Source organism: Macrosteles quadrilineatus, unplaced genomic scaffold (assembly GCF_028750875.1).
Source record: "Macrosteles quadrilineatus isolate MER2022 unplaced genomic scaffold, UCM_ALF_1.0 Scaffold_2__2_contigs__length_208266976, whole genome shotgun sequence".
NCBI classification, from domain to species: Eukaryota; Metazoa; Arthropoda; class Insecta; order Hemiptera; family Cicadellidae; genus Macrosteles; species Macrosteles quadrilineatus.
In genome coordinates this window covers 59,500,188-59,572,276 of record NW_026542595.1, presented here as the reverse complement: position 1 = coordinate 59,572,276, position 72,089 = coordinate 59,500,188, and the positions used below count along the sequence as shown (strand labels likewise).

At 36.3% G+C, this 72,089-nt stretch overlaps 2 protein-coding genes across 2 annotated transcripts; both read left to right on the top strand.

The window, feature by feature from the left end:
- Positions 1-1,880: 1,880 nt before the first annotated feature.
- LOC128984261 (uncharacterized) lies at positions 1,881-7,295 on the top strand. Its single transcript, XM_054403563.1, has one exon. The coding sequence runs from the start codon at positions 1,881-1,883 to the stop codon at positions 7,293-7,295; it is 5,415 nt and encodes a 1,804-aa protein (XP_054259538.1).
- A 22,769-nt stretch (positions 7,296-30,064) lies between these two features.
- LOC128984260 (uncharacterized) lies at positions 30,065-34,938 on the top strand. Its single transcript, XM_054403562.1, has 3 exons — positions 30,065-30,108; positions 32,439-32,972; positions 34,743-34,938. Exons 1-3 carry the CDS (start codon positions 30,065-30,067, stop codon positions 34,936-34,938), a joined length of 774 nt encoding a protein of 257 aa, XP_054259537.1.
- Positions 34,939-72,089: the final 37,151 nt, after the last annotated feature.

The following is a 72,089-nucleotide window of genomic DNA, read 5'->3' as shown; positions in this document are numbered from 1 at the left end:
ATAATAGATTACTATCATATATTATATTTACATTGTGGTGCACAACAATTACAGTCACTTATAAGTCAAACATATTGGATTCTGTCAGCTCGAAGTGCTATTAAAGCCAGAGTATTTCGTTGTATAAGTTGTTACAGGACCAAACCTAAGCTAACCCCGCCATTCATGGGTGACTTACCAAGTAGTCGAGTTGCTCCCACAAGACCCTTCTCTTCTTCAGCTGTCGATTACGCTGGACCTATTGCCGTAAAGCTACATAACCTCAGAAGACTTCAGAATATTAAAGTGTACATCTGTCTTTTTATCTGTATGTCTACAAAGGCTGTCCACTTGGAAATGGTCACAGATTTGACCTCCGATGCCTTTATTGCTGCTTTGAAAAGGTTCATCTCTCGCCGTGGTATGGTCTCCAACATATATTCTGACAATGGCAAGAACTTTGTTGGTGCTTCTCGTCAACTACAAGAAAGTTTTCAGCAGATAGCGTTGCAATCTCCTACACAACGATTTTTGGAAGATCAGCACATCACTTTTCACTTCATACCTCCTCATGCTCCCCATTTTGGCGGCATCTGGGAACGAGCAGTTCAAAGTGTGAAGAATCATCTGCGACGTGTCATTGGCGACACTTTATTGACCTATGAAGAGTTTAACACACTGCTTTGTCAAGTGGAAGCTATTCTCAACAGCAGACCTCTCACTCCACTGTCTTCGGAACCTGGAGAGTTAGAAGCCCTCACCCCTGGTCACTTTCTTAGTGGTGGACCTCTCGTCTGTTTACCTGAAGCTGATATCTCCGAAATACCTTCCAACCGTTTGAAGAGATGGCAGCAGGTCAAGTCATTTACACAACGCATATGGAAACGCTGGCATAAGGAATACCTGTTTACATTACAGCAGCGCTCAAAGTGGGTCAAGTTTCAGAAGAATTTGGAAGTCAATGATCTTGTTCTAATTCACGAAGACAACTTACCCCCTCTACAATGGAGACTCGGACGCATCATCAAGGTCTTCCCTGGAAATGACAACATTGTTCGAGTTGCCGAAGTGGTTACAAAATCAGGACGCTTCACTCGCCCTGTTACAAAGCTCTCTCCACTTCCCATGGATTAAGCAATCATTAGTATCATTAGGCTAGTTTAAGTTTTCCCACACAGTGTCATTGCATTTTGTTTTTATTTTTTGAAGTCATTGATTTGAATTTTACAGATGAGTATGATTTATTTTGTTACCAAGTTTGTTGAACCTAGGGGTTCAAGGGGGCCGAGATGTCATGTAATTACTACTTTATTATATATTTTATTTAACATGACAAAAGATATTGTCAAAATAACTAATTTATTATTAGTAAGCAAGAAAGAATATTTAATTTAATTTAATTTCTTATAATACCAAGTTGGTATAGTCAGGATAATTTCATTTTTTAAGTTGTCAGTCCTGTAAATGCAAGCAGTCCAAAAATCATTCAGTACAGTTCAATCTCTCTCTCTCTTTAACGGTGCTACTACAACCATGTTGATGCCAGTAAGCATCAGATCAATTCATAGTGAAAATTAATATCAAGTGCAGTGCAAGATACATATAAAATAGCATAGCAAGATATATTTAACTAAATTGCCAGTATGCAATATGAAGAGGACCACAAAAAGGGGCCCCTGGACAATAAATTTTTAAATGGAAAATACATGAAGAGGATTAGGCCTAGTGAAAACCAATGCAACATCAAGGTAACAAACATCAGTTAATATTTATACAGTCCACTTATAAACTCTTTCCTTTTGTATATGGTTATTACAGCCAAAACATAACATATTCCTTTGTCGGTAAGGTCTCATAAAACTAGCTCAAGTAGGAGTAGGAATGAAAGTGTTTTAGTGGTTATGGACGAATTGATTAAGATACAGGAAGAGGAAACGTCCCTTGTTGTATCATGTGCTAAAGCAAATGCGGCGGCGGAGAAAGCAGAGGCAGAGGCAGCAGTAAAAATAGCAGCAGCTGATGAAAGACTTGCCCGAGTGGAGGAAGAAGCCAAGCGGAAGGAAATAGAAATGAAGAAGAAGCTACTTGAAGACAGACTGTCATCGCTTAGCAACGGATCGTCAAGAGTCAGTAGCAGATCATCTAGGACTTCAATTTCTTCTCTTCCACGACCGTTGCCCACAAAGGAAGCTGTTGAAAAGTGGATGCAGACAAAGGATCAAGCTGAAGACATTAATAAAAATAACGTTTTGAAGCCTTGTACTAATGTTCCAGTAAATATTATGAAGAGTGTACAGCAGGAGGTATCCTTGCCGCATCACGAAGTACAGTCTAGTTTCCAGCCTCGAGAAGAAAACTGTGAAAATCCTCGAGAAGCAAGGACTGTAGCTTTCAGCGAAGGAAGGAGAATTCCTCGAGATGTTTCGTGTTTCCCTCGAGATTGTCAACCTGATAAAATGATATTTAGAGAGAAGATGCCGGCGAGAATATTGTCAGCTCTACCTAATTTCAGCGGAGATCTAGACCAATGGCCCGCTTGGATAGCTGAATACAGGCGATCTACTGAAATAAATGACTACACTGATTTGGAGAATCTACAAAGACTTCAGAAGTGTATTACTGGAAAAGCTAAAGAAATGATATCAGCACTGTTGATATATCCTGAGAACGTACCAGAAATTGTTAATTTGTTGGAACGGCGTTTCGGAAGACCAGATATAATTATTAAAAATCTCATAGCAAGCGTGAAAGGTCGACCACCAACTAAGGACTACAAGCCTGACACTTTGGTTGCTTTTAGTGACATGGTATGGAACTTAGTAGTTACGGTAAAATCCTTGAAGCAGGACCACTACTTGTTTAACCCACAACTTATGGAAGAGCTCACAGAAAAACTGTCCACCAACATGAAGCTCAACTGGGGAATGTTTGTCACTTCACCACAGTCTCAATTGAAACAACCAATTGGCCTCGACAGCTTTTCGAGTTGGCTCTCTTCTGTGGCGGATGCAGCAATTATATGTACTCCCAGTACATCTACTAGTGGAAACTTTAAAAACATGTCATCAAGAAATGAATCAAACTCCAAGAACTTTGTATTAGTACACCATGAAGGTGACAAGAAGTTTAAAAAACGTATTTGTATTTGCTGCAAAAAACAAGACCATACATTGACAGAATGCAAGCAATTCCTAAAGTACGATGTAAATAAAAGATGGGAGACAGTCAAGAGTAACAGTCTGTGTTTCAATTGCTTGAAGACTAAACACCGAGCGATGACTTGTCGTAACAAACTTGCTTGCGGAGTTAATGGCTGCACCTATTTCCATAATAAACTGTTACACGTGACCTCAAAAGAAGAAGGTGCTAATAAAGAGACACCTAAATTGGAAATTCACAGTGAACATATGGGGTTTCAAGAAGAACCTGTTGCAAGAGTGTTGTTGAGGGTTCTCTCAGTAACATTGGTAGGAAAAAATGGCAAGCAAATTGAAACATTTGCTTTAATTGATGACGGTTCAACTATTTCTGTCATCGAAAAGGGATTGGTTGAAGAACTCGAAATTGATGGACCTACTAAACCTGTATCTTTCTTCTGGACAGATGGATCTGTTTATACAGAAAAAGAATCTCAGACTGTAACACTGACAGTTATAGGAGATACAGGCGAACACTTGACTCTAAACAACGTGAAGACTTTGACAGCCTTGCAGTTACCAATACAGTCTATGAATTCAGAACAAATGAAAAATAAATGGTCTTATTTACAGGAAATCCCTGAAGAAGTGTTTCAGCGTGGCCGTCCACGACTACTGATTGGACATGAACATGTACATTTGACAGTGCCTCTGAAAGTAATCATCGGACCTACAAATGCACCGATTGCTTTGAAGTCGAAACTAGGTTGGACAATAAATGGTCCTACTGGAAATGTAAACTATCAAACTCGTATAGACAACGACTTTGTTATGTTTAAACATGAAACAAATTCAGATATGTTGGAGCTTAACTCACTAGTTAAAGAAAGTTTTGAGAGGGATTTTATCGACTGCCCGATTAAGGAATCCAATAAAAGTGATGAAGAAGTTAGAGCAGAAAAAATATTGGAAAATACCTGTTCACAAACAGAAGATTGTTGTTGGCAAACTGGTTTGTTATGGAAAGAGGACAAACCATGGTTACCAGAAAGTCGTTCCGTTGCATTGAAGAGATTTAACTACGTTGAAAATAAAATGAAAGAGGACCCAAAACTATGTCAACAATATCATCAGAAAATAGCAAGTTATGCTGAAAAGGGATATGCAAAAAAGTTAAATTTGGATGAGGTGAAGAACAAAAGTGAGAAAACCTGGTACCTTCCTCACTTTCCTGTCTACAATCCCAGAAAACCAGACAAGTTCCGTTTTGTGTTTGATGCTGCGTCAAAATCACATGGAAAGAGCCTGAACAGTTGTCTACTACCTGGACCAAATTTATTCAATAGCCTGATAAGCATTCTGTTCCAGTTCAGAAAACATGAAATCGCATACGCAGCAGATATTGAAGAGATGTTTTTGAGAATAAAGATTATTCCAGAAGATCAAGACTCACTACGTTTTTTATGGAGGGAAGAAACTGACGGAAAATTACAGGAGTGGTGTATGACATCAATGATTTTTGGGGCAGTTTGCTCACCAACCAGTGCCATTTACATAACTAGAAAAAATAGTGAAAAACATGGAGAGGAACATCCAGATGCAAAGCTAGCTGTAAATCAACAATTCTACATGGATGATTATCTTGATAGCAACCAATCTGTGGAAGAAGCTAAGAGCTTAATAGAAGGAGTTGTAAACATATGTAAAAAAGGTGGTTTCAATTTGAGGAACTTTATTAGCAATTCACCAGAGTTAATGAGCTGTCTGCCAAAGAAAAGTTGGTCAAAAAACTACTTGAAAGAAGAAGATGTTGGACTAACAACTGATGACACAGAGCGAGTACTCGGGATACACTGGAATTTCCATGAGGATTTCTTCCTTTTCAAAATCAACTTTGTAAAAGTGAAGAAAGAAGTCGTTGATCTAAAAGAGCCACCAACCAAACGACAGGTGCTCCAGGCTGTGATGTCCATTTATGATCCAATAGGCTTTATCACTCCAATCACAATGAAGGGCAAAATTCTGGTACAAGATCTGTGGAAAATGAATGTCCAGTGGGATGAAAGAATTCCAGCGCATTTGGAAAAGGCATGGAGAAATTGGATGAAAGATGTGAAGATTTCGGAAAATCTGAAAATACCTCGATGCTACAACTTGACTGCAAACTGCACTGTATCATTACATATTTTCTGTGACGCAAGTGAGAAAGGATTTTGTTCGGTTGCTTATTTTAGGACTGAAAAACCAGAGGATAGCGTGGAAGTTGTTTTTGTACTGGCAAGACGTGTTGCTCCCCTAAAGTCGTCCACCATCCCTAGACTTGAACTGCAAGCAGCTGTATTAGGCAGTCAAATTGCATCTTTGATCTATCAGTTTCACAAAATGGAAATAGACCAAACATACTTTTGGACGGACTCAAGAATTGTGTGGTGCTGGATTCAAGCAACTCAAAAGCAAAAGTCAGCCTATGTTGCTAATCGTGTTTATAAAATACTGAGCAACTCAGACAGAAATCAATGGAGGTGGTTACCTACGACAGAAAATGTAGCTGATGAAGCTACACGGGAATCAGCAACTCCATTAACGAACGATTGCCGCTGGCTCCAAGGTCCAGCCTTCTTACTTAAAAAAGAAAGAGAATGGCCAAAAATTGAAAGCATTCCGAGAAAAGAAGACTGCAATGAAGTAGCCTTAGCAATTTTACCTGAAAACAAAGAAAATGTTATCGATATGGAGAGATTTTCAAAATACTCCAGACTCATAAGAGCAGTAGCATGGATGCAACGATTCATTTCCAATACGAGATGTAAATCTGAGAGAAATACAAATGTGAGTCTTGGTGTTGAAGAGCTTCAACGAGCTGAAGAAACCTGCTTCAGACTTTCACAACTAGAATCTTTTCCTAAAGAAATGAAGAATCTTGAGGAGAACAAGCCAGTTCCTCGAGAAAGTCGACTTCATAAGCTAAGCCCTATTTTGACAGGGAACTTATTGAAAATGAGAGGAAGGACTGAATATGGGAACCAAATCAGTCAAGACCTGAAAAATCCCATAATTTTAGATCCGAAACATCGACTTACAGTCCTATTGATCCAACATGAACATGAACAGGCAGCTCATCAGGGCCAAGAAACTGTAGCAAATAATATGAGACAAAGATTTTGGGTAATCCGTTTGAAGCGAGCAATTAAGAGCTGTTGGGCAAATTGTAAGAAGTGTCAGCTGCGTAGAAACACACCTAAAAATCCTGAGATGGCTCCTCTTCCGGCAAACAGATTAGAACCTTATGGACGTCCATTCACCTGTGTGGCTGTGGATTATTTTGGGCCTCTGGAAGTCACTATAGGTCGCAGAAGAGAAAAGCGATATGGAGTGTTGTTCACATGTCTGTCAGTGCGAGCGGTACACTTGGAGATTGCAACTTCTCTCAATACGGACTCGGCAATTCTTGCAATCAGGAGAGTTGCAGCAAGACGAGGTTGTCCTTCGGAATTGATATCAGACAATGGTACCAACTTTAAGGGCGCAGAGAAGGAATTAAGAAAAGGACTTGAGTCTTTTGATAACGAACAAATTAAAACGTTCTGCGTGGGGAAGATGATGAAGTGGACTTTTATACCGCCAGCGAGCCCTCACATGGGTGGTGTGCATGAACGTCTTATACAATCGGTGAAGAAATGTTTAAGAGTGATTTTAAACAACCAAGCTCCTAAAGAAGAAACGTTGACTACTCTACTATGTGAAGTAGAATACATAATCAACAACAGACCCTTATTTCCTGTTTCAGACGACCCTAATGATGAGCTCCCTTTGACACCAAACCACTTTCTCCAGGGAGGAGCAGATAGAGTCACACCAGCTGTCATTATAACGGAGAAGCACCTGCATAGACAATGGAAGATCGCACAGGACATGTCAGACAAATTCTGGAAACGTTGGCTGAAAGAATATGTGCCTTTACTAAACAAACGCTCCAAGTGGCACACAACACAAGTAAATCTGCAAGTCGGTAACTTGGTCCTTATAACTGATGAAAACCAAGCCAGAGGGCATTGGGCTAAGGGCAAGGTGGAGGCGGTATACCCTGGGCGAGATGGCCAAGTTAGAGTAGCGGACGTACGAACAGCCACCGGAGTCTGGAGGAGACCTGTAACCAAACTGGTGAAGCTGATGACCTGAGAAACCCCCCTGGGAGAAATGTTAAATAGTTTTCTTATTATAGTATGTTTTAGTAAGCTGAATGCAAATTCAGTATTTATATAGCAATGATTCATTATAATTTAATATTAACATTGACCAGCTGGTTTATTGGTTTCAAAATAAATGTAATGAAAAGAACATGAGTTTTATTAGCAAAATAATTTAATCTATTAATTTTGAACACCGCCTGGGCTGGTAATCGGCCAAACTGACAATTCATCAATCACTACTCGGCATTCTAGACCGAACCTTTAACTTTTGTAATGGAGTCATTTGTTTGAAGTAAGGCGTCAACGATTTAAAAAAACTCAAGTCCTCATCCTCTGGTTCTTTAAGTATATTAAGTTTATCTTTTTCATTCATCAACAGTTGTTTTTCAAAGTCCGACATGGGAGTTCCTTTTCTTTTCATTTTAGACGGCCGCACTGAATCTGGCGTCACGCACACTGGATCTTTAGTATTGTTTTTTTGCGAGTTTTTGGGGCGCCTCGAGTTGCTGTACAATGTTATTGTCCAACACAGAAGGTGACGGCACATCGGTCATTTGTGTTTCCGTATCTTCACCAACTGAAGCATCCACGTTTGTTTCCTTTTCGTTAGAATCGGCGTTTGGGAGGTTTGATTGTGTCTCCCTTGGAGTTGCAACATCTTTTAACCCTTCAACGTGCAAGTTTTTTTAATAAAGACCAACCCTGCTGCGTGGGTTTTTTAAGGCTTTCCAGCAGGCTCGGAACATTTGTACAATAAACGCATATAACTTTGTTATTTATAATTATATTTTAACAATTCTTTTACCAAATTAAACAGCAAATTACTGGCTTTAAAAAAATATATAATAGGCCCTACATTAAAAGTCTAGGACAGTTATAAAAGTTGTTCATACCTTAAAAGTTGAGTTTTGTGTGGTAATCTTCGAAACATTCTCCCAAACATAGTCCAGCTTCGCATTTTGGGCACCAGTACCTAGTGTCCCTTCTAATTCCTCTCTTGGAACACACACAACATCTTCTTTGAGCATTCACTTTGTTTGCAGTAGGTGGAATGAGGGGGACAGCGACTACGTGTCACCTCGACAACCAGTCACCCAGACCAACCGTCACCTTTTAAGACAGGTTTTGAGGTGACACGTTGTCGCGTATCGTTCCCGACTACCCGTCACCGTTTGAATGAGGTGACAGGTAGTCAGAGTGACAACTAGGCGCAAGCGTGCGAGGTGACAGGTTGTCATGTACGAAGGCGTCTAGTCGTCACCTCCAAAGAGAGGAGGTGACACCTTGTCTGGGTGACACCTAGACGCGAGCGTGAGAGGTGGCGGTTTAGCGTCGATGCAGCCGACAACTTGACACCGCCTCAAACCGTCACTCCGATAGTATCATCACTTTTAACTAAAATTACATATATGAACAAACTAGCAGGGTACCCGTCCTTCGTACGGGGCTGGCGTATACGAATACAATGCTTATTGCAGTTATACTCATGCTTTGCGTTTATTATAACAAATCTAAAATAGACATAATGTTCTACCACTGTACCTAAATAATAGAAGAAAGTAAATTTTCAAACATTCGCACAATACCGCAAATTATTAATTAAAAGAAAAATGCATACGTAAATGTAAACAATACTACTTTGCAATTTTCATTGTGTATCACAGCTTTTTGTTGCTGCTTAATTCAAATTAACTGTTGTCATAAAATAAAAAAATAAATAATAATAGTGCTGCACTCTGTTGGTAAATCTTTTAATTTTTAATGGTATTGAATATCATAGAACCAACCAGTTTAGTTAAAACAGCTAACTAAATTCTGTAATTCCTTTTAAATATGAATACTATTCTTTTCTTTAATCATACTAAATATTATAAATGTGAAAGTTTGCGTGTTTGTTTGTTCGTTTGAAGCTCAATCACGCATTAACTACTTGTCGGATCAGGCTGAAATTTGGCAGGATCATAGCTCACATCCTCGATTAACGTATAGACATATTCTTACCTCAAAAATCCTTTCGGGTTCCGCTCCAGCTAACCCGAAATATGTTTTTCATATAAAATATGTTTTATATGTTTTTCAACTTTACATCACTCGTGAAGGAGTTGTATACATCACGCTTGGGATAGGGAAGTTTAACATGGCGGGTTAGGTAAAAAATATACCTCGACGTTCAACGCTAGAAATCAGCTGTGTGCTTGAATTTTATTGTGTTGATTTAAGAATTTTCCTAACCTAGCTTTTGTTTGTAAAAGAACCTTACTGTTAGAAGATGAGTGAAATGGATAATACAAAATAATGAACGTAACCCCCTGTATATTTTCGGGTCAGGTAAAATCTTGTACGTTACACGTTACGCAAGAGCGTGTTTACATCACTTAGGTGAATTATGCAACTCGCATTCGCTCGTTGCACAACATTCACCTGCGTGATGTAAAAACGCTCTTACTACACTTGTAATGTAAATAGCTATAAATGGGTTTCATTACATCACCGAGTGAGTTTTTTTTCAACTTTACATCACTCGAGAAGTAACGAAGTTATATACATCACGCTTGGGATAGGGAAGTTTAACATGGTGGGTTAGGTAAAATATATTTCAAGCTTCTATATCAGATTAAGACAGAGACATCCACCTGCGTGATGTAAAAACGCTCTTACTACACTTGTAATGTAAATAGCTATTGTAATATTCAGTATATTAAGACGAAGTTAAAAGGTTAGTAAAAGGTTAGTCAGTTTTGTTGGAAGAACAGAAATGCCTCAAGTTCAAATAAGAAATATTTATAACGGTAGGAGGAGACAATTAATAATAAAATATCTTATCTGTATGAGGAGAGTAGAATAGGCCTGCTCTAACAGATACTCATCCAGATACACATTTACTTGGTAAGATATATGCCAAATCTGCTATGGAACTTACTTTAGAAGTGAAAAACATACGAAGCACATAGTGTTGTCTTGGTGGTAAAGTTAACCAGGGCCGGCTTAAGGGCCGGGCAACCCGGGCGGCTGCCCGGGGCGCCGTGGGTTAGGGGGCGCCGAAACGCCGAAAAATTTTTTTTTTTTTTAAATAATATTTTGCACACAATTAATTGTTCTGTCGCGGGGGCGAAAGCGCCCGCCATAAGAGATCATGAAAATAACTTGCATTACATTTTTAGAACTTAAAGCAACGTAAACTTTGATAATATGGGTCCATAACATAACAGTTGTTTAGTAGTTTTGCATAGGCTACCTCATATAAAATACTAAATATTTACAAGCTTACTCGAGCTCAATACATAATAGCGGCCAGGTTACGTTACGTGCGCCCCACCCCCTTTTAGAATCATAGACTCGTCCGATGACTCATGCAACCAGTGGTGAGTGAAACGTCAAATGGACAGCTCTTAATCCGCACGCTGCGTTGCAGGTTGAATTAAGATTACAATTAATTATACGTATCTAATTGTGTTAAGTGTGTGTGTATGTCATGTGAGTATTTACGTGTGCTACAAACAAATTGGAAATGTCCGGTAATAAAAAACCTTCGGGAGCATTTCACCGCAAAAGGAAACTAGAGCGTTCTAAAGAAGATGAGAAGCAATCCAAAGTGTTGCAAAAGTTCTTGACAACTGCATCATCAAGTGAGAAAATTGACAATACTACAAATAAGGTAACAAAACCCGATGGAAACGAAAAGGAGATATTATCTGAGAATACTTCGCTTCTTCCTGAACCACCAGTTATTGACAAATCCGTTGAAGTAAGTAAAGAGATCATGATATGTGTTTTTATTTTAGTACTTAGGATTAAGGGTGCGCTAGACCTGGGCTCAAAAGTCTCAGCACGATGTTGCTAACCGCCGCTAGGAACGGGGAGTACGAAAATCAGTCGGAACGCTGTACAGTACAGGAATTGGGGGGGGGGGGGGGGGGGCGACTGAAAGAGCGGCGCGGACGGAGGGGAAATTGACAAGATGGCGGCGGTAGTCTGGAGCTCCTGTCGCCCCTATTCACCCGCACGCGCATTGTCACACCGATCCGTTCCATCCGCGGCCTGGTCTCCGATCCGGGCATGAGATCGGGGACTTCTTTTACGCTTATTGAGTACCGTAAAACAGAGAACCATTAACACTCGTAATTTGGGTCTATTATTTTTTTTATGTACCTGTAGGTTTCTTTTTTTAAACGTAAATTTAAAAAGGCTTAATTTTTATGTTAAAAATTCAAGCAAACCATTCAAAGGCAAATTTAGTTTGAAAATGTAAATGTCAAGTCACAGTAATTGTGTAATAGTTGTTATGATAATGGTTAACACAGTAAAACATATGGTTTTACGTGTGTCTGATATCTCTAGATATTTATCACCAAGTATAATTGTTAATTTCTCCATGTTTATTCCAGTTTATCGAGGTAAATTTATAAATAATGGTTTGATTACGATACTGCTCTTTTAATCCAACTGCATTTTTTTGTGTCCATTTCCATTTAAACTTACCTACATTTGAAATATAAGTATAATTTTACTTTCTCCCCCCTATACATAGTATAAGGAGAAAGTATTGTTTTCGTCAGAATTAACAGTGATCCGGATGATTCGGGCCCGGATAATCCGAGGTTTACTGTAAATGCAAATTTATTTGCTGGTATTTTTTTTGAAAGATAAGATGTGAACGTTAAAATAATTGTAAGCATCAGAGTCTTAACTGCTTGTAGTCAAAACAATTTTGTAAGCCTTTATACAATTTTTATATGCTCGGGCTCGGGCTGGTACTTAATTTTTCTTATTTTTTCGCAGGAACCGAAACCTGTAGAAAACGAAGTTGTATCTCATGATCCCGGAAACTGGCCTGCTAACATACCGACCTCTATTAGCGACATCATCGTACAACGAGGACCTGAACAAGTATTTGATGTAGAATTCCCGGTTAATAATCAAGGACGTCGTTTCAGCGTAAATTCCTACCGTAGGCGCATGGACAATGGTGAAGAAATTTCGCGTCCCTGGCTTGTATACTCAATATGTAAAGACGCAATTTTTTGTTTTTGCTGCAGACTATTTGGTAAAACTCATTCTTCGCCACTGACCTCTGAAAATGGTTACTGTGATTGGAAACACATGTCAGGGCTCTTATCTGAACACGAGGGATCTCCATCACATATGCAAGCATTCCAGACTTGGATGGACTGTTCAATTAGGTTAAAGTCTAGTAAAACCATTGATGCGAAAAACCAGGAAATGATCAAACGTGAAGTGGAGCGGTGGAAAGAAGTTATCAAGCGAATAGTGATTGTTAATAGAGTTTCTTGGATCACAAAACCTGGCTTTTCGGGGATCTTCGGACAAACTAAATGAAAGGGGAAATGGAAACTTTCTCAAACTTGTAGAGTTTGTTGGTAAATTTGATGTTGTTATTGCAGAACACATCAGGAAGATTACTTCTAAAGAAACCTATGTACACTATTTAGGAAAGAACGTGCAAAATGAAATAATTAAAATGCTAGGTTCAATGATTCACGATCACATTTTAAGTGATGTCCTTAAGTCTACGTACTATTCTGTCATTTTAGACTGTACACCTGATGTAAGCCGAACAGAACAAATGTCGCTAGTTGTTCGATTTGTGCAATGTGAGTCAGGAGAAGAACCCGAAATTCATGAACGTTTCTTGGGGTTCATCCCAGTTGAATCTACAACTGGAGAAGCTTTGACAGACGTCCTTTTAAACAAGCTTAAAGATATGAAACTGTCATTGAAGAATATGCGGGGACAAGGGTATGACAATGGATCAAACATGAAAGGGAAAAACGCAGGAGTGCAGAACAGAATTCTAACACTGAACCCTCGCGCATTTTTCGTTCCTTGTAGTGCACACTCTTTAAACTTAGTAGTGAATGACTCTGCTTTGTCCTGTAATGAAGCTGTAGGATTTTTCATGATTATACAAGAAGTGTATAACTATTTTTCTGCTTCGACTCACCGATGGTCGGTGTTGAAGAAACATGTGACTTCCCTAACAGTCAAACCACTTAGCGAAACTAGATGGGAGAGCCGTATCGATGCAGTCATTCCTTTCCGCTATCAGTTAGGAGAAATCTTCGACGCTTTGTTTGAGTTGTCAACAGACTCAGCTATTGACGCCTATGGAAGAAATGCTGCATTAGGTCTAGCTCGGAAAGTGAAAAACTACAGATTCATCTGCAGCTTGATAGTTTGGCATGCTATTCTTTCTAGAATAAATGTTATCAGTAAGCAGTTGCAAAAAGAAGACTTCAGTATTGCTAATGCAATTGAACTGATATCTAGTGCAAAGACCTATTTTGACAAGATGAGGACTGAGAAAGGATTTGAAGAAGTTCTAGTTGATGCCAGAGAAGTATCAGAAACAGTTGACATTGAAGCATCTTTTCCTCCTGAACACCAAGTTCGAGCGAGAAAAATCAAACGGCAGTTTGATTATGAAGCACCAGACGAGCCCATAGTGGATCCAAAAAAGGCTTTCAGAAGTAATTTCTATTACCACGTCCTGGATTGTGCAATAAATTCCCTTGAAGAAAGGTTTACTCAGCTGTCCAACTACAATGACGTCTTTGGTTTCTGCTACAACATAAAGAAAGAGGACAAAAGCTTACTGCTAAAAAAGTGTGCCGACCTACAACTAGCTTTAACAGATGGGGACCACCGAGACATTAAGGGGCATCAAATGTACCAAGAACTGTTAGTAGTTCAAACCCTATTGCCAGAAAACTGTGGCAGCAAGCCTATGGACGTATTGAAGTACTTAACGAAAAACAGGTTGTGTGAAAACTTTCCTAACCTGTGTATTGCCCTCAGGATAATATTAACTATACCGGTAAGCGTAGCCTCGGGAGAAAGGAGTTTCTCCAAACTGAAGCTAATCAAAAACTACCTAAGATCTAACATGTCCCAAGAACGACTAGTAGGACTGTCACTAATGTCAATCGAATATGACGTGTTACAAAAAATAGATATAGACACTTTTATTAAGGACTTTGCGGAAAAGAAAGCTCGAAAAGTTTCATTCTAACTTTCATTTATCTCTGTCCGTGTCCGTAGGATTAAGTTTGTTTATGTAAAATAAAATTCTATGTTGAATTATACATTGTTTATAATATCTTCATCTAACCCCGAAAAATACTTTCGAACAACTCTTAAACGCAAAACATACACTTTAATGTTTGCACAAAATTGATGGACATTTTTCTACAATAATTTTTCTATTTTGCTAAAGTATTGTTTTTTTTTTTTTACTTAAAACTAATTCAACTAAGTAATATGTTCAAATTGAAAACTATATCACTGAAAATTATTATAAACTCACTGTTAGTTTTAATGCTTCAAAAAACCAGTTGGAGGGTATATTTCTCCCATTGCTTGATTTTGATTCAACCGGGAGCATCACCGGGGAGGGGGGGGGGGGCGCCAAAACAGCAGTTTGCCCGGGTTAGTATTTTGCCTTGAGCCGGCCCTGAAGTTAACTTGCTTAATGTCAGATCAAATTAATGCATACAAGAAATGTTTTACATCTGACACTAACAGATCGAGATATTTCAAACATTTACGAAACCATAATAATGTCTTGACTGTGATAAATTCAAGTTAGATTATACCAAATCTTGGCGGACCTTATGTCTTTATTGTAAACTTTAGAATTACTCACTCTACCTCAATTGGAAAAAAAAAAACAAACAAACGCAAATGGGTCGTTTAAGCAACTTTCAATCTTGTTGTTACTTAGCCTATTCAAAGCAGATTATGGCTGTCCAGTTGGTAACCCAGAGTTTGTGGGTAAAAAATGGAGCACATGAAAGGGTTGATATCACCATCACCCCACTTTTCAGGATTCTCTACGGAGAAAATTTGTTTGATCAAGGGGATGCCTCAATTCAAAGAAATAAAATGGCCCAACTTAAATTACTTAACACAGGTTATCAGTGAGGCAACAGTTTTTTAAAATTTTTATTCTCAATGCTGTGATAACTTTGTTGCGACATGTTAACTCGAACTGAAGCAGATCGTTTAGCATTTATTAGAAGTTATCAGTATAAAACTGAGAGCAGAAATAATGTAGGCGAACCTTGACGACGCAAATACAGATATTTATAATTAGTTTGTAACAAGTGTAACTCTAAGATGTAACTAGATTTACTCGAATATGAGCTTAACGCTTTGTTCGGCGCTATGTTTCATACTATGCGGCTCATTGAGCCGCGCGGGTTCTCTAGTATTAAATAAACTAGGTAGCATTCGCAGAGGCATCCACAACATTGAGCGGAGTCATCAGGGTTTATTTTATACTAGGTGAAACCCGTCGAAATCGACGGTTAGGGGCCTCCTCGTTTATATGGTCGTGTAGCTTCATTGGCAACAAATAATGTAAATGCAATAGCAATGTGGCATATCCTAAGCGAAAAACATACTGTAAATTGGCTGTTACGTAAATATTGACATTTACATGCATTGTTAATCAACGTATCTTATAAAGGATTTAAAAGGAATATGACCTTTCTGTCATGACAGTAGCTGCTTAAATAGTATTTACTCTTACAGCCAAAATATCGTGTTACTTTCAATAATGTTATCAACCCAGTGAGCCACGGTCCGTAATATAGACCAAACTGCAAATAATTTGTCAAAATAGGTACCATTTTAGGCAAGGTTTGTGTGTTTGGATGTTATTAGACACGATAATAAGAGCACACTGAACTTCTTCTGCAGATGAATAACTGTTGGAGAAATATAAGACGAATCATAAATGTCACAATGCGAGTTTGAGTTTTAGGCTGCTGCTCAGTGCACTTTAAGAATATATTTTTTAGAGATAAATTAAATTGTTTTTGTTGCTGAGTAGTGCCAGTAAACATGCACAACACTTTTCGAAGCTAGTAACATTCAAAGGACCTCGAAGAGTTCAAGAAAATAACATTGCAAAAAATACTTCCTTTGGACAATTCAGTAACTCTCAATAAGTGTTTGTTGTTTAAAATACAATTTAAAAATTAACAGTTGTTTCATAAAAAACAAAAATTATTATCCACATGGCCAAAATGTAAACAAATCTGTGGATGGATCTTTAAAGGCTTCTGGGGCAGAGCCCTATAGGAATTTACTTCGTTTTTCTTTTGATAACTCATCTACAGACCAAGACCATTCTTTGGACACCTCTACCAAGTTTCTACGCCCAGCCGTTCTCTTAAATTAGCGGAGGAAAAGTTTCTAATTAAATATTTAGATTCCCCCATGTTAATATTATGGGAGAAAACCCAACTTTGATGGAAAATCCAGTCCAAACTAATAAAGATTTCAAACAAATAAAAACACTTTGCAAAACTACAGATCAGGGCCATTCTTTTGACACTTTAATCATCAAAATCGGTCCAAAAATGAGGGAGGAGTTCTGTTTACAAAAATCGGCTTAGCGTATTATATATATGGATGGATGGATTGTGTTGACCTGGTCCATCGAGCTTTATAATTATTCAACCTAGCATTTTAAGTAAAGACTTAATTTTCGTAGAGATAAATATGTAGAGGCAATTGTATGTAAGTGGGATTAAAAAGGTGTTATAATCTAAGAAATATTCAGGTAGACTTGGTCAGACTTAACCCGCTGTTGTCAAAATATGGGTATTGTTGTAAGACGAGAGGGACGAGAGGGTGCGCTACCCTTTTCCGGCGGTCATTGCCACTGTTTCTGAGAATTAAAGGGAGGCAGTAGCAATGACCGCTGAGACGCAACCCCTCGGCTTCCCAGAGAAGAACAAGAGCTACTGTATGTTTTGACAACAGCGGATTAGGCCTGTCCGGTATCTGCGCGATGATGGACGCAAACATTGTGTGACGTAGCTAGAATTGGAACACCCTGGAGAAAAAATAAAACATGATACACAATTTTTAAAGATGTTTTGTTAACAAGCACAAAAAAACTTCTCAAAATTGTTTTCAATTCACAAAACTTAAATGACATACCAGTAAAATCAGTTCAGATTATATTTTGGCACTTTATTTTGTCATTTTTCGATCTCTGAAGATATTGTGATATGATCTGAGGACTTATATACTATTATGAAATTTATAATTTATTACGAAATAAAAGTTTAATTCATTGTTCAGGACTTAAAAGACTCCATTTAAAACAGATGATTTACACAATTGACAGTACGTGTGGTTGAGTGCGCCAGTGAATAACCGAGCGTATGATATAAAAAAATCATATCAGGCTTCCGGTCTTCCTATTCTATGACAAACAATTTTAAAAGTAACTTTCGGTCCTTACATGGTATATACTTTGTGGCTGATTAAAATACCCCCTCCGCACATTTATTCCTTGGTTTTTTATATTTTTTTGTTAATATGTTTAATCAAGTTTAATATGAATTAAAACCATATTCCAAATATATTATATGTACTTATCTTTTCTCCAACCTTCAATAATTATATAATCCTATAGATATATTTTGGCCTAAGACGAACCTTCAGTGCAATATCGGTTTTCATTGAAGCTATTAGTCATTCCAATCGGACGAGTTTCAAGCAAAGGCAAGGTGAACAACCTACATAAAAATTATTTTCTATAAAGTTTGTCTATGATTTAAAATCAATTGCTCCAGTATTGTTTATGTTTTTGACTCAAAATAACCGTTGAATTACAGTTTTTAATTTGATTGTTGAACTATTGATTGTTAGAATCAGCTAAGTTCAAAACTCTACTATATCAAGAAACAATATTAATAAATCAAAAATCATAAATTTGATCATTTCTAGGATATGATAATTATTTCGACACTGCCGAGCAGAATGAGTCTTTTAGTAAATTCATATTTTATTTCCCGTGCATCGCAGAGAAAATCTACACAAACCTTTTAGAAATATATTTTCCTGTATATGTGCGGAATCCCTATATAAATAAAACAGGCTCAAAAATCTGTAAAAAAAAATCTGTAAAAAAATAATACCTCCGCTGCAGCAAGCCTGCAGTCTAAGCGAATTCATTTACTTGAACTGATTTTCAATTAGGCCTAAAAATGCATTTTTAGCATTCAGTTTAGCGAGTAACTAAGTTTGCTGCTACAGGGAAACTAATAAAGTGTGTATTTTTAGAAAAATAATAATATCTCAGTATATAATAAATAAATTTGCCAAGTTTGATCAAAATATTTCCATAAACAAGCAACTACAACATTTTACAATATTCTTCATAAGAATAACATAGGAAATTTCAGATCATATTTTTATAAATTTTCTCTGTACAATAACTAATAATTGTACAAAAATACTTAGATATACTGAATTTTTTGTGTTTTAAGCTCTCTAAAGAGGTCTATAGACAATTTGGGAAATTTTGTGTCTTGAGGGACAAAAATGAGAAAACCCAGATTTTTAGCGGAGCGGAGCTCTTATACGTCGACTCTTATAACAGTTAATAGTAAACAGTGATTAACAGTTAAATAACAGTCAAACAGTTAACAGTTATATATATTTTTTTAAGTAACCCGTTTTATTAGCAATATGGATTGGTTTGTTAGTTCGGGGTTTAAAAGAACAGAACGACGTGTTTTAATGCGAACAAAAGTGTTTACATGGTAAGACATACAGCTTTTTAAATAATAGTATCTTAGTCGGTATTGTGTTTTTTTACGCGATAGGCTTCCTTGAGAAATATTGAATTTATAATATTAGCATTCATAAAATAATTAAGTACTATGTACCTGTTGCTCGAAATCTAGCAATTGTCAAGTACCGTTGTTATAAAGGCGTTATTTAAAACTGCAGTAACTACAGTCAAAATTTTCGATTTTGATAAGTTAAAAAAACTCAAAGTTTGTATATTTGTATTAACAAGAATACCTTTTACTTAAGTCAGGTAAATGCATCCTTTAACATTTAAAAGTCTATTCTTGAACTTCCCAAGAGTTATGTGTTCAATATGTAAGATACGTTTTTTTCAGTGCTGTTTGAAAGCTTATATTTTGGAATATCAGGTTTAATTTTTAATTGAATAATAGTTTTAATCTGTTGAATTACATGGATTATAAAAATTAAAAATATATTTGAATTTAATGATTGTAGTAAGCTAAAGTAAAGGAACTTAATTTTAATTTAGCATGAAACGTATTTTTTCTGACATATCTTGTAGTTTTTTTTTTATATTTAACTAGTTCATTTTTGTGTTTGAATGCAAGAAACAAATTTCTCTCGTGGCCATAGAAGGCCTAGTGGATGATAATTATTAATTCATCCAAATACACTATGAGCTATTTCAATGTATGTTCAATTAATTGGTCAAATGTCTAACGGCGTCTTAAAAATTTAGTCTCAAATGTAACATCTGTTATGATCTGGAACTAAGTTTATATTTGGCACTAACATGAAAAATTTTAATCGCAAAAGGTCGTTTTTATTTCCTCAGGCACAATGACTGACTTCTATTTAAGCTGAGAGCATGCAATGTTGGCTTAAACTAAAATTTATGTAACAGTGTCACTGAACTTTTTATAAAATCTCCTACATTGGAAAATGTCCTAACTGCATTTAGATTGCAAATATTTTTTTTTCTTCTACTTGTTGCAGTATACAGAACCAACCTAATGTTATTTGGTTCTAACTACCTATAATTTAGTATTATTTTATTAATTTGTTAGATTTTTTAGTTTTATTACCCGGGTGGAGCCTGCGTGTATCATCTAGTTAGTGAAGATTAAACATGCATAATTTATAATGTATTTGATTATTTGTTTATTATTTATTGTAACATATACAATTATTTGTTTTCAAGCATGGTAGCGCCGATAAACCAAGTGGAGAAATCCTATTACATAAGAAAACGTAAACAGATGGAGCGGGGTGGCAGGTAGTCGGGGTGACACGTTGTCGCGAGTGTACGAGGTGACTGTTTGTCGTAAACGGCAACGACAGATCGTCACCTGGGCCTAGAGTAGGTGACGGGTAGTCGGGGTGACACGTTGACGCAAGCGTGCGAGGTGACAGGCAGTCGTCTCTACACACGACAAACAATCACCTCCAGAGAAGAGGTGACAACTAGACGAGGTGACACCTAGACGGCATCGTTATATTTTTACGAGGTGACACGTTGTCGTCTGTGCCCAAAATACCGAGGTGATGGGTTGTCGGGGTGACACATAGACGGCGACCCGAATGAGGTAAAGGAAATGTCTTTCGGTTAGCCGAGCTGGTTTGGGTTCGATCGATGGTCTACCACCTACATTTCTCTGCAATTGGGATCCATAGGTTTCAAATAACATTTTTACCAGTTCTAATCTGAAGGCAAAATGTTCACTTTTTTGGTTGGTACATTTCCAAATAAGATAGGAATTCAAAACAGTAACATTTAGCAGTCTTTTGAAAATTGTTATATACCATTTCTGCCCCCTCTTTCTTTCAAGCTGATAACTGTGTAGCATTTGATCCCTCAAGTCAACCCCTCCAATTAGTTTATTATAGTCAAGTACCAAAACTGGCTTAATTTCTTGCTTACCACTCTTGCTAGTTTTCACTCCCATTTCATGGGGATGGAAGGTTGAAATAAGAGAGACAACTCGTTTATCGCGCCATTTCATGATCATGACATCTTCGCTATGCAATACAACTATTTCACCCTTATCCAACTTTTGACTTTTTACTTCATCAGGTACACACTTCCTGGTCAGTTTCATGGTGCCACAAGTGTCATTTTTTCTTTTTTTCAATAACTTTGAAAGTTCCGGTGAATTGTACCAATTGTCCATCCAGAGCGTAAAACCCTTATCGAGAAGAGGCGCCATGAGAGATAAAACAATTGCAGTGGATTTGTTTGACTTTGGTGGGACAGTAGGATTGTCAAAAACCATGCTTTTACCTGTGTATATAAGAAATGACCAGGTATACCCCGAAGATGACTCACAAATCTCAAAAGACTTAATCCCAAACTGAGCTGCCTTCAGCGGCAAATACTGTTTGAACCCCAAGCGACCTTTCCACAAAGTTAACGATTCATCAATTGAAATATTCTGGGAAAGGCCATATGCTGCCTGAAACTTATTATTTAAATGATCAATGATAGAAAAAATTTTAAATAAACCTTTCTGTCCATTGTACTCACTGAGTTTTGTCTCATCGCAAAAATGCAAGTACTTGGAAATGAGCTGAAACCGCTCCAACGGCATTGTACTTATCCAAGTACACATCAGTACGTAACAAACCATTTTTTGAATAGTAGGCTCTAAGACTAGGCCTTTGGTCAATACCCATAAGCATCACTAGGCCAAAACAAACATACAGTTCATTTTTGGTAACAGGGACCCACTTCCATGTACGAGAAAACTGATGGAATATCATTCCCTGCTTCATATGCTGCTGCTCCGCATAGGTATTTGTACTATGGACAATATGGTCCATGATTGTGTCATCAAAGAAATATTTAAAAATATCTAATTCATTTTCATAATTTATTTTGGGACCTACCTCACCCATACCAATAAAATTTTCCTTTTGAGGTACATAATTCTCAACGGATTCCCAAATTATTTGTGGTACATTTTCAGCAGGCTTACGTCTAGCAGAGAGAGGATTGTCACCTCCCGCACCAGCCACTACATCCTCAATTGTCATTTCAACATTGTCCAATTCCATTGGTTGGGGGGGTGACATAGGCCTAGGTGAAAGAGGCGTTGGTGAAGGCGTAGGGCTAGGCCTAGGCTCACCACCACCAAACTCACTAACAGGAACATTAGGTGTAACTATCGCTAAATCATCCTCACTTTCTGAATTTTCATCTTCGGGATTATCACCTTGTAACTGTGCAAAATCTATATCATCTTCATCACTCTGTACATCATCAACAAATTCCGACAGCAGCCAACGATCTATTTCACTACTACGAGCCATACCATAACAGAGAACTGAAATAAAAACTTTTCTGCTCCACAAAACCACTAGAAACTATAATAAAACATTAAAAATAATATCTAAATCGGAATTCACTCAATAATAACAGAAAACATCTAAATACGTAAACAAACAAACAACGACGTAACCAAGACGACACGAGTGAAATTTTTCTGCTCAAACGCCTGTAAACATTCGTCACCAAAGGCAACCAAAAGTTTCTAAAGCCGGGTATTTTTGTAGTTACATGTAGCCCACCTATCCCTCAACGTACTGCAATATTGATCGCGTCCAGATGTTTGCGGATTTCCCCGATAAGTAGCAGCATCTGACGGAACGTCTGAGAACGTACGCAATACGTCAAAACGCAGCAGCGGGCGGAGAAGTACTGACGTATCACGAACGTCAAAAAGTCTTGAAGGGTTAAAAACATCAATGAAGAAAAGTGGACCCATTTGCCATTATAAACAGGTTCATCATCAGCTGAAGAGCCAGAGTGAGGCTTTGGGATTTTTTTGAATTCCCGATTAAAAGTATCTCTCAGGTTTCTCCGTTTTGCCCTCGCCTTATCCTCTGAAAAACAAACAAAAATAACAATAGAATAGGCCTAAATTTAATTATTATATTGTTGTAATATTGCTTTCCCTTTGTTACAGGTATATGGTGACTGAAATGCAGTTTTGTCAGCTGGCTTATTCATTCCGAATCTCCAAGTCCGCTGTAAGCGCTATTGTAATAGAAGTTAGCTCGTCGTTGTGGAAATGTTTGCAAGTGCAATACATGCCCATTCCAAAGAAAGAGGATTTCATTAGGATCGCTTCAGAATTTTATGAAAAATGGAACTTTCGTAATTGCATCGGGGCCCTGGGTGGTAAGCACATCCGCATAAAGCGACCAGCCAAATCTGGAATCATGTACAGAAATTATAAAGGTTTCTATTCTATTAATCTACTGTCAGTGACAGGTGCAGATTATGCAAAGTATGTCTTTGTAGAGGTAGTTTGGTAGAGGCTTCCAAACTGCTGAAATGCCTAAGCTCAAAAATCTATTGACTTACCTGAGCCCTCAATCATACCAGATACCAACATCGAAGTACCTTATATGCTTATAGGTGATGAGAGTTTCCCATTAAGAACATACTTGATGAGGCCGTTACAGCTTGTAGAAGGAGGAGAGAAAGATGTTTTCAACTATCGTTTAGCTAGAGCTAGAATGGTGGTTGAATGTTCCTACGGCAGTATAAACTCAAAGTTTCATGTTCTATCAGTACCCATTGAAACAAAAGTGCAGAACGCAGTAGTCATTGTTAAGGCGATTACACTTCTCCATAACATAATTAGAGAAGGTGAAGGATTTACTGATAATGAAGAAAACTCTTTCAAAGAGATGGCTGAACATCTGACAAGTGTCAGACAATGTAGGGAAAATAACAGCGCTTCGAAACAAGCGAAGAAGGTTAGGGAAAAGTTCTCTTCATATTTCATTCATGAGAAGGGAGTTATGCAGCATCAGAAACTTGTCTAGGAGAGATGTTACCGTTTGATAAACTTACGCAGCATCAGAAACTTGTCTAGGAGAGAAGTTACATTTGCATAAACGATAATACAATTTATTGTGTAACATGTGTAAAATAATAAGATTCTGTATGGATTAAATTTCTTATAAAGAGCTTTTAAAAATTATCTTTTACTAATCCCATTACTATATTTAACATCATTTGTTAAAGGATTTTTTTTCTTCTGTTTTTAGGCGTACAGAGGAACCGCTCATACCCAAACTAAATTGGAGCTGAAGCCTATTCGGATTTCGGGGTGTTCGTATTACCCGGGAAATAATCTTACATACGTCACTCACGGTATTGGCGGTAAAACAACGACTGAGGTTAGACAGGGTGGCCCAGTGATTGGAAGGGCAGTGACCTTGACTGGCGGCGGGTGTACGACTGTACTTCCGGTGAGTTGTCATTGTTACTAGGCGAGTGTTTGCAAAAAATATATCACTCTATTTTAATCGCCCTCTGTATTTTATAACATTTTTAAGAAGTGTAAAACCTTTAAAAATTGTGTAATTGAATCTGTTTTGTCCATTTTCCAGCTAGTTTTTTTATTTTTTTGCTTTCCTGACAACGTGTTCGGATTCGCCGGGATTTCGGATTTCCGGGTTTCAGATTTGAGATGTTCCACTGTACCAACATACTATAGGGATCTAAGTAACTTGCAATCAAATAACAAAGAGTAAAAGATTCTTAAAACAATGTGTTTCATCAAGTAGCCATTATGTAAAACAGTAGGGCTAAATTTTTTAGTTCATCAGCTACTGAAGTCCATAGACGATCGCTCATTAATCTGTTGTGATACTGGGGATGATTTAGGTTCCATAAACTAGGGTGTTTTTGCACTTCACTAATCAACAACTCACTCAACTCAGACATGTTCACTCTTCAAGGCCTACAATCGCACTAGTCGGTCGGACGATCCGCACGACCAAAGACAAACATGTTTGTTTTGCGTCGGTCGCATCATCGGTCATCCGACGCCGTCGATCGCATCGTCGATCGCCCAGCTAGGACGCTATCACGCTTATCCACTTGTTTGAAATATTTTGGTGCGACAGATTCGCTCGCACAGACGACCGACCGATTTTTCATCGTGCACCTAGGACAGGGCCTTATAGTAGAATGTATTAAAGTCTTCAAAATTAACTAAATTGAGAAATTTTTGTCAATTGTAATCATATAAGTCAAGTAAGAGTTGTAACATACAAATACAAAATAAAATTGTAAACAAGAACAACTGTCAGACAACAAAGGAATTCATAATCTAAATAAGGCATAGTAAAAGTTCATATGTATAAAAATATTATCACACTACTCTTTCTCCCAAAAACAATTGATAGCTCTAGCTGTTGAGCTGATGATAGGTTCCACTCATCCCCAAACTTGCAAGTAGTTAAACAAGGGTTTTAGACCCAAACTGTCTGTGTATATACAGAGCAACACTGTGTAGGAGAGGAGACATAAAAGATTGAGGACGAACCACAGCGATCAGAGCAGTTATGACAATCAACTTCGTTCCTACTTTGGGTTTTGATCTTTTATTTGTTGCTAAGCAGTCCAGAAAGGCCCAAAGTGATTCAGGTACCATTTCTTCTGCACTACTACAGAATTGGCTGGTGAAAAAACAAAATTTTCATTTGTCATTGTCTCAATATTTTCCAATATTACTTTGGCTGCGGTTTGGACAATCCTCTTTCATTCTGATTCTGTACCTATCTTTAAACTTTGAAACATACCACATATCATTCAGGGGGTTTTCACCCATAGCACCAATCAATTTTTTTATTGCTTATCTAGCTGAAATTAATGCGATCCTTGTATTTATCCTTCCTCCTATCTTTGATTTTTTTAAAGGTAGATTTTGGTCCTGAAACCTAATGAGATGATAAACCAACTGAACTACTTAATGAAGTAACTGATCCAAAGAAAACTGGCAGTAATCTTCGATATAAGCTTCAATATTTTTGAAAATCTTATCCATTGCTTCAGAAACCGTTTCATCTTGAGGCCGCCATTTTTCCTCGAAGTTCCTTTGGATGCTATACCATTTTTTTCTGACAATCTTCGTGGTACATCGCACCAACAGTGAACAGGTCGGCAACTGTATAGATGCGTCTCAGGATGTTGTACTCCCATTCAGTCTAGTATGTATTTTTCTGCAAAATTTATGTACAACACCGATTTTGTGTCTTTGAAACCATCACTTTTGTCATCTTTTTTATTGAAATGCTAACATTCAATAATCCTATTATACCTAGTTGTCAACCACAACACTGTCACAAATCAAACATGTCATCACCATTACATTCGTTGCTTTAAGCCCTTTAAATACTAAAAGTAAAAAATAATAAAATTTAATACATTTGAAAATTAGTTCAAACTATTTTTCTGTAAGTTTATATTAGTTACAGAATGTTATTTTGGCTACCACTGGTTCGTCTCTCAGCTTCCAGCCCCCAGCCTTCCTCCATCACTTTTTACTACTTAACTGTACTGCTTATACAAGTATTTTTATTACATTTATTATTAATTTATATCACTTGATGTAATATAAAACAATCACTTTACCACAATAAAACTAGTTTTTCTGTACGTCATATTTCTTATATTTCCCTGTATCTTGTTAAGTATTGACTTTAGGCACAAAATGAACAGGCCCTTTTTTGTTTGAAATTCAATGCTCTTTATTTTGTACATTAACATTTTTCCGCTAAAGGGCGCCGTTTTTTGAGAAATTTACAGAGAAGTAAAATAATTAGCACTTACACCCCCCACCCACTAATAGCTCACACCCCACCGGTCAGGATTTTTAGTACAGTGTGTTGTTCAGGAGGGTATCCCCCTACAACTGTGCAAGAATCCGGGACTACACTATTTTTTCCTACTCATTTAGCTTTGTTGACTGGGTTATATTACTAAACACACCTAAGTGCCTACACTTTATCTTGTCCAAATAATTAAAATAATTATTTAAATAATGTTCATGTCAGGAGAGGGACATCTTTGCCAGGAGAGTGAAATTTTTACCAATAGTGTTCTGATTAATGCAGATTATTTTTATTGTAACCTGTAAATGGTATACATAAGAAAATAAACAAAAAAATATAATAAAAAAGGAGGAAAATGAAAAATGTGATCTTTTTGAAAAATACTGGTATATTGTTACATACATTTTATTGTAAGGTGATGCTATTCTACAACGTTAACACTACTCCACATTGAAACCGTCAAATTTCATTTGAATAATAACTTTTTCTCCCCTCCAGCCCAACTTGATTTCAGGCAGTACGCTTTGACTATCATCTCGTGCTACCACAGAGAGGTCTTAGATTTTTGGCTACTGGAAACTACTGGTACTACATTTTTTTTTTTAATTAACAACGTAGTCGTCATTTCCTTTGTTCGGTCTTTAAAAATAAAGGTCTATTTTTTGTTTAAGGTCTATACCTTAACAAAGAATTAGATTATAGAATCTGACCAATGAAGTTTTACAACAGTGTTTCTCAAAGTTGTGGACACTACGGACCCCAGCGGAAGGGGGTCCGGGTGTTAAACAAAAAGTTTGTCACCTAATTTTTTTAAATTTTATGTGTTAAATGGTGGGTTCTTAGGCACTCAGAACTCCCTGGAGATTTAAAAGACCGTAAAAAGATATCATTCTGTAATATATATATATATATATATATATATATATAAGGCAAAGCCCTCACTGACTGACTGACTGACTCACTCCCTCACTCACTCATCACTAATTCTCCCACTTCCCATTTACCTAGGAGGCTGAAATTTGGTACACTGATTCTTTAGGCATTAAATAGGAAAACTAAGTTGTTTTTATTCTGATCGGACTCTCGGGCTCCGCCCCAGTGGCTCTGGAGTTTCCCATGTAAACCTTATGAGTGCTTATATTTAAATGGAATTAATGAATCTTAACAGCTGTTTCAATTAAACAAGTTGGTTCTGTTCTATGATGTGCAATAGCATTAAAGTTACAAGGATTACCAACAGGGTGCAGCACTATTATTATTTTTTTAATTTATGACAACAGCTAATTTACAACCAAAAAGTGAGTGAGCGTAGCGAACAAACTTCAACCTGGAGGCGAGTTAGCGTAGCGAACGAGCTAACCTGTAGCATTGACTATTGGATACAGAAGAAGACATCCCATCTATATGGATCAGCTGTCGCCAATATTTTATAAAAAAGAATGTAGTTGTGTGAGCCAGTCACAGATTGCGCTAGTGTCTAAAACTCTTTTTTGTACCTTATTTTTTGTTACTGACATATTTGCTGGGTCACAACAGTTGCTATAGCTCATAATAAGTCATTCCATCAGTTTGACTTGATAAAAACCATCGTGTAATCGGCAGAAATCAGTAATTTAGGTCAGCGCAATCTGTAGGTGGCTCACATCAACTAAGACAAATTTTATTAAAAACCTGGCTACAGCTTTAACATGGGGATGGAATGTCTAGTTGTTGTATTAATAGTTAAAGCCTGAAGGCAGGTGAGCGCAGAGAACGAGCTCCAACCTAAAGGTGAGTGAGCGTAGCGAACAAACTTAAACCAGAACGTGATTGAGCCATGCGAACGAGTTCACTTATAAAGTAAAACGGGGTAAAGCCCGCAGGTACAGCTAGTTCATACATAAATCTAATTTTTTAATTTTAATGATTTTAATTTATTTTTAATGATTTGAGTTAAGGGACGGAAAATCAAGAAAAGATGCAAATAATTCAAGAACCAATTGTATATTATGATAAAATAAAAATTGTAGAAGTGTACATGAAATGATTTTTGTCTTTACACTAAAATGTCTTTTTAAAAATATCACATTTATTCCCTATTTAATTAGAATTAGTTTAACGAGTACTTAGGTTTGCTGCAACAGGGACGGTAAAAAAGTGTTTTTTGTTGTAAAAATGTTAATACAGTAGAGTCCCGCAAACTCGGCGTAATGTGGACTGGAAGGGTGCCAAATTTGTGAAATGCCGGGTTATCGGGAACTAGGGTTAAAAATGAGAACAATACAGTTTTTAAGCTTTTTAACTGCCTTTTTTATTTATATTTATATTACAAGTCAGTATTAAGTCATCAGATATAGTACAACAAATCCTTAATACCAGTTGCGAATAATTTGACTTAAGCTGGCTTGAGTCCATGATTAACTAGCACTCAAAAAATCACTAATTTTCTGAGCCAGGTGATGGCCGAGTTATCCAGACTGCCGGATTATCGAGTGCCGAGTTAGCGGGACTCTACTGTACTGTTGTTGTGTAAGAAATAAATGTATTTTCCAAATTTGATCAAACAATGTGCATCAACAAGCAAACTGCTACAGTTGACTTATTCTCCATAAGAATAGAATGGGAATTTTGAATTTACAATTTTTTGGAATTTTTTTCTCCGTAACCATTAGGCGAATAATAATGCTTTAATATACTATTTTTTTTTTTAATGGTTTAGTAAGAAATTGTGAGATTTTGCGTATTCGTTCGTGCACGTTTGTACCAAATTTTATCAAAATTGGATAATTTTTGCTCAAGTTATCGTGTTAACGGACGCACCCTCAGACTCAGGCACACAACTTGGCAGGTCATTAATAAAAAGGATGAATAAGACCGGACCAAGCACCGAGCCCTAAGGAACCCCTGCAGTTATTGCCAGGGGAGGTGAAAATGCAGACTTTGAACAGTTGTTGTCATCAATGAAAGGAATTTGAACTGCCTGAGTTCTGCCGGTCAGATAAGATTCTATCCAGGAGTGAGCCACACCTCTTATCCCGAGTGAGCAAAGTTTGTCTAATAAGAAGCTGTGATCTACCGTATCGAAGGCTTTGCTAAGATCGAAGAAGATTCCAGCTGCAGCCTTTCCTGAATCAAGGGATTGAGTCAAAGATGAGACTAGAAAGTGAATGGCATCGACTGTACTTCTATTTTTTGTGAAGCCAAATTGATTCGGGGAAAGAATATTGTGTTTATCAATAAAAGATATCAGTCTAGAAAGAAAAATCTTTTCAAATATCTCCGAAAAGGTTGAAACAAGGTAAATAGGACGATAATTGTTAATACCAACCTTTTTGCCTTTTTTGTGGAGGGGGCGAACAATTGCATGTTTTAGTTCAGTCGGAAACACCCCTTCTTCAAACGAGGAATTGATGAGATGAGTTCGGAGAGCATATAAGATCACTGATTTTCTTTAAGAGTTTTGAAGAAAATCCATCGTACCCTGATGATGACTTAGAGATTTTAATCCCATAATTTCATGCATTACTTCTGTCTCAGTTGTGCGGAACAAGTAGAAGGAGTTTTTGTAAGATGGCAGAGAAGGAGTATTGGAATTCTCTAAAAATGTCCTGGTGGTAATATGAGAAGATAGCCTTTGAACAACTGTTGAGTAAAAATTGTTGAAGATACATGCAACCTCAGATGGCTCATCAACGACAATGCCATTCTCATCCAAAACAGAAATTCTCTGAGTTTTTTTTCCTGGGACCTATAGAAAGGGATTATTTGATAACATTGAAGTAATTCATCAAAATAAGACAAAAACTACTCAAGTTATCGCTTTCACGAACACACATATATAAACGAATGGTGTTTTTGGCTGCTTTTTTTTGGTGCTTTTTCAAAATGAAAAAGTAAATCGTTTAAGGGTCTATGTTTTACCATGCCACCCATGGTAATAGCATATGCGATATTGACTAAAATTTTTATTTATACATTTAGAATAAAAAGAACTGATGAACAAAGCTAAGTTTAGGTATGGTTTTTGAACTTAATGTTAAAATAAAGAAACGTTTAACTTACAAACAAAGGGCAACTAGACAAGTTATATAGTTAAAGTGGGATCCAAATAACATAACCAAGGTAAAAAACTCAAATCCCATCTTCATCGTCATTTAGATTTAAACTGCCTTGGTATTAACTGTTAGCACAGTGATTTCCACAACAGTTTTTACAAACAACTGTACATGGAAGCCCATATCGTTGACATGTAAATTTCATGGAATAACACGACTCGTCTACTGTAGTTGGGCAGGCACATTTAATCATATTTAATAGTTTGTCTGGTGCTGAGCTCAAGTCCGTTAATATTGGCTGAAATTCTATAACTACTAACTGCCAGCCCCATAGTGTGGGATCATATGTAGATTTTTCCAAATAAAACACTACTCGTAGTAGTCCTAGATGGTATTTTGCTGCATTTTGTGTTGGAGGTAAATGACATATATCAAACTCTTTTTTTAGCTGAAGCTATTTTCCTGATGTATAGTTCATAGCAAAGCAAACTTACTTGCCAACTTACTTAGGTTGCTTGTGTCAACATTACTTCCATATAGTGACACAATAATTTGACATCCAAAGATGATCAAATCTTCTTCAGTTACTTCTTCGCGGGATCCAAAATGAGAAGCCAATTCGCACAAACCTTCAGACTTAATGATGCTCTTAAAGCTGACGACTTACTTTTGCCAAATAATGCACTGGTTGTGTCACATCCTGTTAATGCGTGAACAGAAAGTAAATTTTTGCATGCCTCCTTTCCGATAGTTCCTTGAATGGCTTTAATGTCACGAATTTTATCAGAATGTGTGGCAGACTGCATTAAAATGGTCTTTGTAGAGTGATAGTAGAGCAGGATTAAAATACTGTATCATCAGCTAATACTGTGACATGATCTGAATTGGCTTTGTTTAAAACTTATTTTACTATTAGGGTCTCCGCATCGCCTTCTGCACAGTGTGGCCTATTTTCTGAAAATAGTTTCGCAGCAAATATATCAAGCGTTGTTTATTTGTACAGTTTGAAAGAAATTGAGGTTTCTTGACAATAACAGGTGTATTTTCATCAAAGGCTACAACAACAGGCGACTGTTTCATGCATAATCTGTGCTCCATATCTATAATATTTGGTTTTTCTTATCCATTAGATTCAGTTTACTTCCAGTCTTGCCCGCGGCAATGTACACGCGCGAATTGATAGCTGTCTTATCTGTAATCGTTTCATGTTTTGTGTTAAATGTTTGTAACGTATTCTGACAACACGTTCAGGCTCATTTTGTAAGCCTGCCATGAAGAAGCCTGGTGAAGTTAAGGAATCGCTAAAACTTATATAGCAAGTAAAATTATACACTAACGTACATGTTAAGGATTGTCTGACAAGATGCGTTTTTACCATTTTTAGAAGTTATCTTAATTACGAATTGTACATTATAAATACGCTACAAATTGTTATTGTGTAGCATTCTAGTAGTTGTAAAATGTTCCACGTCATACCGGTGATGACGAAGGGTGAGGACAATTGGACCTGTGTGTCACATTACATCCAGGGTATTCTCCGCGCCAAGAAGCTCGACCTTGACCGGGATGCGGTGTAGGTCATTAAGTATCCAAATGCCAAAAACGGTGAGAGCCCTGAGGGCTTAGGTAACATGTTGGCCTGACTTGAAGTAATGTGACAAACAATTCCAGGTCTGTGTCCAACAGAGTAGAGGGGGTTTTTTAGTGAGTAGTCTGCGATAGATTCAGGAGTCTCACACTACAGGCTGGCTACCTGTGTGCGTAAAAGCATTTTCCCTCTTCTCCCTTAAAAAAAAGTTGTTGTAAAATATACTTTTTTACACTAAAAAATAAATAACAAATTATGTTTAAAAAAATTACATGGATTACATAATTTTGTTTTGTTACAGGTATTTATCCACCGGAATGACCTTCACAAGCTTGCAATATGAATTTGGGATTGGACGATCAACTATTCCAAAAATCGTCCGACATTGCTGTAAAGTTATTTGGATTATTCTGCAGCCAGTAGAAATGCCAGAACCTACAAAGGAAACGTGGTTGGCGATTGCAGAAAAATTCTACGTGAAAACAAACTTTCCGAACTGTGTTGGTGCGATAGACAGAAAACACATCCGATGTGTCAATCCCTGTGGTGGTGGCTCAAATTTCTTTAATTATAAAAAGTTTTTTTCGATAGTACTCATGGCAGTAGCAGATGCTAACTTAAGCTTTGTTGCAATAGATGTTGGGGCTTTGGGTAAAGATGGCGACTCAAATGTGTTCAAAGACAGCAGTTTTGGAAAGAAATTTTATTCAAAGAAATTGGACTTTACTCCTCCGTGCGCTCTACCTAGTACAAATAGCAATCCTCAGCCTTTTGTTCTGGTAGGTTATGAAGCGTTTAAGCTGTCAACCAACCTATTATGCCATTACCCAGCACGGCAACTTACTCCTCAAAAACTTGTGTACAATTATCGACATTCAAGATGCCGACGAACAGTAGAATGCACTTTTGGAGTGTTATCTAACAAATGGAGGGTGTTTCACACCCCTATCTTAGTTGATCCATACTTTATTGATGATATTGTTAAAGCTTGCTGTGTGTTGCATAATTTCGTAAGTAGAAGAGATGGGGTAAACTTTGATGATGCAGAAACACATCCATTCGTGGATATCAACAATTTCGGACATGGACCTCATGGAAGTGGCAAATGTGTAAGAGATAACTTTGCATCCTACTTTATGGGTCCTGGAGCAGTGCACTTCCAAGGAAAGTATCATTTGTAGGAGAACTTTGCAAGTATAAAAGTATTAGACAATGCCTTTAGGAAAAAATAAAAACAGCAAATAGATATTTACCACCAACTGTACAAACACTCCTAATGGAAAAGAATTGCAATCTATGGCCACCATTACTCAAATGCAAATCGATGGCTTACTTGTAAAACCTTGCAAGTCCAAACACTTCAACTTTTCAGTAGATTAAAAAAACTTAATTATTTAAAAAAATTAATTTGTTTTGGAAACAGTGTGAGACATTATTGAGTATTTCAGAGTTTCAGTTACTATGGCAACAAAACAAAGGGATGACATTTTTATTTTTTTATTGTTGCCAGACATACAAGCTTTTACATTTAAGATTATTAGACATACGAGGTTTTGTATAAATGAAACTTGACCACATTGAATCAAATAAAATACCTTGTTTATAAAATACTATGCTTAGAGTGAAATAATTGGACATTGTTAAAATTGTTTCAAATTACAAATTGCTATGACCCTTGAGAGGAGCGTTAATAAGTAAAAAAGCGAGTGCATGTCATCAGCGTCCATCAGTGTTTTAGGGTGTCATAGAAACCATGAAAGTCCTTTGGAATCACACTCTTCAATTCCTGCAAATGCTGGTACAGTAGAACCTCGGTTAACCGAGGTAATTGGGACCGAGGGTACCTCGGATACGGCGAACCTCGGATAACACGGAACGTAACCTAAAAATCGTTACCGGGGCTAAAAATAGCTCAAGATATACTAAAACATGAACAAAAGTTATTAACTGAACTGTTGTTTAGTTTATTAGTACAAGAAATGTTATTAGTACGCAATAAAACGTGAGAGGAAACGGTAACACTCACAATACTAAACACTGTTTTAATATAACACTCAATTTATTGCACAACTGAATACGTATGATATAGGCTACACAATGTACAGAAGTTTAGTTACAGTACAGTATTCCTGTTTACAAAATTAAATCAAAGAAATGAAAATTAATTTACTGTACATTGTACAAAAATAAACAAAGTAAGCTAATCTTTTTTCCCAAAGAAATCAGTTATTGTTTTTTGACTTAGATTAAAGGATCTTAGGCTAGCCGCCCTGTTGCGCCAGCGTCGCAGCCAAACTAAATCGTTTGTTGTTGCGGTTTCTTGTTGTTCAATGTATGCCAGTCACTGAGCTAAAATTATAACTGGAGGTAGCACTGCCATTGCAGAAGTCTGTCAAAAGCGTGTCGCTGATTTTGTTAGGTTGGTATAGCAGTGAGTTTTTTCATCCAATAACATGGCTTCATTTTAACTCACACCTCACGCAAACATGGCGGCTGGCGACACGCATCTTTGACATTCAGTGCTACCTCCAGTTAGAATTATAGCGCAGTGATGCCAGTGCTCCCTCGATCATTCTTAGACCTTCTGTATGTGATATTTTCTCAGTCGCCCCATCAGATTCATCGCTGTAAAAAAAACTTTTGTCGAATCGGGGTGGTGGGGAGAGCGAGTGGCTCAGTCGCGTCTCGGCATTGAAACAGTTCGCATTGGTCCGGCGGCGAGCGGTGTCGGGTTACAACACCTGCAGCTGCTCTGGCGAGCGGTGTCGGGTGACAGTGCCGTATGCATTCGGCAAAGATAAGCGCTAAGCTACGCAAATATTTGGCCGAGGAAACACAACAGTTGCCAACATTTTACTGTACAGTAGTTTTAACGCATTGCAGGCTAGCGTGCGTATTGCGATAAAAGGAGCACCCAAACGCTCATTACTGTACGTAGTTTGTGCGTGTTTCTTTTGCTTTTTAAATAAAAAAAATCGTTCGAGGACGGCCTCGGTTAACCCGGAGTCTCGGTTAAGCGAGGCTCGGTTAACCGAGGTTCTACTGTACTTGTGTGGCTTGACTTTTAGTGGTTCTTTGTATAGTTTTGTTGGATTTTCAAATAAAGCACTTTTTCTGGTTCTTTTCGTAAGCAATGCCCATTGTTCATCGAAACTCAATTTGTAGAACACCTCTTTGTTTGGGGTATGCTTTAAAGCCGTGATATCTGTAACTTTTGAATCTCCTGCTTTAAGGCCAGGTCTTATTGTGCTGTATATTATGGATTTGGAAAAGTCCTTAAAAAAGTCATGATCGATGTACTTGACGTTGTATGGTATTGGGTTTCTTCTAGCAGTTTTCATTATTTCTATGTAGTTAGCTGGTACAAAAATGTCCCTGTTTTTTAACTTTTTTTCTATTTGGGCGTGGATGGAGTCACACTCCATCTGTGTGTGACCATGTTCCAGGTATTTTTGAACTATAACGATATTTCTTTTTTCAGCTAGTATTAAAAGACTGTTGGTCAAGTTGGCATTTCTGTTTTGATAACAGCAACCGTCACTCCATACAATTACAGTTTCATGAGGCAAGGGCTGCAAATGGTGTTCAATGTGATGGGTTAATATCGACGCAAACTCATTAGAATTTACCCCCCCCCCCTTCCCCCTCATGCCATACGTAACACACAACATCTTTTGTTTTGTTGTTAAATACAGTGTAGTTATGCACAATTAGTTTTGACTTATAATACAATGCAGACGCCTTCAATGATGGAGCTAATAGAATTGCTTGTTTGTCTACTGTTAAAACATGGTCTTCACTACTATTGTTACTTTCGTTCCTGGCCAATTCTTTTTTCAAAAGATGATTTTCATAAGTCTCTTCATCACAATTTTTCATATTATAACTAGTGCATAGATCACACTGATCCTTCCTTGGTATGTATATTGATAGATTTTGTTTATCAAACTCTTCATGGAACTTTTTAATGCTAACAAACTCTTTCCTTCTTTTCTTCATAGACCTCCTTCTTTGCCTGAAAAACTGGTTCCAGGTACAGTTTTTTTGAGTCCTTCCTGCAGTAGTGGCTTTCCACCTTGGGCAAAGAGTTTAAAAACTCTGTTAGAGCCAAAACCTTTTCTTCGCTCCTGTTAGATTTCCTTTTTTTGCTCTTCTTGCTTTCAACGTTTTTGTTCCCCGCCTCAGTTACTGTATCCTGTGATTTTTTAAGCCAGTTTGAAATCACCCAATCTGTTATGCAATAAGTATTGGTGAATAATGTTTTGCATACTCGTATCCGTTGCCCATTAAGCGTAAAATGATAAAACAGAGATGAGTTACGCCTTGAGACATCATTTTGTTGATTTTTCAAGTCCTTGGTGCAATCAGAGTCTATCATAGCTTGTATGTGTGTTTTTCTTTGCTCCCAACTCATTTTCTTCCAAAACATGTTGAATAACTCCTGCCTACATTCTTCAGTAAACAAATTGCAGTTAATCTTTTTGCTTTTCTTGCTCGTGGAACAATTACAGTGGCTTTTCATTTTTTTTGCAGGTTTCATAATATTATAATGCCATTTATCACCAACTTTTTTTATACCAGTATATTCATTGCCTAGTTCTCTGTTGTTTTTGTTTAAAACTCGAGTCCATTTAGAAGTATTGGGCTTCTTACTCCTTTTTTTACCTTCCTCATCCGCTTGGTTCTCGGGTACCATAGGTATTTCATCTTCATCCTGATTGTCAGGGAAGGTTTCATCAGTTAAAACAGTCTCTTGATTGCAGTTAATGTTCCCTTCATTTGCAACAGCATCTTCACTGTCGGAAATAATAAACCTGTTATCAGGGACTATGTCTATGTTATCAACGTCTTCTTCATTGTCAGGGAAGGTTACATTAGTTAACACTTCATCTTGGTCGTTCATGCTTTCCTCATTTACAACTGCATCTTCGTTTATGGAAATGTTGAGCTTGTAGTTGTCAGACACCATGCCTATTTTATTTACATCTTCTTCATTGTCAGGGAAAGTTTCATGAGAGAAAATAGTGTGTTGATTGTCGAGAATGTTTTTTTTTATTTAGCACTCCATCTTCGTTGCTGGAAATGTTTCCATAAGCAGCATCAACATCTTGACCTTTCAGAACATTTTCAAAGTAATTGCGATTTTGAAGTGCTTTCACTGTATCTTCTGCCGCTTTTAGAAGTAAATCATCATCTGTCTGTAAAGAAAAACAACAATCCAAATTAAAATTTACCAAGGAACAATGTACATGCAAAAGTAGTAGCAATATCGTAGTATGCATCCATACTGTGGAAAACGTTAGCAACGTTAACAGCACTGTTGAAAACGTCCTGTGTAAAAAATATAATATTTATAATAATGAAAACGTTAGCATTTATCAATATTCTTGATAAAAAGCTAGATATCTTTGTGCTGGGTAGTAAGATAAGGTAAAAGTAAAATCATCACTGTACATACAAGTCAGGATGTCATTAAGACAAAATTTCAGTGTCTAAAATAACTTAAACATATTTTGTCAGTCCTAAACTTCTTAATTAACACCTGGTAAAGTACGGCCTCAGCTTACCTCCTTTACATCAAAGTCAAAATTTAGCTGAAGAAAGCTATCATTCAGGGGATGCCTTTTGTCATTCGTGCTGGAATTCATTGTAGGTATATTCTCCTTTAAAATGTCATCATTCAGCGTAGGACTACTCAATGTGCTGTCGTTCAATCCTGTGTCATTCATTGTATGCGTATTTTCCTTTAATATTTTTTTATTTATTCTGGGTCTGCTATTTAATGTAGCTTTAGATCCACTACTCTCATTCAAAGCCATTGCTAACATTTTTTCCCTCTGCTTTCCTACAAAATTACAAACTGGATAAATATAATAGTTTTACACCAACTAGATAATCAATAGATCAATAATAATATATTTTATAAGCACTTGGCTGAATAAAACGAACCTCATAAAAAATAATAGCTTCTGATGACTAATAATATAAGGCTAATAACTAACTATTGATCTAAAACGTGAGTAATTAACATAGCATAACTCCAATGTGTGCCCCCAAAAAGCAGTGCAAAACCTTGTAAGTCTAAACAAGGGCAAATGTAAACCCTGGTAAGTCTACTCTCAATTAAAGGTTAAAATAATCAAATAAATGTTTACTTATATGGGGTTACATTATAGTATACTTACAGGAATATCCTTTTTTCTTTTCATATTTGCTCACTTCTTCCTTGATGAATCAAATGTATTGGTAAATAACAGCTGTAAACTGAAGAACAAACTCTAACCTATACTTCAAACAAGACTTACAAGCTCTTACTGACCTGCTCCAGACAGACGAGACTTACTAGTTTTTTCAACTACCTGTAGATAGCGTTGAAAACAACATAGACATACAAGCCTTTGTGTAATGTGAATCTAATGAAAAGTAGAATCAATTTCCACATAAATTTGAAAATTGTAAAAAATCAGACTTACGAGGTTTTACATGTAAGCCATCGAAATGTTTAAAAGAAACGGAAATACAACTTTGATACATATATTAAATAGCCTAACAAGACATTAAAATTAAAATTTCCAAAATAGCATCCTTCCAACATTTTAAGAAACCCCGGATAATTTTACTGAGGAAGTTGTGTGGCTACGTGGTTAGTTTAAACCAAGCCAGCTTTTAAAAAGGCGATCTAGAAAGGAGAAGAAGAAGAAAACAAAAAAAAAAAACAATAATACCGTACATAATAACCCTCAACCAATTACCGGTATTCTAATATTTACAAACACAACAAACTGTTTCAGTACGAAAAATTATAGGCTATACAGCAAAATAAACATAACAAAAACTTATACAGAAAATAAACAAAATAAGGTTAGCCTAATTTTTCTTTTAAAAATGTGCACTGTGTAGAACCCAGTGACGATTCCGCGGCAGTACGGACATCTTTTGTGCAACCGTAGTTCCCCTAGGGCCACAACGCAGTCCGTACATGCACACAAATGTCCGCACGGAATCGCCACCTTCGATGCAGGGTTCGCTAGGCACATAGTGCAGAGTCCTGGTTCTCGTGGGTTTGCAGCTGGTACTGGCTCTGGACCCGGTGCTGGGACTGGAGCCGGATCAACTCGTTCTCTTGCCTGTGTAGAGAAAAGCCAAAAAATAGTTATACAAATAAATGCAAAATCTGTCAAAAATCTATCAATATGGGATACAAGTAAAACCAACATATCTTGTAAAATGGGCACGATTTTTTTAGTTGGTATAAATCTGGCTATTTAAGAATATCACTCACTGTTGATCAAAATCCAAATTTAACTTTTTCTTAGTTAATATTAACAACGCATTAGCATAACTGTTTCGTTAATAATTCGCAAAACAAAGGTCCAGCCTTATTTCAACTTATAACATAACAGTATTTATTATTTGCTTTTCAATTACTTGGAGAGCCAGTCGCCGTTGTCGAACTCCTCGTCCACGTCTCACAGGACCGGGTGCGGGGCGTCGAAGTGCCGGTGGTATTGCAGGCATCTCCAGAGCATTTATCTCTTCTTCCTAGTAAATATGAATTACACATGTTCAGTTCTCTCCTTAATTTAATCGAGTATGCGATTAAGAATGGTTATAATTCAGAACAGCTAGTTTGCACACATAAAGACAAAAGTTCTTGCAGTTTTAATGTGAAAAATCATTTTGTAAACAAATGTCACGTGAATTTATTTAACACAAAATAAATTTATCTAGAAAATCTTTTAAATTTACTTAACATTCTCATAATCGGAAAAGTTGAAATCAAACAGCATTTTTAATGCGACTCTTTCAGTTCCACAACTTGAAATGGGATTGGGTAGTTTGGCTACTATGTCTGATTTAGATACCACTGCTTTGTCTTCTTTTTCTGGATAGCTGAAGTGTCCAGAGTCCTTTTTCCTTAGGAAAACTACTTCATACTCATAGTCTTTTTCGATTTCACTTGTGATCAACACAGAAAAATGGCAAATAGCTCTTTTTCCGGCAAACTTCACAAGAACAAAGTCCCCAACCCCAACACTGACTTCAGAGGCTTGTTCTGCTAAATCTTCCAAGTCATTATCTGGGTCGCTGTAGTCTGTGCCCATAGATATGTTATCATCACTTTCACTTCCCGCTGAAAACTTGAATTTTTTCTTTGTTTTCTTCATTGAAGTAACATTCTTTCGCTTTTCACATTTCTTCAACTCTTTCTGTTCTTTCTTCTTCATTTTTTTGTTATGTTCTTCCTCAATTTGAGTTTTGACAGGCGTGCTTGTAAGAATTTGGGTTTTCCCAAGCCTTCGACCCTTTCCAGGTTTTCTAGGACCTGCTTTGGGGAAGGGCCTAACAATTTCTGGGCTCACCACTAGATTGGATTTGATTTGAACAGGGACAATAGTAGGCCTATCAGAGTTGACAACTACGCCTAGATCATTCCCAACAAAGGCAGGCTTATCTGTGTCACTAGTTGTTGAGCACAGTAGGTCTACAAATGAAGTCGTTGAACAAGGTAGATCAGCTGCCTTTGGCATGTTTTCATTTGGGATTGTTGGTTCGGGACGGTCCGTAACGTAACTCCCCATAAAGTCATTATCAGTAAATATGTTTGAATTTAAGGGATATATCCCACTTTTAGCAAACCCTTTAGTAATATTCTCTGTTGTTGTAGCCTTAGGAAAAGCTTTTGCTACAATCTCTGGGATGTCATAAATGGTAGTTGGTTTCCCAGGATTGTTAATTATAAAATCATCTGAATCTTGATTTACATAGTTCTTCAAAGGCCCAAACACAGATCTATCGAGCGGTTGGATCTTGTGACTCGTGTAGTCGTGTGTGGCGGTATAGTTAATAGAATTATGCCATTGTCCTTGCATTTTTGAATACCTTTAGGAGTTATATGAGAATCATGGTTATCTATAATAGCAAGGACTGGAGATTCTTTTGTACATTTCACAAATTTTATGAAATGATCCCAGAATATTTCAAAATTATCGCCAGTCATCCACCCACTGGGATACGCTACGGCTTTGGAACCAGGTGGTGCACCTTTCGTCATAGAGTCTTTTACCCTAACCCGAGGGAAAACAAAAAAAGTCGGCACTGCACTACCAATAGCTGATACAGCACAGCACACAAGTCACTAAAGTGCCGCTTTCCCCAGATGTCACCTTTGAAACTTCCTTAGAGCCTTTTTCGGCAATCACTCTGCCTGGCACATGAACTGTAGTTATACCGGTTTCATCTATGTTAAAAATAGACTGAGGCTCGAATTTGTGTTCATTCATAAGGGCTTTTAAGTTGGTAAAAAACTCGCCAACGGTGACCCTGTTGAAAGCAGTTGCTCTGCTGAGACTTGTTGATCGTGGTGTACGAAGTGGCAATGTCTTATGCCTGTGCATAAAACCACGCACTTAATCATATGATGCTTTTTTCTTTACAGACCATTTCTCAGGCATTTTTACATTATTGGCTTTTCCAAATTCAAAAACAAATACCCTAATTGTTTTCTGGCTAAGTCCATAATGAAGTTTAGCTGCTGTTATTAAGTGGGCCGCCAGAAGATTTTCTAACTCGTTGGTGAACACTTGGCCAGTGTTGTAGTTTGGCACGAAAGAAACATTGTTTGTATTTTTTAACATGCCGCTCCAGTGTCTTCCTGTCAATACTTAGAGTAGAGGCAGTAGATCGAATGCTCTGACCACCATTAACAACTCTGAGGACAGCCGTCCGCATATGCTCTTCAGAATGTTTTGTTCTCTTCTTTGCGTTTTCTTTAGGCTTCCAAAAGAACGGCATTCTGGAACAATTCAATTTATTATAGGACATGTTAGGTCTAATTCATCAATTAACTTAGGCCTACTCTGACAATTGACAGAGCTAGGAATAGTAAAAGTTTCAATCTTCATTAATATAACAATGTTCAAAATTTGATCATTGATATTACAATAAAATAGAAAAACCTCCATCATAAAAATACAATATGGGAGGTTTGACCATAGGTTATCAATTTATTTATTTATTTAAGGTTATTTGAGGTTATCATATGATATACTATATCATTAAGAAGCTTATTTAGTACATAATGAACTGGATACTTCATGTTTGTATTATTATTTAAACCTAAATATATATTGTCTTACAAATGAAAGGTAAAACTTACATTGAAAATGATGAAATTCAGCAATCTTTAATAACACACAAAATTGAGCAGCTTTTGCTTCCATCTACACGGGAAGATTAGATTCCCTCCAAATGAAGCTGTTGGGGAGATCCAATCAGGTCTCACTAGCTGGAAGGCGGGAAATTCAAATGTGGGTCAAACCTCCCCGATGGTCAACCCTCTTCTGTCTCCCCATCGCTCCCGGGTCAAGATTTACTGTTCAACCTACAATAACTAGTTAGTTTCCTAAAGGGAAATTTGCTAATATGAGATACTACGAGTTGATTCAACACAACGCTGTTTAATGCATAAAATACATAATATTGGAAAGTTTTTGGCATTCCACCCATCTGTTACTGAATGCTGAGGGATTGTGTTACTGTTAGGAGGTCCTCTAACAGGTGGAAGGTGGGGCAACGCCATTATCATTTTTATAACTCGCATAACAGCAACCTTCCCTCTGCATGTTTGGACTAACCCAAATCTGCACACAGATCTCCATATTGCCTGGAAAAGTAGTGATAGAGTCCTGTTAGTAAATTTTTCAGTTTACATTCAAGGATATTAAATAAGTCTGTGGTTATTGGTGCCGTACAATGATTACAATGTCTATTGCAATGACAAAAATAATATCATACGAAAGAAAAATTAACAACAGAAGTAAATAACAATTAAACAATGATTGCAAAAATATGTTTTTAAATAAAACTAAATTAAATAATTTAATGTTGAAAGCTACAACCATAAATCTGTTATATTCCATTACCTTCATGGTTGTGTTGTTTTTGTTAAGTTGACAATGATATTGGTATGATTCCTGTAAAATTGATGCTATTTAAACCTCTAAACGTTGTTAATAAACAACACTGATAGTAGTATAATGGTAGTATTGTAATATAATTAATGTCTTGATCAATCGTGTAGTTTTTAGTATGAAATTTGTAACAGGTAATTAAATATGAAATTAAATGTTTTTCTTCATTATAATGTAATTATTTTTTCACAAATGGGAAACATTTTGTTTAAGTCTTGACATTAAGCGAACTATAATTGTTTGTAAAATGTTCGTATTTCTTCTAGAAAAACCTATCATTAAGGGAATTCTCAAAAGTTTAACTTGTTAGAAAGACTATGTTTTGACATTTCAATGGGTTAGCGTTCTTTATATTGATACACATGTTTTAAAAATATGTTAAAAATATGGCTTTAGAACTAATTGCCCTAGTTGAGTACAAAATATTATATTATTTTATGTGATTAAATTACTGTCAATAATTATGAAGGTAAGGCTATTACCTGCTGAACCTTTTTACTTTTAAATGTCAAAGCAAATCTTAAACTTGATAATTTCCTCAATCTTATCGTTGAGACAAAAATAAATTTACTTATGGAAACCCAATTTACTTAATATTTACTATTAATATAAAGGCATAAAAACACAGTCCTAGGTTAATATCGCTGCTTCTATAACATAGATATACATGGTTTTACATTTCAAGCTTAGCTTGTGTAACAGTGTTGTGTTTAACGAGCAGGATTAGACGCCATTACATTTTTTATTCATAGAAAAGTTATATAACTGAAAATGGTAACAAATTGGTATACTTACTTGGCAAAAATGGAACCAACAACCATGAAGAGTGGCTCCAATAAATGTATTTCTGGCAGCGTTTATCAAGCCTTGCTCGAAATCAGTCATGATGGAGTTAATGTGCAAGGTGATCAAATTTTGACGGACGTACTGAAGCACTCTCGTATATACATCTTCAGTCTGGGATACCATCAAGAAGTAAACAACGGGGAATACTAAAAACAAGTACATAAAAGAAATATGATAATATTACATTATTTACAAAATACTAACTATTTGTTGTTACAAATATAACTTTTTTTCATACCAAAAATATCATACTTCTTAACACTTTTACAATTTAAAAAATCCAACTATTTGTTGTGGTTTTGATAATGGATGTATGAGTCTCAACGTGTATTGGCTATTGGCAAACGTGTTGGCAATATTAACACATATCCCCTTATACTTTTACATTTTTGGATTAACAATGTCTCGAACTTACTGCTTTTCCCCCGAGGTTTAAACTATTCGATTTATATTCAGAGGAGGTAGTTACATATTAATATCAAACTAGAGGTCGTCCAGAGGTCGAAACTCGACCAAAAATATGTAATGTACAGACTTCTCTATTTTCACCCCACACTGTAAATAAAACATATGATTGGAGTTTCTTACATTTGTTTTGATTTTCTGTTTATATTTTGTTGTTATTTCGTCACCAGCATGGCAACCCATAATATCCATGTTAATTTTTTTTAAATTTTAAACTCATTTTTTGTGCTTATTTTTGAGCCTATTTAAATTTATAAAGGGATTCTTCACATCTACAGGAAAATATGTTTCCAACAGTATGCGTATATTTTGCCTGCGATGCACACAAGCTGAGAAAGAAGGTTTTAAAGAAACATGATTGCCTGTTAATATATAGATAGATACTGGTTTTACCTAAAAATACCGCCGCGGCAGCACATCTGCCGACTGAGCGAATTGTCATTTTACTTTTTGATTTTTACTTAAATATGCCTATATAACCATAGGTTTAACGAGTAGCTAGGGTTGCTTCGCTACAGGGAGGGTTTAGTAAGTTTTTTTAGTAATAGCTTAATAGCTTATAAAATAAACGGTATCACCAATCATAGGTCATCATTCCACAATAGGTGAATGTAATTGTAAATTATCCATTGCATGCACCCCACGTTTTTCGTTTTAAATCTTACAAGTATTTATACTCTCCACATATTTATAAATTATTTTCTACTTTTTAGTGTGTTTGAAAACGTTTTGTTTTAAAAAAAAGTTTTTTATTCATAAATTATTTGTACATTACACACTTATGTTTTTTCATTCCAATTAAATTATATTTTCTTTCAGTTTCTTAAATTATTTAATACAACAAGTTACAAACATAGTTGAAGAAGAACCCTACTTCTTCAGTGGTGACCCCGACGTGATAATTTATTACCAAAATTTAGCAAAATTACAATACAATGTCTACTACTCAAGAAGGTAACCCTCTAGAACGAATTTATGGGAAGATTCCACAATTAAATACTGCTGCTGAAGTGAGAGACATCCTCACAAGACCACAAGGGAGGAAGTGAACCTTAATACCAGCTATGTATTATGAAGGGATACATGCGCCTATGTCATTGCCGGGTGGTTGCGTGATCGTGCCGGGTGCCGGGTGTGTAGTTTCGAGAAATACTGTAGAGCATTTCTACCTGCTGGCATGGGGGTTGCCACGCGCCTACGTTGTTGACTTTTTTTTCTACGCCAGTGGCATTTCACACGAGAGTTACGAGAGCAAATGTTTGAGACTTGAGACTGAACAAGAGCGGCGAGGGACATACCAAGGGTGGGGTCGACTTCCAGGCCGACTGTTTCCAGGTCGACTGGGTCCGGAGCGAAGAAGCCTGGGACGTCCAGCATGGGGTGTTGTGGCCAAGGGGCTAGCGCCTCTGGCATGGGAGGAAACTCTGGATACAGATGAGTGCCCATGGCGGTGGTGATGTTTCCGTAGGCGAGCAGGTACAGGCGAAGGGGTTCGGGCAAATTGAAGGAGGTGTCTCCTATCAACTCAGCCACTCTTCGTTCTACACTAGTCATTACGTCTTGATTCTTGTTCTTGAGACCATGAATCCTGAGCCATATCATTGCAGTGACGTAGTAGTCAATGTCTTCTGGGATCAAAGTCTTGTTTAGTTGAGAGTCATCAACTATCATCTCCTCATACATGAGGCGGGATAGGTCAGTAGAAGTTGAGAAGTCTGGGTGAAATCTAACGATGCGACGGTCCTCGTTCTGGACAATAGCTTATGCGAAGTTGGACGCTTTGGAGACGTTTGACTCGTCTACTTGCTGAGCACTTGCTTCGTGTAAGCGTGTTGGGGTGGACTTAGTCGCCTTAGTCTTGGCGCCTTTGGACGGCTTAGTCTGGGCAGCTGCTTGAGCGGGTGCGACTGCTTGGGGTGGGGGAGCATCCCGAGATTTGTATGCGTTGGGAGCTCGAGGATCTCTCTGATTCTCAGGTTTTCCGTAGTACGGCTTGCGCTGTGCTTGGTCTGCCATTGTGATTCAGATAGATGTGTGGGGAAGGTGTTTGTGTGTAAACGTATCACTCTGTGGCCGCTGCTCTCGATCAATTCATCTACATAATATCTCATGTTCTGTGGTTGGTGCATCTTTTTTACGTTTCCACAAGTTTGTAAAATTGAATTTTTGTACTTAAAATCGATCGCCGCGCGTCCGCTACGGCAAGGCACATTCTTTCGATAATCAGAGTATATTTTGATACCTCTGGATATAGTAAAGGCCATTTCTTATACTCTGATAAAAATAAATAAGTTACTGGAAAGTTTAAAGACGAATTAGATGGTCATATTATGTAAGAATATTGTGGTTTAAGACAAAAATTATATTCTTAAACTCCTCTAAAATGGTTATATGAAGAAGACAAACAAGCATTGGAGTTGAAGAAATCAAAAGGAGCTGATTGCACCACAGTTAAACATCTCCTCAGACATCAACATTATTTAAACTGTCTAGCAACTGGGCAAGATTACTATGAGAAAGTGACGAGAATTATATCCACAAACCATCACCTTCAAACCTTGACCATGAATAAGAAAGTATTATCTTTTGACGATGACAAGAGGTTTATTCTAGAAGATGGCATCAGCACTCTTGCTCTTGGTCATTATAAAATTGATCAAACATAACCAGGATCTGCCAGGATCAAAAATTGTAAGTGTAGATAGTATATAGATGCTGAAAAATAAATGGAAATGTTAAAAAACTTCAGTCTTTTATTTATCTACCCATACTTCCCTCTTGATAAAATTGATTAAACATAAATCTATATTTGCCATTATTCTTTGGCCTTTCTTTGTCTATTATGAAAAAGCCATATTATTTTTATCCCAACATTGGTGACAGAGATTTACAAATTGGTCAAATGAAAAGTCATAACCAACATGATTGTGATACATGTTTTAAATTAAAATAATCTTGTTTAGATAATATTAGGAAATTTAAATTAACGCGTACTGTAAATGTTTGTGTACTTTGCTGTAAGATTGACACAAGTAAACACCTTATATATTTTTATGTCTAAGCATTGAGAAAAATCATGTAATATTTAGACTATTTATGTCTTCAATACAACAACTGACTGTGATTTAACATCATTTGGTGTGATTTCACAGTCAGTAAACGTATGTAATTTCACTTTGTCACACAAACTAAATATTTTAATATATTTTTTTATATTTTTTAACTTCCTGTCTATTATAAATTACAACTGTCTTCCCACTTCCACTTGGACCACAAATAATACATCGAATATTGGCATCGAAATAGACCCAACTTCTTTGGTATATTTTCCCTAAGTACTATTTTAAATTTCCGTTATTGTTGGATAAAAGGCATTTTTTATATAATAAAAATGGTAAGAAATGATAAGGAAACATGTAAAAAAGGCAAAGGTTTATTCTTAAACCCCTATAGGGGCCGAGGGATGTTAAATCCCCTTATAAATAACCTTCCATTTCCCTTAAATCTATATAATTAATACGCTACATGAAACTTTGTCGGTTGAACTCCTCCGCCATTTCTTAACCGATTTTATCCATTGACGTCTCATTGGAAAGAGCGTGTCGCGTAGATTTGCAAACTGGCCTTAGCTTTTTGAAAACGTCCCTTGGGCTCTGCCCCAGTGGCTTTGAAAGTTCCCATGTTATCCTTATGGAGAACATAATTGTTTACATTTTGATCAGCTGTATAATTTAATTGCTGTTATTTATTTTTCAATTCAATAAAACACATTGAGTACATTTATTTACTATTTGAGTTTGTGTAAACATAACCCCCAAGACGGATCGTGTTAGTATGGTTGTAGTTGTATCCTAAATTTGTGTATTTATCGTTGTTTTGTGTCGCTATGACGGATAGTGTTAGCATGATTGTAACTTAAATTTGTGCATTTATCGTTGTTTTGTGTAGCTATAATTTGTTTATTTGTTGTTTTTTTTTCTTTTAAATGCCTCCGACGCGACGACAACGAAACATAGACAGGAGACGTAATCGTGATAACGACCGCAGCTACAGAACAGTGGCGCGCAATGCTTAACTCATCACAGAGTCAGCACCTGACCCTGGACTATCTCAACTATTAAGATACAAATGCGCCCTAACACTAACCCAAAACGACTTTTCGTTCTCAATTGGCCCTCTATCAATGACCTGTTGCATGTACACTGTACAGCGAGGTATTTTGAGAAGGAGAAAACCGGCCGGAATTCTTTAGGTTCATCAATAACGTAGATAAACATGGTCTGAGTTACACACCGGTAATCTTTGAGTTGACTCTTTTAAACTCATTGTTAATATGACTGTTATTCGTTTTGAAATAACTCCTGTAATACTTTGCAATTGCTCGAATTCGAGCAACATGTACACTAGTATTACATCATATCGGTACTGTGGGCCTGAATCTTCGTAAAAATTTAGCCAAAAATGTACCTCCAAAAAATAAGCTAGACTCTTATTGTAAAGAGAATTACATATTCTACATGAATAATCCCGTGTGACGGGTAATTTGGTAATTTGATAATTTTTAATATAAAAAATAATTCGATTAATTTACTTAGCCTACGTAACAAAATGTAGTCTAGGAGTATCTACAACTTTCCTGTTGGGACAGGCTTGTGGAGATGGCGCCAATGCGATGACGCAAAACCGTCTCGTATATCTTCGGGGAGGTTCGGGAGCCGAGGGTGAGTTCGGCAGCCAATTGGGGAGCTCGAACCATAGGGGTTAGGTGTAGCAGGTGAGCGTTGAGCAGGCACAAGGCAAGTCAGTCGATGTATACCACCCTAGATGAATGGACGTATTATTGTTTGGCTCCCATGTAAGGGTGATTAGTGCTGTCGTGGTGCAGTAGACGAAGTGAACGTGTTTCCAATTCGAGACGCGTACACACTATATTATTCTTCTGTGTTGTGAAACCGATTTGTGTGATGTTCTCGTTGCTAACGACAATATAGGATAGTGCTGTTGTACCTGTGAGCATACATCGACATTTCCTGTCTATTGTGAGGGTGGATTTGATGACATTAGCAGCTTAATTCTATCTTCAGACCGACGTTGGGTATCTTCAACTTCAAATAGTTACGCAAAGACGGAGTCGGCGCGGTATCAAAGAAACGTCTTGCGGAAATCGAACTAGGCCTATTCATGCTGATATCACCGTACCGTCTACAATGAGAGACTGTCGTCTAGTTACAGCTCAACTGCGGATCCGTAGTCAACGATGAAATCTTCAGATCACCACTCAAACAGGCCAGATTTAATCTAATTTAATTTAATTTATTTAAGCCATAAATCACATATTAATAATTTAAAATCATATAGGTAGGCTTGTCTAATTATTTAATATTCGTAAACAATCTCTAAATTTATCAATATCTTAACTTATGTTTGATTTTGAATTCTGTAAGTAGTTTATAAATCATTACGTTTAAATAAAGGTCCATTTTTGTTCTCAATTTTCTGTTTTTATTTTTCCTGGTTACCGTACAGCAATAATCTAGACCCTATGTATAATATCATAAACGAGGTAGCTTAACTTAACTTATTGGAACACAAATAATTACATCCAAATATTTAATTACAATTAAATACGGCAAAAACCCCGTAGCACCCGATACCACTGCTCGGGACAAAGCAGACATAAGATTAGCAGACTTAGCTTGGACTAGAGTTACAGCCAATGATGCAAATCTCGCTGAAAAAGTAGTAGCTTATGCTGTGACAAACTTGATGAAGGCAAAAGCAAAGATGGGAATGAAATTAAAATTAAATAAAAAAGATGGACACATACCAGCTGTTAAAGGCCGCAAAAGACGTGCCCCACTTCAGGGGGGGGGGGGGGTACTTAAAAAACGAGCTAAAAAATTAACACCAAAAGTAAAAGAGTGCGGAATAGTTAATTTATACAGTTCGTCTGGCACACACTGGACAGCATATCGTAAACATAAAGATATTGTAATTTATTTTGACCCATTTGGAATCCAACCTCCGAAAAAGAAGTAATTAAATATTTTGAGGGATATAAAATCTACTATACAATTGATCAAATACAAGATTTAAATAGTTCCATTTGCGGGATTTTATGTCTATTATTCATAAAAAAAATTTCTTTATAAAAATTTATTCATTTATTATATAAAATTTTCAGGTACATTCAGGTAGATTTAAATGAGTGAAACCCCTATTAAATCAAAGGCTTGTCTTTTTTGTAATTAGTGCCATTAATAACAAAGGTCTAAAAGAATTATGGTCCACAATGTCATATACAAGTTTAATTCAAATCGTTCTATCATAAAGCTTTGAAAGGTGTTGGCCTGTAAGTGGAAATAATAAAATTTCACTACATAAAAATAAGTGCATCCGTTAGTGTTCTTTGTAAACCATTAGAAACATTAAGGTAAAATAATTATATTTTGAAAAATTCAATTAGTTGTATTAGCTAATACTTGTTAGTTTGAAATTGTCTTATATGTACAAGACATATCAATCAAAACACCACTTACATGTAGACAATAAAAATTGAGTTAAAATCATATTGTTGATGGAAACATTTAACAGCACAGTATAGCTACGCGCTATGGTGAAAACCGAGGCGCGGTGACCACCGTCGTTAATCTGGGACGGTTTAGAAAGTCTTATGTAATAGAGCGGCCTTGGGTACACGGTCGTCCCGTTCGTTTGCGAACACGGCAGAATTGAGTCTCATTCAGTGCCTGGTACCCACGTTGAATAACACAGTACGCTCGGTGTTTGCTCGTTTCTGTATGTGCCGTATGTGTTTACCGCTTGCTGTGTTACAGTCGTAATAATATAGTGGAATGTTGTGTTGGAATATAACACTACACTTTTGAGTTTGCTTGTGTCTGTACCGTCTATATTTTAACAAGTGAAATGTGCTGTGCTTGCGTATGTCTCGAACTATGTGACACAACAGCTGAATCCAGTGTACCACCAATCAACCGCCGCACCGTCATTGGCCGTGTCCATCAATGAGGTATTTTTAAACAAAATTTATAATTTATATCTTATGTTAGACCTCCTAAAAAACAGTTTTGCCGATAGTAATGTAAAATAGCTACTTCCCTATAGGGAAATTCGCTAAAATACAGTAAAATTAAATATTGGTCTTTACATCTAAATATCTTGGTCTAAATATCTTTAAAAACACATCAGTAGTGGTATAAGGGGTGTTCTGCGCACAATATTTTTGATATAGGGTTTTATATAGTAAAATTAAATATTGCTTAAAAAAAAAACATCAGTAGTGGTATAAAGGGTGTTCTGCACACAATATTTTTTATATAGGGTCTTATATAGTCTTTAGAAAGACTGTTTTGTTTTGTACGTGAATTATACCCAATTCCATGTGTCCTGACTTGTGTGAATCAAATAAATTAGTTTACCATCTCCAACGTAGGAGGGAGGGTTTGGCATATTTAATTGTGTCGGAAAGCAAACCTCTAAAAACTTGTTGTCATAAAAGAAAATAAATGTTTTGCCATTTGCATTGTGTCTTTGTTCTACTAATTGATAATGTTTGTTTTGCAACAGGTATTTAAATGTAACTTTTTCTGTTTCTATTGGACTCACTAGTTGAGGAAGCTTCATTTCTTGACATATGGCTTCGGGTGATAATTGATTAGAATAATTTGATCCTGATGCATTCCAATGTAGTGGTAATTTAATTTGCTTCTGAAACTTTAGACGTAGTGACATTGACTTGCGAAAATTTCTGGTTTTAGTAGTAGTAGATTTCTTTAAATTTTCTTTTATTCTCTCTAGTTTATCTTGTGTGATTTTACTTGGCTTGTCCATAGTTAACATCAGAACAGAGCTAGCATATGTGAACAGTCTCCGTTGAAGGTTCGACACTGAATGATATGATGTTGGCGACTTCCTTACTTAGTAAATAGAATTACCCGACAGTAGGGAAATTTACCCGCGAAGCAGGGTAAACCTCCCAACTGGCCCCCCTCCCAACCGACTCGCCCATAAAAGTAGCGGCAGCGAACGGACTGTAGTCAGTCTCTCCCAACTGGTTCAGCTGACTGGTTGTGTGCAGACTGACTGACTTCTGATTAAAACCTTTCGTTAGATTTGGCCAATCTAACTTAATGTTTTAATCAATAGCATGTGCTGCATGTTGGTTTTAGCTTGTAGCTTAGATGGTTTTTTACTTTAAGGAGTGTATCGTGTCTTTGGTACTTGAATTGTGCAGAGTGTTGTATTTTAATCATGTGATATTTCAGCTAACAAAGGATTAAGAAGTCCCCTATTACAATGAACACTCTTTTGTGACTGTAAATATTCTATATTTAAAATTTAAGTTGACCATTTTGTAATTAGTTGAAAGGTCCAACAGCCTGCATACTATTCTGCATTTGGTTGAATTAAATTTTAAATTTTTTGTTGTCATTGGTGGTTTACTCATGTCAGCTAGCAATGAAAACTTTCTCGTGACTGTACATATTCTATATTTAAAATTTAAGTTGACCATTTTGTAATTGGTTGAAAGTTCCTACGACCTGCATACCATTCTGCATTTGGTTAAATTAAATTTTAAATTTCAGAGATAGAGCAAGTTTGACACACACAAACATCTTTATGGGGACAGTTCGTCGGCTGCGCTGCTCCGGCTATTGCTAATGAGTCTTTGATCAATACCACGAGGACAGTCCTTCGGCTGCGCTGCCTCTGATCAAAAAGACTGTAACATTGGTCTTTAGCCAATTCAGACTTACACACAAACACAAAAATAAAAACAAGCACTAAGGCCACCCGCTACAACAAAAGGAGAGATGGAGCAAACTTTTGCTCCATCTCTCCTTTTGGTATTATTTTGAAATGACCTTGACCTACTTACAGGACTTTGAAAATATCTTGGAAAAACAGAAAACGGTAGTAGTGGATCTGGCTTGTATATGTTTGAATCCAACCGGGTGTGTGTTCTAGCTTGGACAATCACTAATTAATTCACATAAGCAGGTGCAGCGTTGTTCTACCCCCACTACTCAACCCGAGCGTATAAAAGGGCTGTGAGCAGTCGGATGTTTGCCAGTCTTGCACAACCGATGAAGCTGATCGGATGGGTAAACTGGCTATAGACGAGAACCTTAGTTTAGAGTCGGTACCACTCTAACCTAAGGTTCTTGTCACCTAGTAGTTATATTAGAAGCATGTTGATTGTAGTATTTGTTGGCTTGTAGTTTTGAGGGTGTTTTGCGTATTTGTATCTTTGGTAAGGGTGTTGTATTTCTTAATTATGTGATGTTCCATTTCAGGTATCAAAATAATTAAGTCCCTATAAGTAATTTTTATTTTTTCAATTTGAGTTGATCATTATATGTTACAAAGTTCTAAGTGACATTAGTAAGTTGAAAACGTTCACACAAAACAAAAACATGAAACGAATAATAAATTTATGACATAGAGTTCTCTTTGACATACACATTTTTTTATGGGGACAGTTCGATGACTGCGCTGCTCCGGCTATTGCTAATGAGTCTTTGATCAATACCACGAGGACAGTCCTTCGGCTGCGCTGCCTCTGATCAAAAAGACTGTAACATTGGTCTTTAGCCAATTCAGACTTACACACAAACACGAAAATAAAACAAACACTAAGTTTCCCCACTACAACAAAAGGAGAGATGGAGCTAATTTTTGCTCCATCTCTCCTTTTGGCAATATTTTGAAATGACCTTGACCTACTTACAGGACTTAGAAATTTCCCTTAAAATACATAACAAACACTAAGTTCCCCTATTACAACAAAAGTAGAGATGGAGCCATTTTCGCTCCATCTCTCCTTTTGGCAATGTTTTTAAATTACCTTGACTTACATACAGGACTTAGAAAGCTTCCTTATAGTACGTTATTAGGAACCGAGAACAGTTCTTTTAAGTTAACACCAACGGACACAACATTTCCCCTCCAACCACAAGCTTCCCCCCTCCACCCACAAGCTTCCCCCCTCCACTTGAGTTTTGCTATAAAAGGAGGTTTGCTTCGCAGGCAATCATCATTCCATGATCTGAAGTAGTCTTAGCTAGCTGAGTCAGCTCAAACTATTATTCACTGTTTCATTTGTTATCATGGCTTACCTTAGAATTCCCACTAGACCCTCGAAAGTAGTTTCTTCATCTTCAAAGTCTCTTCCTCGGTCTATCTTCTTTTCTTTCAGGGATTATAGAATGTAAATATCCTTTATTGACTGAATCTTGACTATCGACAGGATCAGCTAAGTTTGTAACTCTTCTGTTTTTAACATCGTAAACTTCATTATTAACTTGTAAAGTATTTGACAGTTTTGAAAGTAAATACTCTTTGGTGACGGAATCGGAGTTTTCTATTGGTTCACCAACATTTGTTATTCTATGAGACTTAGCATTATAAGAGTCGTTTTGAAGTTGTAAGCTCAACAATTTTTCACTTTTTAAAGTTTTCAAATTTATTGCATCATTATCATCTTCTGGATCTTTTACAAATTTCAATCGTTTGCTGCTTATGTTATAATCGCCTTCAGCTGTTAATGGTAAACGATATCTTTTACCATTGGATTTTGGTTTTTCTCCAAAATTGGAATACCTTCCAAACTTGTCCACGCTCATGATTCAACTGAGTTCCCTCGATTCTTGTCCTCCTTTTATATGCGATGATTAAGCAATAATCCTTCGATTTCGTAGTTCATCGATTAAAGCTACCCATTCATTGTCCAATCCGGTATGACCGGCTTCCATGGCTTCATGTAATAATCTCATTCGATCAACCAGCTTATTGACATCATTATAATATATTATGTTGGTATTGTATAGACTTTTTAATAATCCTTTCCCTGAAGATGTAGGTTCGTTGGTTCTTGGTCTTTTGTGTAACTCATTTAATTCAGCTGTAGATATAGCTCTTCTTTTAAGTTGAGATTTTTTCACTTGTGTTGGAAAAAGATCAGCTATGACACTTGTGTATTTTATTGATCGATTTCGATAAATGGGCAAATCTTTGGAATACTGCTTTTTATGTGCATTTGTATCATTTAGTATATTTTTAAACACTGATAGGTCTTTTTTGGTATATTTACCAGGTTTGTTTTTAAAAATAAGTTCAAACAGTCCTGTTGTACCTTTATATTTTTGGTTACCAATAAGGATGTTATCGTTTTCATCAATATCCAAATTACTGTCTCCAATCATAATACCATTGTCTTCTAGTCTAGCTCCATAAATATGATATCTTCGATTAGCCTGTGTTGAATGTAACATCTTTAATAAATATTTTCTGCCCAAATTCCCTTTGAATGCTATGTTTGTGCTTAATGTACTTAAATTTGTAGGATTAGTAGATCCTTCTTCTTGACCTGCAGAAAATCCTTCTTTTTCTCTTGAATCTTCAGTTTCTTCAGTTTCTTCTGTTTCTTCACTTTCTTCACTTTCACCACTTTCTTCAGTTGATTGAAATTGTTTGTATTGTTCAAAATCTCTTGATTCTTTTTCATACTTAGAAATCGGTAGAATAGCATCTCCTTCGAAAGGTTTTTCAATATTCTTAACTAATCTGTTTAAAGGATCAGTAACAGGTTTAAATGTTGATTCTATAAACTTTTCTCTTACGCTTATACCTAACTTCAGAGCTCTGTTTTTATGTCTAATAGAATCACTAAGTGATTTTATTTCTTTTAAGAGCTTTTCTTGACTTGCCATGTTTACAGTATGAAGTGTTGATTTGAAATAGTAATATTTAGTGAAGCAGAACGTATTTATCAAACCCTATTCTATATCGTCCGTCTTTTATGGCTTGTTCTTTCATAATGACCAAAAATCCATACTTTTCTGCCCATGCTTTTCCACAAATTTGTTTAAACTTATCAAATGACATATCAGCATTTACATGATCGTTATATACGTGTTTCAGGTTGGTTTCATCTTGTTTGAACAAAATTATAACATTTGCATTATCTCTGATAAGTTGCTTTGGAATTTTACTGTATGTTTGTCCTATATAGTTCCTAATAGTATCATGATTTTCACATGAAACGTCATCAAATAGAAATACTGAATATGGTTTAGCTTGGTTTGGTTGCAAAACTTTATCACTGGCGTTAAATTTATAAAAGTTAACACCTGACACCTGGGATATGATTTTATCCAACAATTGATACTTTGGCTGATGTAGTGACTTTGAAAATATGTATAAGTTATTAAATCTCAATCCTTTAGGATTTGTAATCAAATTAAATACGACATTTGTTTTTCCACAGTTCGAAGGACCACTTATAATACATCTGACTGTGTTTGGAAGTAAACTACCATGTTTGCCAGTGTTGATTGTGTCGTTATCAACAGTGTAATCATCGATATTACTAATGTTGAATTGATCTTTATGATGAACAATCTCCATCTTATTCAAAATCCAATGGTACAATGAGCTGTTCCCGTTAAATTAGGTCTTTTATAGGTATCCAAGAATCTTCTGTTTTGTTAAAACCTAGCCATCGTACTTTAACTTGGTCTTTTTTCCTTTGTAACACTTTTTCAACAAGATATACATCACCTACTGTAGATTTCAATAGTTCATGTCCGTAGAACGCACCTTGTAACAAATTGCTTTTATTATCCTTTAATATGTATGTTTCTGGTATAGTTGGTTGCACTTTGTATATGGTAAATACTTCATTTGTCCAATTAGGTAGATATTTTTTAGTAAATATCGTTTTATACTTACTTATTCGAACTTTATAATTTACATTGAATTTTCTAGGCTTCTTTATTTCAACTTTAGGTTTTGTATTGTGCTTTATTCTTTTTAATACAAGTTTAGCATTTTTCTTGTTTACTTCATTTGGCGTCATCCCAATAGTTCTGTGAAACCTGTTGTTGTAATCACTTATTAACTTTGGTAAAATATCAATTCACAAGTAGGTTCCTCTGTTTGAAAACATTTTATACATCGCTCCTTTTAACGTTCTATTAAATCTTTCAATTATAGCAGCTTTTTTTTCAGATTTGGTTGAGTAGTGGTTTATGTTGTATTTTTTCATTAACTCTGAAAAACTTTTATTGAAGTATTCTTTGCCGTCATCAGTTTGTAAATGTTTCATTTTGTTTTTATCTCTCTTTATAGCGATTTCCATGGCTTGTGTTACGCTTTTACCAGTTTTATCCTTTAATGGTAATGCATCTGCAACTTTGGTAAAACAGTTAATCACTGTAAATATATAAAGATGTCCTTTATTTATTTTACTATATGGCCGCATTTCAATCAAATCTGCTTGATACAAATCATTTATTCCTTTTACAGTTGTATTTCTTCTTGGAAAGTTTACTCTTGCAGGTTTGTGTAGCTCATTTACAATGTTTTCTTTAAAAGCCATTATGTTGTGTTTTCACTGTCAATGTTGGCAAAGTAATGATTTTCATTTTGTCTTACATCTCCTTATATAGGTCAAGGTCATTCAAACCTTGTGTAAAAAAGGAGGAACACAGCGGACAATGCTGTGTTCCCCCAATTTTACGGAAAGGAGAAAGGATAAGTGGTGTAGGACGATGAAAAGGTAATTAGTCGATAGGGTTAAGGGAATAGTGACCAAATGGAAGTGTGTGGATCCGGTCTGGTAGGATGTGTCGTTTGTCATCGTTGCAGGAGAGCGCCTTCTTAACTTCTGTCACGCTGTAGAGTTGATGATTATAACTCCTTATTGTGTTGAAGTTTGCAGTTATAACTTTGTTTTCATACAACACTTGCTTGTAGTCTTCAAAAAGTACATTTTTCTTCAAATACAAATTCTTCACACCTTTTGCCTTTTTAATAATGTTGTCATCATGTAGTTTCACAGCATACAATTTTGATATTAGTGCTACGATTTCTTCAAGTAACACTCCGTTAGCCTCATCTTTAAATTTCCCCAATACTTTCTTGTTTCTATCTTGATCGTAGTTTGGATGATCTTTAGGATAGTCAGAAAAATCAAATTCATCTTTATATACAAATGTGCGAAGATCTTTATATATATCTTGAGTAATTATCTTATAAATAAATGCATCTGTATCCATGTAAGTTATAACTATGTTCTCTCTTCCATAATGTGCAACCATCTTGTTGTAGTGAAAATCATACATGTGCGTTTTTGATATATCTAATATTGACATTCCTATATACAAAGGTCGATCCATTTTTATACTAGTTTTCTTTATAGATACGGCAACAAGGTTTTCATTAATGATTACTGATGATCCAAAGTTGGGCTTCTGTACAAGTTTCTCCAATTTCCTAGCATCTGTTACAAGATTTACATTTTTGTGTTTCCTTTTATTTTCCAGAGTTTTACCGAATATGGCATTATTCATTAATTTAAAAAAGTCCTTCTGAAAGGCTGACGTTGCTGCTGCTCTTCTTGTAGTGTTGGAATCGATGTAGGGTTTTAGCCAGCAAGATTGAGAAAATTCCAAAACTCTGTGTACTTTGGTTAGACGAAGTCCTAATTCAAGTGCTTGTTGTACAGTCCAAAAGTGCGCTACATATCTTTGCTTGTTATTTAAATTCATCATTAATTTAGGATGTTTTCCAGTTGGCGAGATTTCAGTTTTTGGTAAAAGAGGAAGATCGTAGTGAAGATCGTGTAGATGTTCTGGGTATTCGAAATCGCAGTCTAATATATATCCTGTGTCACCATGTTTTGGAATTTGAACAATATCTCCAATTGACTCTGGGTCTATCCATTTAAAGTTATCATATGGAAGGGGGTTGGACATTGCCCATCCATACAAATTCACCTGCATATACCATTTCCGGATGATTTAAAAACGCAGCTGTACAAGCAGATGGTTTATGCTAATTAATTATTTACTGTATGGTACGTAAAAACTTGATGGATACTACAAGTTTTACACTTTTAAATTGTATTACGTGTACCAAATTTTAGATATAAACGATAAAAAAACCCCAACGGTGGGGTGAATCATTTCTCAGCTTTTTTCCGGCAATGTAATACGAGAAACTAATCGAAATCCACAAGTGGGACCCAATGTTACAAGTCTTTCATATTCGTTTTCTACTTGTACTATGTAATACGAGAAACTAATCGTAATCGCATTTTCCTTTATAATTTCTTAACTTGATCCTATTCACTGCTATTAGACTGTACTGGAGTAAGCATACTATGTAATACGAGAAACTAATCATAATCGCATTTTCCTTTATAATTTCTTAACTTGATCCTATTCACTGCTATTAGACTGTACTGGAGTAAGCATACATTCAAAGTCTGCAGTTTTGACTTATTATAACCAATTTAACTTTGTTCTCCATCTTTTAATTCTCAGATGTTTTGTAATGTTTTGTCATCATAAGCTGACAACGAAATCTTGTTGACTTCCACACTATACAACTTACTCTCATTCCTTCTGTTTTCTATAAATAAAGAATAAACAAAAGAAAGAAGCTACCCTACACTATAACTGTAGAAAACCTATGACGTCACTTCTGACGTACCACACCGCAACCACCTGCTCTGACGCAATTTCCTAAGGATACCCTTTAAACAATTAAATTTACCACATCTGCCATGACAGCTGTCTGGCATGGGAGTTACCTTACTACCTACTTAGCACCAAGGGAGTTCTTTATCACAGAGGTGGTTTTGGTGCGATGCTGCTTTAGGCCTTGTGCTATTTTTGAATCCGGACTTATGTTTTGCAATAACTCAACCAGCGAATCGCTGGTTTGAATGAGCAAATTATTTTCTGCCAAAAGCCATCCACCTTTATCTCTCTGCTGTTTGTTGATAGATTTAAAAACCATTTCTTTAATGTCACGGTTAGCTTTTATCTCTTTTAATAAGTTGACATGCCTACTTGACAAAATATGGCTATCAAATTCCTACCCATTTATGCGAAAATTTGTAGAAATATTTTTTTACCTTTTTTTGGGACTTCTGTGCGCTAGATTTGGGTTCAGGTTTACCAGTACCAACCTCTTCTTCTGCAACCTCATCAGAAAGTGTAGGCCTACTCAAAGGAGTATCATCACTTACTTTTGTGTTGGGCACTTTTGGTTTCTTTGCTGGATGAACTCCTATTCCAGATAGTCCGGGTCTTGAAAGGTCTTCCTGTAAAACAAGAAGATAAATTTTAATAAGGTCCATAGAACTATAATAATAGAACAAGCTCATTGACATAGGCACAACATTAGCCTACAAATCAGTTTGTATCTATTTCCTTGGGCAAAAATTAGGTAGGAGCTTACATTAGATAAAATAGGCCTATATATACTCAGGATGAAACCTACTTTGTTAATTTGTACAATGTTTATCATAGATTTATTAAATAGTTAATTAGGCAGTATAAGTTATTCTCTTAAACATTCATTGTCCTTAATAGCATTGGCATAGACTTATCTGAAAGTGAAGAAATAAATAAGTAAAATAAAGAAGTATGTAATTAAATTTTCTCCAATGTCCAAAAACAATGTCTTGGCAACGCCGGTGCTTGCAATTACCTTTGGAAGGAGATTAGCAAAGCAAATTACTTGAAATTTCACAACTTTGTGGCGGAAATCGGATGGCTTGCACAGCTTCGCTAACTCACCGGTGTGCGTAGTGAAGTCTTTCATTAGGAGAAGGTGTTCACGCGGTATAAAAATGGTAGAGCTTTCTTTCAGTAGATTTGTTTTGCATTTGTCTCATGCAAATTTCTCTATACACTCTTTCCAAATCTAACCAGATATGTAACATATAACGCTGTCTTCAAATAGTGTCACTTTTATTTCTTCTTCGACTGGCTGCTCCGGTTGCTGATATGTGTCACAGGACGACTGATGACTGGTCGATGGGATGGTACTGACGTGAGGTTCAACAGATATGTTGTTTTCTTGCATGTCTTCATTTGGAACGGGCGTTGAAAATGGTAGGTTTTCGTCCCAATCAGGTTCACATTTTGCAGTGTCCGGAGGATATAGTAATCGGAAGGATATGGAGTGCTGCAAATTACACCTGAACTCCTTGGCAGATGGATTGCTGTTATACCCACCCCCGTGCCTGAGAACACCAGACAAGTTCTCTATCGGGTCTTGGTTTAATCTGCCAGTTAATAAAAAATTGTTTCCGTCTTCATACAACATCAAAATTTTTTGAATGGTCTGTATGAGTCCTTCAAAACATAGAGGATTTACACCACCCAAAGTTTGCCATGTTTGAACAAACTGTATAGCAGCTTCCAAGCATTGAAGAGGACTTACGTTGGGTTTGGAAAGAGGTTGTTTGTATGGTTGTATGGATAGGGTATATATATTCAATGCTCCTACCCTTGCAAGGAACTAATTACCTACTTATAAGGGTTGAAAGAGACAATGGCTGGATCGACCCTGCGAGTAAATTCCATTAGTCACGCCTCACTGGATACACCACTTAAAAGTGGAAATGTAACGAGTAACTTTGGAGATTTAAATCATTAAACAGAGACAAGGCAAGATACTGTGTTTGACTATATTAAAATAAAAGCAATGTGTGTCTCCCCCATGTTAATCCATATATGCAGTTTAATACAAAGTACCTAGGGACCGAGCCAATTGCTCGGTACGTATATTGTATTTACATTGTAACCCAATATCGAGTAATCTTCAGTGTAATCTTTGCTCAATTGTACACTGATGTTTATTTCTCTTGTTACAATATTTTGTAGTTTGCGAACATACTGTGAATGGCTTTTTATAATCCAATGTTACAAGACTTGTGTTAACTTTTTCCTTGTTATTGCTTCAACCAACATGGTTACTTAGCAACCCATATGGCTAATGTAAAAAAAAAACTTGACTTAAAATTTTTTAAAGTAATTCTATTGTTGTTGACTGTAATAAACATGTTTTAGGCTATATATATAAATGATTTACAATATTTAAAGGAAATCTTCGAAGTAGTTTTCAAGATCTTTGTGCAAGCATACATACAAGCAAACATTGCTCATTAGTTAAACATTCTCTCTGCGTTTCCGAATAATTCTGAAAATTAATTATTATGAAACGCTGTACAGTAGTTAGTTTCACATGTAAGCTTTGTAAAATTGTAAAATAGCTTTATAGGGTATGAAGACTAATGGTTATAACATGCACGATTCTACGTAATATCACAGAAAAAACACCTCTAGATACATCCTATAATACCCAGTACGATTTGTGCAAATAGATATGATCATTACCTAGGTAATTAAACTGAAAGTACGTCATAGTAAATTTATTAATACCTAATATTTAAACAAAACAAGTTAGTTCAATATAAAAATATATTATGTAACGTTACAAACATTACCTGCTAGGTATTATAACTGAAAGTACCACACTATACATGTTTTCCATACATTGCATAATATTAGATTGCTTTCTGGGCAATGCTTCCTAATAATAGTACTGTACTATACTTTGGTAGGAGCCAGGTGGAAACTGAAGGATTAGGCGACCATCATCACTACACACACACACTCTCACCCATCAGGGTCCAGCCTTTTAACCTAACTTACTCTACTGTAGGGCTACGCTCTAATAATCTTTTTAATTAATTCTGTAAGTTGATGATTTTGTGTAATTTAAAATCTTCTTATTAAGACAATAAAAATGAGTCTAGACACAAATATTGTGTTCAAAGGAATAACTGTGCATCTTAAAACTTCAATAACTGCTGTTTTATTTTGGACATAATATTCAATTTAAAGAAAATTAAACATACAAATCATCATGTTAATTTTAATATGTAAATATAGTGGTAGAAAATTTCTTATTTTACGGAATACTGTTTCCCTTCTATTCAATAAGTAGGCTATATTTATTGTCATGACCAAACCGGACGATTTATGACTGATTGATAATTTATTTTATTGAAATAGGCTATACAAACTATTTTTGTTCAGTTATTATTTTGTACATACTGACTGTACATGTACTGCTTTGCTAATTACTAATTAGCTAATACTAAATACTAATTTGCTTATAACAGTACAGAGTGTCTCTTCTCTACCATACGAAATGTAGGCTACAACTTTGCTGAATATATTGTACTCAACCGAAAGATAGTTTCAATTCTCCTGAAATCTTAGTAATTATATTATGTTTGGACTCTATTTCCTAAAAATTTTCATTTGCATCTACATTAGTACATGACACATTTTATAAACAACAAATATAATAATTTACAACATTTAAGTACACAAGCATTTATGAGCCATGCGCTACCGACCGGCGAAAGGGCAGGTCCCAAGGAAAGGGGATGTGCCCGTGCTGGTGATTGCACTGGCGTTGGCAAAGGGTCGCCTAATACTTCAGCGTCCACAAAGCCCCTGTCAAAGTATAGTTTACACAAAAATTGACCTTGCCATTATCTTCTAATATTTTTTTCAAGCTTCCATTTAATATATACGGCACATTGTTGAATGATTTGAATAGTCTTTATGTAATGTACATTACATGATATAAACATTATTTTAAGCCCATTACCCAAATGCCAGAACTCAGTATGGAAGTGAATTCTTTCCTGAATTCAACAAAATTATCATAAGTATTTGGCAATTCTAGGGTCCTGCCACATACATGACAAACAGGAGACCTATAACACCCACTTGAATTATTTAATGATACTATAATATAGCCTTCGGTTAAAATATCTGCTCCAGTGCAAAATCTAACAAATGATGATAGGATGTGCTCATCAGCTTCTCTAAATCTCTCAAATCTTTTTAGAAAGTTAAACACCGCTTTGTTTTTAGTATCAGTACTGACTTCTGTAGAATGTAATCTGTCTAAAATATTCTTCGAAGTTGGCAACATTTTTTGCCAAGATCTGTATAATTTAACACTCGTCTTTAACACTTTAACTTTAATCATTTAACACTGGGGCCCAACATTCGGTAATAAAAAAAGCTTCTTAACTAGCTCCCTGTGAGCAATTAAATATAAAAAGGGAGCAATGTTATCGTTTGAGGGCTTCCGCTTACATTTAAGGTTGGAAAACACTACGATTAAATCATCTTCATCTACTGAAGAGTAGTTACCAGTAGCGTCCTCTAATATTTTAGACCCATATGCACCCAGGCATTTTAAAAACACAGGGACTGAATAAGACGAAATATTTTTATAAAAACACTGTAATAGTGTTGGAACGAGTTTAATTGGGAAGTATTTTTCCTGCTCCCATCCCATTTTGATGATTTTGGCGATGGCAGTCCACTGCTCTTCTTTAAATTCTTGAGTGATAATAAGTACCTGTAACAACAATAGGCCTATCAAAGATTGTTTTAAAATATCCAGGCATCATACAAAACACTTATAACCCATTCCTCTTAAATATTCATACACCATATTGTTGTGGATCATGAGCCTTTGTTGGTCACCAGGATGACCAGCGTTGTGAGCACCAACACGCCTGGGTTCACCTTCAGCTATGTTCTCTAGGGCAGCGATAGCAGCTGCCGCTTTTTCTCTGACTGACGGAATATCTTCATCACTGCTTGTGCAAATGATGTGAAGAACTGCTGTTGCAACAATCACACTCTGAACCATATCCTGCTTCAGACGCAGCCCTAAAGCCAGTACTGGGAATCTTCTCTTTCAAATAATAATAAAAAAAATATATATAAAACTACTACTAATGTCTGGATCGTCACAATAAGAAGATGAATCTGAATTGCTTGGTAGAGATTGGTTTAACTGTTCACTTCCACCTTCAAAAGAATCACCTAAAATAAAACATAAATCATCATCCCCACAACTTTCTAGGTCTGGTGGTATGCTTCTCTCAATGACGGTTGGATTTATTTCATTGGAGTCTGTTGAGAGAGGTGACGTCTAAGGTGAGGGTTTGGTTGGGAAATTAATATTTGAAACATTATTACTACGAATCTGATTTTCACTGCTTTGACTACAACTCTGAGATTCATTGAGACACCTACGGGATTCCTTTCTAACTAAGCGATTAAAATGTCTGGATGAAATATGCTGACGTTGCTTAACATTAACTTTAGGCATTTTAAAATACAAAGATAAAATGTCCCCTTAGCCTATAACAAAACACACGTGATTTGTTGATTCTTAAAAATGGACGACATACAATTATTGAGCTTTTAGCCATCGATATCTTCAATCTGCAATTTATAAGGCCGTGTCCTTGCTGAAAAAGAATGTATATACGAGATTGAGTGCAAAATAAATAACATGAATGATTATTGTTAGTTATTGCATATAGTTTCTAGTGTTTAAAACGACACTACGTTTCGATTGATAAGAAAACTTCTTCTGTAAAATTTAAAATAATAATACGAGCTGTTGGCCCGTCCTATGTACGGGAGACGAGTTGTCCATTAAAACTGTATATAGTTATATCAATATTTCTATTCCTAATTCAAGCATATAGCGTAAGCAGTTTAAAATTCATTGTAATGAAAAAGCTGCCAAGATGAATTAAAACATGTTATCATTTTTATTTCCTAACCTTACCTCAAAATTTTGAGAAGCAAAAATAAATTTCGTGAACGTGAACGTGAAAATCGTGAACGTCGATTCGTATACAGCAATGGTTATAGAATCTTACTTATTTTCTATGATCAATGACGAAATTACAGAGTAAATAAACCAGCATCATAGTTCTATAGAATATGGAATATTTTTATATTTAACCAGCAGTTAGTTATAACAAATTATACGGTATTGCACTAAAACAAACTGAAGATTTTAGAGACTGCTCAAAAAAATAAATTAGAACATCTTATTATTTTACTATGTATATTTAAATAATCCGTCATCCTATTACTGAATAAATTAACGTATTAATAATTATAGTATTACACTTAGTATAAATAATTCAACCCTACATTTTTGTAATTTCAATTTTATCCAAATGCTGAATTTGTGTCGCAAACGCTGAATGTTTACAGCTGTTACGTTAAGCAAATTGTATTATAACAAAAGCTAGTCTAGAATGTTTACGTCGGCTGCTAGACTTAAAAAAAATTCAAACTTAATTTCTAAAAAACTGAAACCCTAAACTAAAATTATGGCTTCGACATTCCCTAGTTTTCAAAATTATCTTTCTTTCAACAAAAAAATCATGAAAATCCGTCAAGTAGTTGATTCAGAAACGTGAAATAAAAAAACCCTGTCACGTTTTAATATCTCTATATATATATATATATATGTATTAATTTGAAACTGGTTTTCTTTGTGACAGCTAATTTGAGAGAACGGCTGGGCGTAGAAACTCGGTAAAGGTGTCTAAAGAAAAGTCTTGGTCTGTAGATGAGCCATCAAAAGAGAAACGTATTAAATTCCCTTGGGGCTCTGCCCCAGTGGCCTTTAAATTCCCATCCCATGTTATTCTTATGGAGGAAAAACGGGTTTTTGTCACAGCTAATTTCAGAGAACGGGTAGGCGTAGAAACTTGGTAGGGGCCTCTAAAGAAAAGTCTTGGTCTGTAGATGAGCCATTAAAAGAGAAACAAGGTAAATTCCCTTGGGGCTCTGCCCCAGAGGCCTTTAAAGTTCCCTCTTCAGATTTGTTTACATTACAACCATGTGCATAATTTTACACTACTTTTTAATGAAACAGCTGTTAATATTTAAATTGTGATTTACTGAATGTGTCAAATAAATGAAGTATTTGCAATGGTTTTTTTTCTGATTTTAAAATTGATTTTCTTTTGCATCGTGTCAAGTTTTGCAATGTAATGTTCTATTACCAAATCAGTTTAAAATCTTAATATCACAGTAACTCTTAAACTTATTTCTTAGTAGTTAACTTATATCTATGGTTGTGTTGGTTTCTGCTTTTTTACCACTTCTTGGAAATTGTAAGTAGGCGTATGCACGTACACGATATTCTTTGGCGTATTGCAACTGTAGACGATACATGGGTTGGTATAATTATTACAATGAAAAAAGCGAGAAATCCTGGATAATTTCATATACTACTGAATTAAACTGAATAAAACTGAATTAACACTGTGTTACATTTCTTGAGCAATCATTGAAAGAGCCGATTTGCAAAGAATGGAAACATAGTAGGCCTACCAAGACAACACACACCAAGACCAAGACACAACCAAGAAAAAGAAATAGAAATAATGTTTTTTTTTTCATTTATAATCATTATTATGGACAACCTAATGCGGCTATGAGTGGGAAACATTTGTAAAAAACACTAAAAAACAACATCAGCTTTTGAAAAAATCTAAGATATTTACAAAAAAAAATTGATTATATCCAACTGTAGTTAACATGAGTATTTCCATAATCTTTGAGTCGACTCTTATAAAGTCATCGGAAATTATGACTGTTATTCGTTTTAAAATAACGGTTTTCGAAGTGATGTTTGTGTGTGTGTGTGTGTGTGTGTCAGTGTGTGTGTCTGTGTGTGTGTCTGTGTGTGTGTGTCTGGACGTGTACAGAGCTAGAGACTACACCTTTGGTCCGATTTCGATGAAATTTGGTATGTAGGTTCTAATCCATGGTATCTCCAGGCGTTTTTTTCACTTTTTGCAATTTTGATTTTTAATGGGGTTTTTTCTATAAAAACCCATATAAAAACCGGAAAAATCTGACTTTCTCAAAAATGGCCCGAACGATTTTGATAAAAATTTAGTATATTGTAGCCCTTTAAATTCTGAACAAAATGGTACAAATCCCATTTCTGTAAAAATTAAGGTTCAAAAATTATTGTAAATTATGTTATTTTCCCATAAAAACCCCATAAAATATCGAAAAATAGGATTTTAGAATAAAATCCTGTTTCGATTTAACATAGCATGTTATAATCCTTAAAATGTTGATAGTTATTTCATTTTTTTGAAATTTTGATTTTTAATGGGGATTTTCCCATAAAACCCCATAAAATAACGGAAAAATAGGATTTACCCCAAAAAAATGGCCCCAACAATTTTGTTAAAAATTTAGTATGCTATATTATAGTACTTTATATTCTGAACAAAATGGTACAAATACCATTTCTGTAAAAATTACGGTTCAAATGTTATTGTAAATCATGATATTTTCCCATAAAAACCCCATAAAATAACGGAAAATCGGATTTTCCCAAAAATGGTCCAAACGATTTTGATAAAAATTTAGTATTTTATAGTCCTTTAAATTCTGAACAAAATTGTACAAATCCTATTTCCTTATACATATTTACTCTTACACATGATAAAGGTTGTTGACAAACTTACGGGAGAAAGTATGTGTCAGAATGCTGATACCATTTATTTTATTTTCTGAGGAACATTCTTTCTTGAAAGTTTCAATGTACCACAACTGTCAGTTTTTCTATTCTTTAGAAATTTACTTAGCTTTGGAGAGTTATACCTATTATCCATTGTAACAATTTTCGTGTACCACTTAAGCCCATTCATAAATAATTGAGACTGATCACCTCGATTATGGATTAACCCGTTGAAGTAGCGCGCCTTCAAATGTTTGGCAATATCTACCCGGAAATGTTGTGCCATTGCCTACCCTCGCCTGAAAGGAGCAAAAGAATTGCCATTGAGCCAAAGTAGGTCAGTTACCCTCCCCTCTCCGCCTAGACCATGTTGAACGCTGCCGATGATTCATGAATCACGTGACTTTGAGGATTGTCGGTGCATGCAAAAATTCCAGGAAGAGTCGACAACGCTTGTTGTCGACTCTTCGTTAATGTGTCGACTTAATTAGTATATTCTGTTTATTCACATAAAAAGAATATACTAATTAAGTAGAGGAACAGAACACTAAAATTTATTTTGCTTTGGGCTCCTGTGATTCTCTGGTGGGTGCTGGCGGTGGATGTCTTGCGTATGGTTCTGAGTCCTTTCTTCTTTGATAAATAACCAATGGACAGATATTAATCTGCTGTTGGTTCACTAATCGGCCTGCGTTGGCACTTTGGTTCATTCCCCCAGCCACGTTACCGGAGCCCGTCATCTCACTGTTAACTGTCGGTTGCGGAGGTTGCGGAGGTGTCGGAGGTGTCGGAGGGGGTTGATTCCGTCGGCATTTTTGGTATAGCCAGACGGATAATTTAATTGTTCTGACAACCACTGGAGATGTGGCAATTAGAAGTAGAATGTACAGCGTGTTCAGTAAACCGGTTTTCAGGTCTCTGAAAACTGGTTCATATAGATGCACAATCTCCTGGCCTTCTACCATGGGGCTTACGCTGCAGTAAGCCGTTACAACGAGAAACACGTAGAAAGCAGAAGAAATAAAGAAGGTGATTTCTTGTATCTTGTTGGTTTCTTGACGGCCTTCTCCTTGAGTGCGGGCCGAGCCAGTTCCAGGATTCTCTGGGTTAATTGGTACTGCAACATCGCAGGGTCCACCTGGCCTGGAGATCTGGGCATTTGATGTTGACATTTCGTTAGCTAGCTACCAAAGGCTCACACCGCTTGTCTATCTTGATCCCAAGAGCACATTTTCTTAACACATTTTCTTAAAACAACACAACAATTTTCTTAACATTTTCTTAAAAATTGAATTTGATATTTGGCCTTTGTTGAATTAAGGGACATTTCAAGTCCTTAGGTATATAATTTGGTCCTGGACCTAAATAAATATTTTGAGAATTAATTGTCTTTGAGTAAATATTATCTGTTGTTGAGCTGTAATCTGATTCAAGTAAATGTAACTTTGTTTTGAGAAAAAGGGTAAATATTTTAATTTTGAAATATTATTAGGTGATTAAAGAAATATTTGACTTTTGAAATTTATTTGAATAAATATTGTGTTCTAGCTCAATTTAGTCTTTTTATTGAAGTTTTTGGTATCCTTGGTATATAATTAAGTTAGTGTAACTGAACATAGTATTTCACTTGATTGAATATTTCTTGCTAGTTTTAAGATTGTCTATTTTGGGTATGAGATGTCCCTCATTAGTGTAAATACGGCTCATTGACATAGTTAGATTTTTTTCTCTCTTTTCTCCCTGCTTACTGAAGGAGTCACTCGGACTGGGAAGGATTGGTTCCTTGTTGCATCCTGTTAGTAAACCCTCAACAAGGTGGCGCCCTCAAATGAATTAATTATAAAATATCGCCCGAGTGTCTACTTGGCCCAAATTCAGGACTTACCCCGACCCAAACAGAGCTAGTCAAAACTTTGCTGGTGGCATATATTTTTCAGTCAAATGAGACTGTTGCAAATGGCGCCCTGAACGTGGGACCTTCTTGAATTGATTGTGAGTAAGGGAGAGAAAAATTGTTTTGTGGAAATTCAGGAAATATACATTTTTGAATTTTAGGTTGTTGAAGAATATTATTGTTTCTTGTGTTGTATGTATTTTTTTTGCTGTCTGACTCAATGATCTTAGTATGGCAGGCAATGCTTATTATTTAAGGAAAACTGAGGTACAGTACGAACTGAAAATTAGAGGAATCAGTTCTGAAGGCAATCAGGATGAACTGCGAAAAAAATTGTCCCAATGTTTCACATCTAATACTTCAGTAGATCAGGATATTGTCATGGAGCTTAAAGTTGAACAAGAATTGGAAGAATGTGAGGAGAAGTTTACAGATATAAGACCCTTAGTTGAAAATTATGATGGTGATAAGAAAGATAACGAGTACAAGCGCCTTTTAGCTCGACTTTGGCATTTATATCACAGGATTGAAAGAATTCCTACCAACGACACTCAAATATAGAGATCAAAAAACCTTTGAAGGAACCACTTCAATCTTCTGAGGATTTGTATGCTCCCGCACCTGTCAACACTACTACAGAACACCCTAAGCCGGAACAGACCAGCAGTAATCCATCAGTAGAACACGTTCATCAACCGCAGAGCTATTCCAGTAATTTTTACCGAGGAAAGTCAATACCTGTCTACAAATGGGGACTCAAATTCGACCCGGACTCTGGACATAGTGTTGGGTCATTCTTAGAGAGAGTCGAGGAGTTGAGGCGAGCCAGAGGATTGACTCAACAGGAACTCTTCGCTTCAGCCGTTGACTTGTTCTCAGGCAAGGCTCTCATCTGGTTTAGATCAGCGATAAATCGTGTGTCGTCGTGGGATCAACTTTGTAAGGAACTTAAACTGGTATTTCAAAGTCCTGATTATGATGATATGTTGAGACAAGAGATAAGAAATCGAGTTCAGGGACCTGAAGAGCCTATTGATTTATTTTTGGCTGCTTTTGAAGGATTATATGGAAGACTTTCTGATAAAGTGTCTGAAGGAGAACAGTTACAACAGGCTTTGAAAAACTTGAATTCCTTCTTGCAAGAAAAACTCTGCATGTTTGACGTCAAGAATGTGGATCAGCTTCGTGAACTTGGAAGAAGGGCTGAACTAGGGCGTTTAAGGACTGCTACTCACGTCACGCCCCAACGACATCAAGTATTAGAACCTGATTTGGCCTGGGGATCCTCTCCTAGACGGAAGACTTCGCAAGTTGCCACCTTGAGACCTAGTACTTCGGGTCGAGCTGATTCATCTATTAAATGTTGGAATTGTGGTGTCAGTGGACATAGGTTCTCACAGTGTTCTCAGACTCGAAAACGTTTTTGCTTTGGCTGTGGCCAGCCTGATGTTGTCAAATCGAACTGTCAGAAGTGCATGCCAAAAAACCTGCATGGCGGGGAGCCGACTTCCTAAACAAAGACGACTCCCTGGAAAATGAAAATATATCGATACCCCTT

Excerpts from the sequence above, each read along its gene's own strand:
- LOC128984261 (XM_054403563.1), top strand. The coding sequence starts at position 1,881 with ATGGACGAATTGATTAAGATACAGGAAGAGGAAACGTCCCTTGTTGTA.
- LOC128984260 (XM_054403562.1), top strand. The coding sequence starts at position 30,065 with ATGGCAGAGAAGGAGTATTGGAATTCTCTAAAAATGTCCTGGTG. Across the intron at positions 30,109-32,438 it reads TCTCTAAAAATGTCCTGGTG|GTATTTATCCACCGGAATGA; the intron begins GTAATATGAGAA and ends GTTTTGTTACAG. Across the intron at positions 32,973-34,742 it reads TTATGCCATTACCCAGCACG|TCGCCCCATCAGATTCATCG; the intron begins GCAACTTACTCC and ends ATATTTTCTCAG.